Raw genomic sequence first — 72,089 nt, 5'->3', positions numbered from 1 at the left:
TGAAGAGTTTTAGTTGATTCAGGATTCTATTTCAGAGTTTCAGTTGAGTTCTAACCCCGGCTGCATTTTCCAACTTATTTTCATCAATTCTGAGAACATCCTTCAAAAACCTCTTCATTTGGCTTTTAAAAACCTAAATCTCAGAGTTTTAGTTGGTTCAGGACTCTGGTCCAGAGTTTTAGTCCAATTAAGACTCTATTTTCAAAACCTCTGAATTTCATCTATTGATTTTAACTCCATTTTAAAACCATTTTCATATCTTTATTTTAACTTTTCAAAACTTTGATGTGGGGCCCACTCAGTTGGTGCCATATCTGGACGAGTTCTGATCCAGTCAGGACTCTGTATTGTTTTAAAAACTTTCAATTCTCATTCTAATCTTAAACCTCTTTTGAAAATCTCTCATGTTCGAGTTTTAAAATTGTTTTTGAAAAATTAAATGGGGCCCACTCTGGGTGGCGCTACATTTGAAGAAGTTGGGGTTAGATTAGAGGTAGTCAGTGTCCTAGTTAGGTTAAGGGTTTAGAAGAGTCTAAATTGATTTTGAAAAATCTATTTTTACTTTGGTTTTTAACTAGTGGTTTTTAAAGTTTTAAATTAGAGTTTTAAAAACCCAATGTGGGCACACACTAGGTGGTGCCACATTTGTAAGTATTTTAGATTAATTAGAAGTTTAATTAGGTGTTAATTAGGTTAGTTAGGGCTAGGGTCATAATAGGAAATCCCTAAAAAAAATCGCCCCCCATGTGAAGAGTTCTAATTAAACTAGAGCTTCCCCTAATTAGACCTAATATTTTCCTATTTAAAGAGGCAAAAGGGGGGGTCGACCCCTATTCTTTTCTCCTCATTTTCTTGGAGCTTCTCTCTTCTCAAAGCACCCTCTTCTTTTTCCCTTACAGCTGCAACCATCCAAGGTAATATTTCATGCCTTCTTTCATGCTTTTATTAAAACTTTTATGATTTTATCATGGATTCCACCACGGGCGCCCCTTTGTTTATGAGTTTTAAGCATGGTTCATCTCCAAGAACCCTAAAATGAAATCAAGAATATGATCTCAGGCTGTTTTATAGCTTATTTTTTGTTTTTGATCCGTTGGAATGGTTTAGAATATGTTTTTTTATGTTTTGCCCAATAAAAGATGAGATCCGTCCATTAAATGGGTCAAATCTCTCTTTTCAAAAGGAAAATCAAATCCAACTATGTATTCTCTGGAGTTTTTTTATTTTCATATCATGTTAATGATTATTTTGTTGATTCCAGCATCAAACTCAAATTTTTTGTGTTATTTCCTTATTTTTTCCATTATTTTTTATGTTTAAATCATGGTTTTTAGTGTTTTATTGAATATTCATGTGTTTCAATCCTGGAGCTGTAAAAATTGTGTTATTTCATGGACGCATCTTCGTTAATTTTTTTTCACTTTTTTAGGGTTGATTTACAGATTTGTCAGTGAACCCCTGTAAAAAATCAGATAGTTTTGGGTTCAGGAACCCTGTTAAAAAAATAGAGAGTTGAACCGTGATTTCTAACCTGTGAAATCGCTATTGAGATTCAAAAGCAACAATTTATGATCCATAAATTGAAATAGTTATATATTGATGTCTAGTATTTACTGTAATTTATTCATATTTTTTTTGTTTCTATTTGCTATTTTCCCTCAGCCAGAAACTGGAATCGATTTCTCAGAACTTGATATGCCTCGTTTAAACCCTAAGTCGACTTGTGTTGATCGTATCTCCCTAAACAAAGATTTGATTGACAATTTGTAAAAAGGAAAATCTTTCTCTATGTGTCTGCTATTCACTGCTAAAATTTCAAAAATTTTAAATGAGATTTGCTATATTTCCCTGCCCTCGAAACAGAATCTGTTTATTTCAACTTGTTTTATATTTGTTAAAATTAAGCGTATATTGCCAGAATGATATCTCCCTAACCGGAGATTATTTTTCCAATCTATAAAAAGGAAAATCTTTGTTTTTTTTTCTAATAGCTCTCTGTAAAAGTTTATGAATTTTTATGGTGATTTGACCCCTAGTTCAGGTTTGACACTGTGACAGGTACGTGCCCGTAGGCAAAAATTGCATATTTTAGTGTTTTTATGCAATTTTCATATTAAGATAATGTTAAAAATAGATTTTTTGATTTCAGTTTAATTTTAGGGTTATCAAAAGTGCATGTGTAAATTTTTTCTAATTTTGGAATTCGTTTGAGGCTCGGTTCAATCAAATTGCAAAAATAGGTGCCCGCGGAGTCCCGATTTGAACAAAACACTGGAAAAATCATGATTTTTCATGATACTTCTAATTTTTTTCATAGAAGTTTATACTTTTAGAGTTTTTTCACGTTTTTAATCATACAAGGGTGCTTTACAGCCGATTTTTTCGTTATTTGATTTTATTTAAACCCTAAATCTAAGATTTTACCAAAATATTTTTTGAAAACCTTGATTTCAAAACCATAGTCTTATTTTCAGGGGTATTTTTATCAATTTTCCCCAAATTATAAATTTTAAAGTTATTTATCTTTATTTTTTATTTAATTTTACCTCATATTTTATTATGTTTATCTCATGAAATCATGGAAAAAGACTTATATTCGAATAAATCCAATAATTTCTTGATATTATTAGATAAACTCAGAAAAGCCAAAATATCTTCACTGACAAGTTTTCTAGTTTTGCAGGGACATTCAAGGCTATATTTTTTTTGTGTTTTTCATTATTTAAATTCAATTAGTGATGTAAACTGTAAATAAATTTAGAATGAGAATTTAAATTTCTGCTTAGATTAGGGTTTGCATATGCATATAGTTTAATTTTATAATAATGTCAAAGTGTGATGAATGATGATTCATGCATATAAAAATTCACCATGGTCTACATGAATGACACATGCACTAGCTTCTAGGGAGTTGGTAAACTCGATTAAGTTCGTATTTATGGCCATAGTTAGAATACAAACAAAATCCAGATTTATCATCTTCTTTTAAGCCACAATCCGCCTACACTCTTAGGCTATCTTCAAAAACCATTGCATATTTCAATCTTTTATATATGTTTTTCTTCATTAATAATCAAATGAGATATATTCAATCCATATCTGTGGCCATAGTAAGGGATATGAGGCGAATTTACATCATTAAAGATCTATAAGGCATATAAACTTCCTTTTTCAAACAATTTTCTCAAAAGTTCTTTAGAAAATGTTTTCTTCAAAATTGCATTCATTCATCTAGGTCTAGATTGCATCATGAAAGTATTCCACAGGGCTACACGGCCCTTCTTTTGACTTATTTTCCAATTCCATCTCAGAAAATCAATTTTTCTCAAAGCTTGCTAGATTTTTCTCAGAGATTGATTTTCTCAATACCCTTGGATTTCAAGGATGTTTCAAGTATTTCCCAAGTTCAAATCATGATTTTCCAAGTTATAAAATCTTCAATTTCAAGGTTCAAATTCAGAGAAATGAATTTTCTCTAAGTCATTTTGAGTTTTTCTCAAAAATCGATTTTCCTAAAACACTTGGATTTCTCAGAAATTGGCATTTCTTTCCTTCATAAATATTCCTTCAATAAGGCTCACGATTTTCATAGTGACATCTTTTCCAATTTTTTTTTTAAGTATTTCAAATCTTTAAGGCAAACATCATGTTTTCAAATCTGCATTTTCAGAAATTCATTGCACATGCCTGATTCTTTGTGCATTTAGGAAATAGAACACGATTTAGACAAGTTGAGCAAAGCAAAGCACCAGATTGATTCTTGGTTTAATTACCCCCGGTAAAGGTGCCAGGAACGGTTGAACCTCATACTGACAGGCGAGTTCCATTTTTCGAAATTATCCCATATTTTAAAACGGAGGCGAGTTATTTTCAAAAACTTTTTCAATGGTCAGTTTGACTTGCAAAAGTAAAATTTTGCAATGATAACAGGTTTGGCGACCGAGATGGGACCTGTCTTCGCCTGATCAGTCTTGTGCTTTACTTTATTTAATTTATCAAAATCGTGTTCTTCAATGTCAACTCTATATCTTGTGAACCAAGGAGCCTAGAATCAGACCCAGCTGACATGGATTGCATATAGACTTAGGCATGGTTTGGTAGGACTGGTTGAGGAGGCACTATTCATGCTCACACTAAACTTAGGTCAAATACAATCCTTCTCAATCTAGGGTTTGATTGAAAACAATGTTTGCTTTTTAATGTTTTTCAAAATTCTACTTTTTTAGGTCATAGAGCCCTTTGTTTTCTTGCATGCTGATCATATTTCAAAAAAACCCCACCTACTTTTTACTCGGTCTTCACATTGATGAGCTTTCTTCCAGAACCATAGTTCGGGACAAATCCTCACAACTGGGCTACCTATTTGAGTTGATTCCCCCCTGCCACGTACCGAGGGGCATAGTCCAAAGTGAAATTCCACTAGAGGGGGGTGAATAGTGAAATACGATAAAGATCGATAAAATAAAATGAACAGGCAATAAGGCACAACACATAAAACACAGAATTTATACTGGTTCGGTCAATACCCAGACCTACATCCAGTCCCCAAGCAAACCACTTGAGCTTTCCACTATAACATCCGAGTCACCGGATAAATAGTACAACACCCTCTTCCTCAGAGGTCTTCTTCTCTCAACAGAGAAGGGGCACACCCTCTTCCACAGAGGTCTTCTTCTCTCAATAGAGAAGGACAACACCCTTTTTCACAGAGGTCTTCTTCTCTCAACAGAGAAGGGCACACCTTCTTACACAGAGGTCTACTTCTTTCAACAAAGAAGGAATACAGTGAATAACAGAAAGTTACAATACTTCCTATAGAACCTTCAGAATGATATGAATGCACGAATGAAGGGTTCTCAGAATGTTCTGTTTGTCACTCAGAAGATACTCTTTGTCAAAGAGCTATACTTGACTTTTTCTCTTTTCTTTCTTTTCTTTTTCTCTTTCTTTTTCAAGGCTCTCTTTTCAAATGATGAATAGGAATTTTTCTCGTTGTAAGCTCACACGTCCATTCCATGTTGAATAGTTTATTTGAGTGTGTTTATATAGCTTTTTAAAAAAGTAGTCGTTACATTTTGAAATCGTAGCCTTTTTGAAATGTGAAATGTTATGTCATTTCAAAAACATCTTTAGAGAAATTCGAGAAAGCCTTTTTCCATAAAAGTAAAATATAGGGTACACTAGTCGTTGTAATTGTTTTAGGTAATACATATTTTATGTAAAAAGTCTATTTCTTACAATAGTACATTGAACGTTGGATTATAGTTTTGTCTTTATTCTAATTAATGATTTGAGGTACATAAGTACTTCTTTACTTTAAATGAGTGTAAGTACACTGAGTGTTTTGAGATATTTATTTGTACATAGTCATGTCAAGTGTTTTCTTTATGTTGTGGTTTTCAAAGTCTTCAAAGAGAATGAGGACTACAAGAAAGTCGACATTCTTGAGGAGGATATTAACAAGGATTTCTTACAGGAGGTTTTTAATGCTATACAAAGAGAATGATGACTTCAAGTAAGTCGACATTCTATGGGTTTGTAAAAAGGTAATTAGAGTCTTTTCAAAAACTTTATTATATTTGTTTTCTTTGTGTAGCCGATTTTCATGTTTTGTCTTTTACCCATATTTGAAATCATTTCTTTAAAGAAGGTAACTAGAGTCTTTTCAAAAACATATTATATATGTTTTCTTTGTGTAGCCGATTTTCATGTTTTGTCTTTTACCTACATTTCTTTTCATGTTGTCTTGTATATGATGTAAGGTACAATTATTACATTTTGAAATCATGTCAAAATACCTTTTTCATAAAGGGTTGTAAGAAGGTACAATTATTAGTTTTTCAAAAAGGAGCTTTTTGAAACTATCGTATACTTTTATGATATAGTTTTATGAATGAGTATGTAATATGCAATATGCATGTTCCTGAAGGTTTTGTTACATATGACTCTAAAGAAGAAAAAAGTCTTCATCTTGAGGTAGCCGATCTCTTCAGTTGATCTTTAGGAATGCATGGCTCATCAAGCTTTTTCTTCAAGGAGTATGATTGCACTAGTTGTACTTGAACAGGAAGTCTCCATCCTTTTTGGGTGAGATATCCTTGCATCAAATACTCGTTAGATTTATGGCAAAACATATTCAGTCATAATATAACATTTTTCAAGAGGACATATTATCATATCATATAAAATCAAATACGACAGTGTATCATATTATGTGACATCAAAACAGAGTTTCTCAACATTCTCCCCCTTTTTGATGATGACAAAATATGCTCCCTTTGTCAAAAAGACATTATGCATAGAAATAATAATATGATAAAATATTGAAAAATGTTTAAAGAGAGTATTTCTCCAATAATGGAGACAGATTTTCTCCCCCTTTGTGATAGACAAAAAGGAAGGGATCAGAGTAAGAGAGTTATTACAGACCAAAATTAATTAAGAGTTATTACAGACCGAAAAAAAATAAGTTTATTTTGAGCCGGAGGAAGGGTGAAACTTTTGGAGTAATGCATCTTGGCCGAGTTGTAGTGAAGCTTGATTCTTCAGAAGGAGATCTTGGGTGTTCTGAATATTAACAATAGCTGTGAAGATGTCAAGGTCAGAAGTTGCTGCTTGATCTGCTTCTTGAGGGCCTTCGTCGTCAGAGTTTAGAGGGGAGGACTCTTCTTCATGAAGAGAGGAGTCATCAATTAAATTGTTTGAGTAGTAGACGACATCGGTTGCAAGAGGAATCTGGAAGAACTCAAGAATGAGTGAGATGAAGTATCCAAAGGGAAGAGACTTAAAAGAACGAAAGTTGATCATGTTATGGAAGATGACACTGGACCAGTTGATGGGAAAGGCAGAGAAGATGGCATAAAGAAGAAGGGAGACTTCATTTGCAATAAATCCCCTGGAGGGCGACTTGGGGACGATATTGGAGGAAAGAATTTTGGACAACAATAGAGCATGAGGTTGGAGATTGCTCTCATGCCATGGGAAGTGAGTGGAGCGAGTGGAGAGGAGGATTTTCTGAAACACAGAGTGGTCGAGAGGAACAATGTTGGGAAGTTCAATACCGTAAGAAGAAATATTCAAAATATTGCCTAACTGGGATATGTCAAAGGAGAAAATTTTTCCATGTATCATGGAAGTGATAGAAGAGTGATCATGGTCGATAGAAAGGTTGGTGTAGAAAACTTTGATAAGGTGAGGATAGATGGGCATTTTTTTTTGAGAGGCTAGAACATGAATAAGTTCAAAAAGAGAAGTTTGTAAGTCAAATGCTGGAAAGGCTTCAAGGTGAATCAAGCTGCCTGGTAGGATGGTCAAAGATTTTATGGAGTGATAAGTGTGAACGAGATCAGGAAATCTCAACTCCGAAGCTTGGAGTAAGTCGGATGTGCCAGAGAATGCCCTTGCAAAAGGAAGTTGAGAGAGAAGGAATTTGAGAGTATGTATGAAGATAGTGAGCTTCGAGTGGTATTGGTGAGGAATGAACCAATCGATTAAATAGAAGAGAGAAAATAATTGTGACAATAATTGAATGACAAAGGAAGTGAATGATTTTTGGATTATAGTTTGAATAAGGAAATTCGTGAGTTGTAAAATAAGAGACTTGTGAATGACAAATCAAATCAATGGTGGAAGATAGTGTATCATATTGGTATGTAAGTTAAGAAGGACATAGATTTGAACAAATACACTATGGGAGAGTGTATCGAGTAGTGAGAAATGTTATGAATGGAGTATGGAGTGACACATTGAAGAGAGTGAAGAAAATAATGGCCTAATAAAACAAACAACTTTTACTACATGATATTACTTGATATGGAAGCATTCCAAATTCGTGAAGAGTGATTTTGGAATAAGATAAACAAAGATGAGAGAGTGAGAGGCAATAATTTGTTATTTAATACGTATATATTTTGATATGTGTGAAAAAAGAATGACTAGACATAAAGAAGGATGATACGGATATGTGGTTTGAAAGATATGACATTTTGGAAAGAAAAGAATGCCTTAAAAAAATGTGTCATGATTAATGAGTCTTCACATTTGTGATTTCTATGAGTATACGTAAAGATGAGAGGGACACACTTTGACTATGAATAGTGATGAGACAAAAAGATATTTATGAATGAAGAGTAATAATTGCTTATATGAGAAATTTTTTTATGGATATGTGTGGAAGGAGTGAGATGACATATATGGATTTTCGAGTAGGATAGGAAGTAATAAAAAAATCATGATTGATAAAAGACATAAAGTTATGATTGACATGAATTATTGTTTATTTGATAAACATATTTTTAAAGAAACTTGATTTGAGGAAGTTCATAGAGAATAAAGTTAAGTTTTAAAATGAGTCACAAACTCGGTTTGACAAGAATGGAGACTCAATTTGTATGAGAGAGAGAAAGTACTAAAGGTACTCAAGAGAATAAAAATAAAGGACAAGATTTTAATGGGTCTCGATTGGAGAGAAATATATGAGAGAGTCATGGTCACGGATGAAAAGGAGCTTCGTATAATGTAGAGAGAGAGAGAGAGAATAACGTACTAATGGGTGGAGTACAAGTGTTTTTACAATACTTTTTGTAAAAGATGTAGAATATGAAGAGATGATAATAGATAGTTCTTTAGGCTATGATATAAAGGATGATATAGTAAAAATTTACGTGAGATATAATAGAGTGTACGTAATATATGAGATATCAAATGATATAGTGAAAAGTTTACGTGAGAACATAGTAACTAGATCTTTAGAAGAAGGTAAAAAAAATAATCATCCGATTTTAACTAAAAATTTGAAAGGCAAGATTTTTCATAAACTAATTATGTTATTATGTTGAAGGCGAATCAATTTATCGTAAGAGAAGTTTTCACAAAAGGACAAAAATAATAAAGGAGTTATGAGATGAGTGATGTGAACAATGATAGCTTTTAATATAATTAGTTTTTATGGATATGAGTGAAAGGAGATAGGACAAGGAGTCATAATGGATGTGTACTTGAAAGATGACAAGTTGAAAGACATAAAAAATGTGTCTTATAAGAGTTTTAGAGTATACGTGAATATGGAAACCTAGTTTGACTAACAAAGATCGATAAGAAAAAAAAAACTATTAGAATAAGATTTTAACAAAACTTATAAGAGGTATTATAAGTGATTAATTTATAAGTCACTTAGTTTGCATATTCCTAGTTCTCTTCTAATTCGTGTAAAGTCTTCATGTTTCAATGGTTTAGTGAATATGTCTGCTAACTGTTGATTAGTGGGTATGAATTCGAGTTTAATTATGTTGTTTAAGACTTGTTCTCTTAAGAAGTGGTGTCTTATTTGAATGTGCTTAGTTCGTGAATGTAAAATAGGATTCTTAGATAAGTTTATAGCACTAGTATTATCGCAGAAAATAGTTGTATTTTCAAAATTTAAACCAAAATCTTCTAAGGTTTGTTTCATCCAGATAACTTATATACAGACTAGGCTAGCAGCAATGTATTCCGCTTCAGTAGTTGATAAGGATACACAGTTTTGTTTCTTACTGAACCATGATACAAGAGAGTGCCCTAGCATATGACATGTTCACTTGTGGTTTTTCTGTCAGATTTACTTCCAGCAAAGTCAGCATCGCTGTATGAGATTAAATCAAATGTAGAGGATTTTGAATATAATAATCCAAAATCAAATGTGTCTTTTAAATATCTCATTATTCTTTTTACAGCCTTAAGATGTGATTCTTTTGGATTTGACTGAAATCTAGCACACAAGCAAACACTGAACATAATATCTGGACGACTAGCAGTTAAATAGAGAAGTGATCCTATCATACCTCGGTATACCTTTGTATCAACAGACTTACCATCTTCATCTTTGTCCAAAACAGTAGTAGTGCTCATAGGAGTAGTTTTTGAAGCATTTGAGTTCATGTTGAACCTCTTCAGAAGTTCACGAGCATACTTAGATTGATTGATGAAAACTCCATCCTTGGTTTGCTTAATATGCAGTCCAAGAAAGTAGGTGAGTTCTCCCATCATACTCATTTCAAATTCTTTCTGCATGGACTTAGAGAATTCTTCACAAAGAGTGCTGTTAGAAGATCCAAAGATGATATCGTCTACATATATTTGAACAATTAGGGTATGATTATTCACTATTTTAACAAATAATGTAGAGTCTGCTTTGCCTACAGAAAAACCAGTTTTTAACAAAAAGGTTTTAAGTCTATCATACCAAGCACGAGGTGCTTGTTTTAAACCATACAAAGCACGTTTGAGTTTGAAAACATGATCTGGATATTGTTCATTTTCAAATCCTGGAGGTTGTTTTACATAAACTTCTTCATTTATAAAACCATTTAGAAAAGCACTTTTAACATCCATTTGATATAATTTGAAATCCATATAGCTTGCATATGCTAAAAACATTCTAATAGATTCAAGTCTAGCAACAGGAGCAAATGTTTCATCAAAATCAATACCTTTCTCCTGGTTGTATCCTTGAGCTACTAGTCTTGCCTTGTTTCTTATAACATTACCTGTTTCATCTAGCTTGTTTCTGAAGATCCATCTTGTCCCAATGATCTGATGATCCTTTGGTCTTGGTACAAGATCCCAAACTTCATTCCTTTGGAATTGATTCAGTTCTTCAGTCATGGATAGCATCCAGAACTCATCGATGATGGCTTCATCAATCTTCTTTGGTTCAAGTTGAGAAATGAATGCCATATTTGCAATTCGTTCAAGCTGAGCTCTAGTTTGAACCCCCTTTGTCAGTTCTCCCAAAATCTGCTTTTGAGGATGATCTTTGATATCGACAAATGTTCTTTGATGATCATCTTCATTAGACTTAGCTGTGTTATCTAAAAATAAATCTGTACTTTCAACATCATCATCGTTAGTTTGCTTATGAACAGATTGATCAATAGATTCACAAAAACTAACATGCATAGATTCTTCAATAGTATTAGAACTCTTATTGAAAACTCTGTATGCTTTACTATGACTTGAATATCCTAAGAATATGCCTTCAACGGATTTAGCATCAAATTTATCCAGGCTATCTTTTGTGTTTAGGATAAAGCATTTACAACCAAAGACTTTGAAATAGTCTATTCTTGGAGTTCTGTCATAGAATAGTTCATATGGAGTTTTATTTAATAAGGGTCTAATGAGAACACTATTTGTTATGTAGCATGCAGTATTAACAGCTTCTGCCCAAAAAGATTTAGCAAGATTATTGTGTTGGAGCATAGTTCTAGCAGATTCCTGAAGGGTTCTATTCTTTCTTTCTACTACACCATTTTGAGATGCAGCTCTAGGAAAGGCAAAGTTATGAGAAATACCATGCAAGTTACAAAAATTTTCAAAAAGCTCATTTTCAAATTCTCCTCCATGGTCACTACGGATTTTAACAATAGAACAAGACTTTTCATTTTATAATTTTTTACATAAAATTTCAAATTGACAAAACGTATCACTTTTGTTTTTCAAAAATGTCACCCAAGTAAATCTTGAGTAGTCATCTACAATGACAAAAACGTATTTATTGTGATTATGACTAGCTATCCTAGAAGGACCAAAAAGATCCAGGTGGAGAAGCTCTAAAGGTCTTTTGCTTGAAATGATATTTTTTTATTTGAAAGATGGTTTTGACAATTTTTCTAATTGACATGCATCACAAAAATAATCCTTTTTAAAAGATATTTTGGGTAACCCACGTACTAACTTATCTTTAGCTAATTTAGACATGCATTTAGAATTGACATGACCCATTCTCATGTGCCATAGATGTTGAGAGTCATTATTAGCTATGAGACAATGTTCTGTGATGTTTTCTAGGTATAGTTCATATATATTATTTTTTCTTATACCTTTTAAGATAATATTTTCGTTGGTGTCTGTTATAAGACAAGCATTATGATTAAAGCTAATATTATAACCTGTATCACACATTTGACTAATACTTAAAAGGTTATGTTTTAAGCCTTTAACCAGGAGAACGTCTTTGATAAGAGGTTTATCTATATTTCCAATATTACCAATACCTATTATCAAACCTTTGTTGTTATCTTCAAAGGTGACGGTTCCTCCTTCCTTTTTATGAAGAACAGCAAAGAGGTCTGAATGTCCAGTCATGTGTTTTGAACATCCACTATCTAGAATCCATCTGTTCTTCTTATTTGGAGCCTGCAAATCATCAAGTAAAATTTCTTTTTGCTACCTAATCGGGTCCCTTTTTGTTAGACCTTGGAACCCATATCCATTTGGATTTGGGTTTGTCTACAACCTTAGAGGAGTTAAAAGAATTAACATTATAATACTCCTTATTTGGTTCAGACGAACTTTTCACAAAAGTGGTCTTTTTATTCATACAAGAAGGCTTATTGAAATGAGAGTAGCCAATACCATTCTTGTAGAAAGAGACTTTTTGAGAAGATAGGAGTTTATCCAAGTTCTCTTTTCCTTTGGTAAACCTGAAAACCGTTTTCATAAGGTTTTCAGTTTTACTTTTTAATTCTGAAATTTCTACTTGCAGATTTTTAGTCTTGAAGCTAGTAGATAAGATTTCAGAAGTAATACGAAGATTTTTCTTTTTCAACTCAGAGTTTTCACTACTGAGTTTTTCATTTTTCTGGGAAAGCTCTAAATTTTCAGATTTTAAAGTTTTATTTTTGAAGCTTAATTTTCTAGATTCTTCAAATAGTTCTTGAAAAGCATCTAGAAGATCTTCAAAGGAAAAATCAGAAATTTCACTTACAAAGCTTTTGTTTGCCATGAAGCACATGTTTGCAGTTTCGGCTTCATCATCACTTGACTCTTTACTGGTGGATGGTTCTGAGTCATCCCATTGAGCATGCAGAGCCTTTTTCTTGTTGAACCTCTTCTTTGGTTCCTCGGTCTTGGACTTTCTTTTGAGAAGGGGACAGTCACGCCTCAAGTGACCTGGCTTATTACACTGATAGCACATGGGATCTTCCATAGAATCTTTTCTTTCCTTGTGCTTGTTTGGAAGCCGGTTCCTTCTCATGAAGCGCTGGAATTTTCTGGTTAGTAGCGCAATTTCAGATTCTTTATCTGAGTCTTCATTCTCAGATAGAGCTGGGAAGGCTAGAGTTTTCTTTATTGGTTGCTCTTCTTCCCTTCTTTCTTTCATGTGGACTTCATAGGCCATAAGATTGCCTATTAAGTCGTCCAGAGTTAGCTTAGATAAATCTTGAGCTTCTTCAATAGCTGTAGTCTTTTTCTCCCAATCAGTTGTGAGAGATCTCAAGATTTTCTTCACCTTTTCTATCTGGGAATATGTTACACCCAGAGATTTCAGATCGTTGGTGAATCTGGTAAACATCTCTGTGATGGGTTCATCTTTGTTCATTTTGAACAACTCATATTTTCTGACAAGAGATGAGATTTTGGCTTCTTTTACTTTGTTGGTTCCTTCATTAATAACCTCCAAAGAATGCCAAATATCATATGCAGATTCACATATAGATATTCTATTGAATTCGTTCTGATCAATGGCACAATATAAGGCATTCATAGCCTTTGCATTTAGGTTTGCCATTTTCTTTTCTTCATCAGACCATAAGTTATAGTCTGCGGATGGAGATGTGTATGGATGCTCAACAATTTTCCATATAGCAAAATCTATGGATTTGAGAAATATAGCCATTCTGCACTTCCAGTATCCATAGTTGGAGCCATTGAAGAAAGGAGGACGAGATGCGTGTTGACCATCAATATCACGAGCATAAGAGGAAGATGCCATTTGTGCAGGAAGACTTGTTATGTCGAAACCAGCAAACCTGCTCTGATACCAAATGAAATTCCACTAAAGGGGGGTGAATAGTAAAATACGATAAAGATCGATAAAATAAAATGAACATGCAATAAGGCACAACACATAAAACACAGAATTTATACTGGTTCGGTCAATACCCAGACCTACATCCAGTCCCCAAGCAAACCACTTGAGCTTTCCACTATAACATCCGAGTCACCGGATAAATAGTACATCACCCTCTTCCTCAGAGGTCTTCTTCTCTCAACAGAGAAGGGGCACACCCTCTTCCACAGAGGTCTTCTTCTCTCAACAGAGAAGGACAACACCCTCTTTCACAGAGGTCTTCTTCTCTCAACAGACAAGGGCACACCCTCTTACACAGAGGTCTACTTCTTTCAACAAAGAAGGAATACAGTGAATAACAGAAAGTTACAATAATTCCTATAGAACCTTCAGAATGATATGAATGCACGAATGAAGGGTTCTCAGAATGTTCTGTTTGTCACTCAAAAGATACTCTTTGTCAAAGAGCTATACTTGACTTTTTCTCTTTTCTTTCTTTTCTTTTTCTCTTTCTTTTTCAAGGCTCTCTTTTCAAATGATGAATAGGAATTTTTCTCGTTGTAAGCTCACACGTCCATTCCATGTTGAATAGTTTATTTGAGTGTGTTTATATAGCTTTTTAAAAAAGTAGTCGTTACATTTTGAAATCGTAGCCTTTTTGAAATGTGAAATGTTATGTCATTTCAAAAACATCTTTAGAGAAATTCGAGAAAGCCTTTTTCCATAAAAGTAAAATATAGGGTACACTAGTCGTTGTAATTGTTTTAGGTAATACATATTTTATGTAAAAAGTCTATTTCTTACAATAGTACATTGAACGTTGGATTGTAGTTTTGTCTTTATTCTAATTGATGATTTGAGGTACATAAGTACTTCTTTACTTTAAATGAGTGTAAGTACACTGAGTGTTTTGAGATATTTATTTGTACATAGTCATGTCAAGTGTTTTCTTTATGTTGTGGTTTTCAAAGTCTTCAAAGAGAATGAGGACTACAAGAAAGTCGACATTCTTGAAGAGGATATTAACAAGGATTTCTTACAGGAGGTATTTAATGCTATACAAAGAGAATGATGACTTCAAGTAAGTCGACATTCTATGGGTTTGTAAAAAGGTAACTAGAGTCTTTTCAAAAACTTTATTATATTTGTTTTCTTTGTGTAGCCGATTTTCATGTTTTATCTTTTACCCATATTTGAAATCATTTCTTTAAAGAAGGTAACTAGAGTCTTTTCAAAAACATATTATATTTGTTTTCTTTGTGTAGCCGATTTTCATGTTTTGTCTTTTACCTACATTTCTTTTCATGTTGTCTTGTATATGATGTAAGGTACAATTATTACATTTTGAAATCATGTCAAAATACCTTTTTCATAAAGGGTTGTAAGAAGGTACAATTATTAGTTTTTCAAAAAGGAGCTTTTTGAAACTATCGTATACTTTTATGATATAGTTTTATGAATGAGTATGTAATATGCAATATGCATGTTCCTGAAGGTTCTGTTACATATGACTCTAAAGAAGAAAAAAGTCTTCATCTTGAGGTAACCGATCTCTTCAGTTGATCTTTAGGAATGCATGGCTCATCAAGCTTTTTCTTCAAGGAGTATGATTGCACTAGTTGTACTTGAACAGGAAGTCTCCATCCTTTTTGGGTGAGATATCCTTGCATCAAATACTCGTTAGATTTGTGGCAAAACATATTCAGTCATAATATAACATTTTTCAAGAGGACATATTATCATATCATATAAAATCAAATACGACAGTGTATCATATTATGTGACATCAAAACAGAGTTTCTCAACACAAAGTATATCGGCAGGCGCTCAAGGATGTTGGAAAACATGAGCCTAGAACTTGAGAAATTCTTTTATGCCACATACATCGAGCCTCGGCTTGAGTATATCAGTATATAATGATTGGACAAAGATGATCTGAGCCTTAGAGTTAGGATTAGGGTCCTACAACTATTTCAAAACTTGTGTATCTAGAGTCAGCCTTTAGGGAATGTTGTGTATGCATACTTGCTTGTGCAGAATGTGATTGAATGTACTTTGGTTATTTCTTTTTATTATCTTTATTTTCTCACATTTCCCATAATTTTTTTAAAAATACTGGACGATTTTTCAAAATACCCTATCTTCCATCTATTTTCATAAATCCCTTTTTTATTTTTCAAACCCTGGATGATTTTTCCAAAACCTCTATTTTCTTCAAAACTCCAAGTGATTTCATCCTTCCTTTCCTCTGAATCTTGAAGTTCCAGCTTTGTTTTATCCTGCCTGCAATTTCTTTAAAAAAAATCATGTGGTTTTTCTCTCAAGTCCTGTTCTTACTTATTTTGTATTTTCCAGTCTATCCTGATAGCATCCAGTCAGCTTGATTCAGTCTTTTTTTAGGGCCATATCTCCTATGAGGTACAATAAGGTCTTCCCGATTATCAAACTTTGAACACCGGACCTTTCATTCCCCGATGGTACTATTCTTGGCTCAAGAACTTCTCCCGTATGTTCCTGGACCATCTGAGTGACTGCGGATTGGAGCTGGCATCAACAGTAGGAGAACAGATCATCAACGACAACTTGATTCAAGCATTAGCAGAGCGGTGAAATCCATATACCTGTATCTTTTGGTTCCCGTGGGGAGAGATGATTCTACTACTGGACGAATTTTCATATATTATGAGTCTATCTGAGCCAGCTGGTCAGCCCGATGATCCGATAGAGCAATAATTTTTTATCAACGTCAAGTGATTGGACTCCCAATATGCTTTAGCCCGTATGACTGGACATAGATCTTGGCCGCTGATAGAGGCATATGAGAGCCAATATGTCGATCTGTTTGAACAGTACCAACAATATGGAGCATTTGAAGAAGTCGACTCCTTATCTCGAGTAGCACGAGAATGGATTCAACATGCGATGGTTTTGTGCACCGTAGGGCTAGCCTTCTCTCAGGATGGATAGAACTACGTTGACATCAAAATAGTACAACTTTTGCGAAGATGGGGAAGTCGACAGACCAACCGTCTCTCAATTGCAATGGCTGCGCTCGCCTTCTTATACAGTGGATTGACCGTTTTGTGCTTAAAGATTTTATCTTAGTAGAAGGATGCATCTACACAGTACAGTCTTGGCTCCTTCGACATGTGCCATCTCGAGCCAGCACATTCAGATATAACAACAAGAAGCCATTACCCATTTCTCGGTACAGATTCTTGATCGAGAACCTCCATGAAGAAGTTGTGTGGGATTACTTCGACTGTCAGGAGTTACTCCCTCGGTACACTTATGCATATGGCAAGCGATTCAAGTTACTCGGACCTTTCTTCTCAGTTCATTATCAGCCAGAGCGATGTGTCAGACAGTTCTTGCAGAGACAGAAGTGCATTGAAGCTCGATTATTGTCAGAAATTGTGTCAGAATTCGATCTAAAGTCTGCTCAGTGGTTGAGAACATACCACTCTGCCAAGCATAGCTGAGATTCTTTTGTAACTCTCACTGTTTTTCTTGGTCCCCTAGTGTCTTCTGACTATCATGAGTGATGGCAAATTGTTTGTCTGCCCTCTCTTTCTCAAGCTTATTATTAATAAAATTATTCTCGTTCAACAAATCTCATTTTATTATGGTTTGACGACCTCGCCTAGGTAACAAGGCATATTTTAGTTGTTTATCTTTTTTTCCAAAGAATATCAATGCAATTATCGTAATTCTGACGCCGACCCAATCCTTGGTAATGGGATATCCTTCAAATTGTCAACCTAACCCTCATCAAATATTTCTCCCCTATTTGTTTTATCCCAAAACTATTCTTCAAAACTAATTGTCCATTTTATTCTGCAGAGAGCACTTGCAATCTTACATGGTTCAGACAAGGTCCGGTAGAAAAACTGTACCTGTCCAGCATATTAGGTATTCGTCAGCCTCTGAACAGGAAATGACCTCCCCACAATCTGCCAGGAACAGAAGCCAACAGACCAATGATGATATTGACCCTCAGATGTACTCGCTATTTTAGAGAATGATGAACAAAATGTTATCTGAATAAACAAAGGCTAGCCTAGAAAAATCTCATAATAAGAAAAAAGTCAAAGACCAAACAATGAAGAAACATGTGAGAATCTCCAAAAAGTAGAGTCGCCATGAGGACACTTCTGATGAAGCATAATCAGTGGGCGACACTGATGAAGAATATGAAGCTCATCAAGCCTTTTAGAAGTCAGCTCAAAGACAAGGGTCGACCTATAAGTCCAAGGGTCAGTCTGTTAATGACTCTGATCAGCTACAACTCAAAGATATGGTCAAGATGGTCAAGGACCTGCAAGCTCGCGACAAGGGCAAGAAGCTCTTCACGGGTGAAGACTTTTATGATGGTTTAGACAGGGATGACAGTCTCGATAATCTTCCCAGGAAATTTATCAAGTTCGATGGCTCAAGTGATCCTAAGACACATCTCGCCATGTTCTTCGTGGAGTGTTCTAAGTTCAAAAGGGACAATCGAGCCCTATTCCTTTGTTTTTCGCACAATTTGGAGGATATTGAGGCTAAATGGTATTCAGAACACATTAATCCCATTGAACTGAAGGAATTCGACAACGTAGTCAATCTATTTATCGAACACTTCCTATTCAATGCCGAGGCACTACCAACCCTCAACCATCTCTGCAGTCTTAAATAGAAAGAAAATGAGAAGGCCTAGGATTTCATTCACAGGTGGAGGTCTGTCTGTAACAAAATGAGGGACCCAATATCAGAAGGGCATGCTCTGTCATTGATCCTAAGCAACTTTTCACAACCTCTAAAGGGACTAATTTCTACCTCTCCGTCAAAGACTTTTATCGAACTGACAAAACGAGCTGAATGGCTCGAGTTGAGCATAGAAAATGGAGTTTACGAGGGTTTCACCTTTACCAAGAACAACAGTCAACAAGAATCTAAAAAAAAAGCCATTTTACCTATTCCACCAACAACAGTAGAAACCATCACAAGGACAATGCAAAAGGTCACAGTTATGGTTCAGGAGGTTCAAACCACAGCAAGAATGAGCAAAAAAGTAAGTCGATCCCTCAGCATGATAAGCAACCCCAACAAACTTTTGAGCAAGGCTCGAGATCTCAAGAAAAATCAAAGCGTGAAGGATGGAGCTATAATCGCAAGTTTACCCCCTGGATCAGTCACTCGAGACAGTGCTTGAGTATATGCTTACCAACAACATGATCAAACTCCTCATAGTAGCCGATCCACCAGTGGTTATAGAAAAAATAAAAGACAGATTCTGTAAATTTCATCGGACAGTGAAGCATAACACTAAAAACTGTTTCGTTCTCAAAAATATCATTCAAGACTATATTGACAAAAATCTCTTAGTAGAAGGTGCCGAAGATGAGAAGATGACTATATTAAACCAACCATTTCTTCAACAATCTGCAACAGTGATCTTTGATCAGTCTTTCCAGCCACAGGATCATATTAAGCCGTGTCTCAGCGAGGATATTCATATTCAACATCAGGTCCTGGTACTACAGTGGGCCCAATCCAGTACCCAAAGGATGTACCTCGTTTCAGCTTTCAGCAAGCTGAATATCTCAAAGGAACCTGCCAAGGCATCCCCTGAGGTGGCCAGAAGAATTCCAGAGTTTCCTAAGTGCTTCATTAAGGCTACCAAAGATGAGAGTGGGACAGTCAAAGAAAACACTAATTTGGTTCAGAAACCAGTCACTGCCCTCTCAAATGTGTCAATCCTTGAATTGGCACATGCCTCTTCAAAACACCAACAGGTCTTAGATGATCTATTGCGAAAGATCAAAGTGAAACCAAGCACAACTTCAGAGGATATGACCCAGATCGTCAATCAGGCCATGACCAACACTCCAATCACTTTTTCTGATGAAGATCTTCCAAAACCACATGCATTTCATAATAATGCCTTATACATTGTAGTTTGAACCAGGGGAATGACAATACCCCACGTACTCGTCGATGGAGGTAGTAGCCTCAACATTTTTCCTGAGATGACTGCCAAAGCTCTGAGTATAAAAGAAGAAGAATATGCGCCGAATCCAATCACCATCTATGGGTTCGACAACCATGGACAAACCGTGAAAGGCAAGATTTTTTTAGAAATATTCATCAACTATTCTGTCTACATGGTTCTCTTTCATGTCATCAATGTGCCGCCAACGTATAATCTTTTATTGGGGCGAACATAGATTTACAACGAAAATGCAGTGCCATCCACTCTACATCAATGCATCAAGTGGTCCAAGGGCGGCATGATCATTACGATCCTGGGTGAAGATCCAGAAGAGAGGCTGTCGCAGCCTATGATTCCCAAGCCAACCTATACTTCTGATATCCCTAGCATTAGGGAAAGTGAAGAGGTTATTCTCAGTGAAAGCCTCGAAATGCTAAAGTTAGAAGCTGCACCAGAGATGAAGCATACCACTGCGACGATCCGATGGCAAGGACCACATTTCTTCAAGATTGAAAGTCATCTTGATTATAGCAGTTTCAGAGATCATCCTTTATTCTCGGAGTTCATAAAAGCCAAGAAAGGATTTGACCTCCTACTGAAGCACGACTATCAGCCTTTCAAGGGCCTAGGCAAGAACAAAGATAGACGGCTAGAGCCAGTAATCCCTAACCATCATCCGCACAGAGCAGGATTGGGATTCACAGGCAAAAGAGCTCATAAAGATACTCTCTTCATCAAAGGGATCTACTAAATGCACCTGCCATCATTCTTTTTCTTTTTTTTTTCTTTGATTTCTGCAGCTTATAGGGATGATGTCCCATTTTAGTTCATTTTCTTTAATGTCATCATTTTGTTCAATAAAGTTATCAATTTTTCTTGTCTATCTGGATGCCATCCTTCTCTTCTCTCTCTACAATTTGTCTTCAAAATTCATTGTTATTATCCTTTCCATTTCATGCCATTTGTTTCATGATAAGCGATTTTTTCTAAAATATTACTCGTTTCTCAAAATTTTAGAATGTCGTCCCGATCAATAAGGAAACTCATTGTCAATCCTTCAATCGTGTCGAAGCCTGCAAAAATCTATTGGGTTAAGGCAAGAACAGAGGACAGTAAGACGATCAAGCAGTCAGAAGAACTCGCAGAATTTGATTCATCTCTTTAAGAATTGCCAGAATTCACAGCAATTCAGAATCAAGATGTGCCATCGTCCCTAGTTCAGGATCCAACTGAAGACATCAATATTGGTTCAGAAGATAGTCTGAAGATTCTAAAAATTGGTACTAATCTGAGTACAGATGAGAAGGAAAGGCTCGTCAATTTTCTCAGGCAATATCAAGAAATATTCGCATGGACTTACGAAGATATGCCAGGTTTAGATCCCAAATTGGTTGAACATCGCTGTGTTTTGAAACCAGACGTCAAGCCAGTTAAGCAAAAGTTGAAAAAAATGGATCCTTGAATCGAGCAGCAAGTTAAAGAAGGACTTGAGGATTTACTCAAAGCTGGATTCATTCGAGCAATAGATTATACAAATTGGTTGGAAAATATTGTAGTAGTTTCCAAGAAGAATGGTAAAGTTTGAATTTGTATCGACTTTCGTGATCTCAACAAAGCTACTTCAAAGGATGACTATCCACTTCCCAACATCGATCTCTTGATCGACAACACAACAGATTATGCCATGTTCTTCTTTATGGATGAATATTCTAGATATAATCAAATCAAGTTGACTGCTCATGACCAATCCAAAACATCCTTCACCATGCCATGAGGCACTTTCTGTTATACGGTTATGCCATTTGGACTCAAGAATGTTGGGGCAACCTATCAGCATGCAATGGCCGTCATTTTCTATGACCAGATGCATAAGATTATGGATGCGTATGTCGATGATATCCTGGTCAAATCTAAGGAGGAAGAAGACCATATTGATGCTCTTAGTCAAGTCTTCAAGCGACTCATTTTGTTCAAGTTGAGACTCAATCCTCAGAAATGTATTTTTGGAGTAGAGTCAGGCAAGCTACTTGGTTTTATAGTCAGCAAAAGATGAATAGAAGTAGATTCTGTTAAAGCAAAGGCTATCATTGATATGCCACTTCCAACCAACCTCAAAGAGTTGTGCAGTCTTTAAGGATGCATGCAGTCAATCCAACGACTCATATCCAATTTGACTATGAGGTGTGAACCCTTCAATCATTTACTCAAAAAAGGAGTAAAGTTCGAATGGGGACCAGAGTGCCAGCAATCGTTTGAGCGTATTAAGAAATATCTCCTTAATCCTCTTGTTCTGAAGCTGCTAGAATTGAGAAAACCTCTTTTGTTATATGTCTCAGTCAATTAAACTGCTTGTTGTGGATTATTGGCCCAATATGAAGAAGGCAGTCGAGTAGAGCATGCCATTTATTATGTGAGCAAGACCTTCATTGATTATGAGAAAAAGTACTCTCAAATAGAGAAGACATGCCTGAATTTAGTCTGGATGTGTTAAAAATTGAGACATTACTTGCTAGCATCAGAAGTCAAGGTTCTCTCAAACCTCAATCCTCTCAAGTATATTCTTGAACAACCGTTTCTTAGTGGACGGATCACCAAGTGGTAAGTTTTGTTGATGCAATATGACTTAGAGTATGTCTCTCAGAAGTCAATCAAAGGCCAGGCTATTGCCGACCAGCTAGCCGATTACCCTTTGTCAGAAGATGTAAAGGCCGAGGATGCTTTTCTTGATGAGCGCATCCATAACATTAAGCAATCTTCAGTGTGGAGTTTATTCTTCGATGGTTCCAAGAATATGGCTGACATCGGGATCGAGATCTTATTGATCACACCCAAGAAAAAGATGATCCCTTTCTCTCTCAAACTCGATTTTCAATGCACTTATAATATGGCTAAGTATGAAGCTTTAATATAAGGTCTGAGGATTCTGCAAGACTTCAATGTTAAGAGAGTACATGCTTTCGGCGACTCACTGCTTGTTATCAGACAAGTCAAAGCCGAATGGCAGGTGAAAGATCATAAGCTACTTCCCTATCAGAAGATTGTTCTAGCTCTCATCAATAGCTTCGATGAATTTCAGTTTTTTTATATCAAAAGAGAATTTAATCAAATAGCTAACGACTTAGCTAGCCTAGGATCCATTGTCATTCAAAGATGGGAAATCCTGTCGTTCTTTTAAAATTGGCAGACTCGATTAGCTTACCTTCATTTCAGTTATGCAAATTAACCAGGCTGAGCAAAAGAAGAAGCTCTGGTACCATGACATCAAAAAATTTCATTAAAACGGGTGAGCTCCCACCAAAATTGTCAAAGAGGGAGTAGAAAGCGATTCAACTCATGTTTGCTTGATATTTTATCCTCGCCGATGTTCTTTATCGTCGTAGGTTTAGCATCGAGTATTCCATATGCTTGGACGAAGATGAAGCCAAAGAAGTCATTCGAGAAGCATACGAGGGCATTTGAGGTGGCCACGTCAGCTACCAAACTCTTGTTAAGCAGATTATTCAAGTAGGGTATTATTGGAAAACCGTGCAACAAGAATGCTATCATTTTGTGAAGAAATGCGTTCAATGCCAGATGTATGCACCTTCCATCCATGCGTCGGCCACATATTTACAATCAGTTGTATCTTCATGGCCATTTTTCATGTGGGCCTTCGATGTTGTGGGCCCAATTACTCCTTCTGCCTCCAATGGTCATAAGTATTTTCTAGCCACAACAGAATACTTCACTAAATGGGTTGAGGCTATCACTCTGCATACAGTGGAAGGCCGATATGTGGTCTCGTTCATCCACAAGAACATTCTTTGCCATTTTGGCATACCACATGACATTATTTCAGAAAATGGTATTGTTCTCATTGTAAAATTTTCCCCCTCTCTTGGGAGAGAGAAAAGAATTTTGCGAGTCAAACTCGACCAAAGTTTTGAAAATTGGTTTTCAAAATTACTCGCCTTCGTTTTGAAAATTTGTGGGAAAATTTTATGGAATGGGATTCGCCTGTCGGTACGAGGTTCGACCATTCATGGCGCCTTTACCAGGGGTAATCGAACCAAGGATCAAATGTATGCTTTGACTAAGTCAAATTATGTAAATTATGCTCTATTTTCCTAGAATGCACAGAGAATAAGGCATGTGCTATGGAATTTTGAAAAATAATGCAAGTTTGAAAAAATATAATGTTTGCTTGAAAATTTGAAATGCATTTGGAAAATGACTGAAAAAGTGCTTGAAAATAGAATTCCTGGGAAAATCATTGAGTTTCATTGGAAATCAGAAATTTGCATTGGAAAATGGATTCTCAGAAAAACTTGAACTTTGGGAAAATCGATTTTGAGATTTGAAAATGAAATTGAGAATGTGAAAATCTTGGAAAATCATGATTTGAACTTGGAAAATACTTGAAAATCTCATTTTGAAAATTCAGAGTTCAGAGAAAATCGAATCATGAGAAAGACTTGGGAATTTTTAAGAAAATCGATTTATCTGAAATTGAAATTGGAGAATGAATTTGAAAATAATGCAATTTAAATTATATGAATGAATTTGAAAGAGAATTTCATTGAGGAATTGAGAAATCCTTTTGAGTTTTTGAGAAATGCAGTGCATTTTTGAAGTTAGCCTAAGAGTGTAGGCTGAATGTGGCTAATACGAAGATCATAAATCTTGGTTTTCTTCATATTCTGACTATGACAATAAATACGAATCCTACCAAGTTTATAAACTCCATAAGAGCTTGTGCACGTGCCATTCGTGTCAACCATAGTGAATTTTGGAAAAATGTGCATGAATGATGCATCAAATATCGAAATTTGCAGAAATTAAACTATATGCAATGCAGTCCTATTGTAAGCTAAAGAGTAACTCTTATTCCAAATATTACATTGCTTTTACATTTAATTGAATAAATGAAAAGAAATAAAATAACTAAATCTTCTTCTTGAATGTTCCTGCAAAACTATAAAACATGTTACAACAAAAATGTAGGTTTTTCTGAATTTATCCAAAAATATTAGAAATTATAGAATATTATTCAGATATAAACCCAAATTCATACCCCCTTTGATATAAACATGAAAAATAATGAATAAAATTCAAAAATGAACTTGAAAATTCGAAATTGGGGTAAAAATGACCAAAATACCTCTTATGACCTTGAAATCAGGGTTTTCTGAAAGTTTTTTTGTAAAGTTTAGACATTTGAAAATCAAATAAAATAAATCAAACACAATATGATGAAATATGATGACATGCATGAAAATTTATGGAATTAACAATTGAAATTTTGAAATTTAGGTCGAAATGATGAAAATGCCCCTGATAACAAGACTATGGCCTTGAAACCAGGGTTTTCTGAAATAAATTTTGCAAAAATGAGAAATTGAAATACAAATGAGATTGAAATTAACTCTAATATGACATGCCATGCATATTTATATAATAAAAACTCTAAAATGGCAAAAATATCATAAAATATCAAATTTAACTTGATTTTCGCTTCTGAATTTAAAAAAAAACTAACATACAAAGCAAATGAACTTGGAATTGAGCCAAATTTGGCATGAACACCTAGACGAACCCTAGGAACAGAATAGAATCTGAAAATATATTTTTTGGTACTTTTAAATATGGAAATTCAAATAAAAGCCCTAAATTTTGTGATTTTTGCCTGAAATACTGATTCTAAATTAGATTTTGGATATCAAACTTCCATAAAAAAAATTCAAATTTTGTGGGGTGACAGAAGACAGTTAGGCAAAGATTTTTTCCTTTTACACATTCTGGTTTTGACCTATGATCGGATCTGGATAGCTCCGGCAAGTCGGATCGAAATCTGGTGACTCTAGGATTTAGGGCAAACAGACAGGTTTCAGGAGAAAATGTGGGAAAATAGCAGACAGATGGGAAAATGGCTGGAATTATGGGAAAATGTCTTTGACAAATAGAGTCAAATTTAATTTTTTTACAGTTTTGGGATTTGGGTTACGGTTTGGAAATGCGCACACTGTTATCAGAGACCCAGATCTCTGGAATTCTCAAGCATCACAATCTGTCAGACAGAAAAGATAATTTTAGGAAAAATACGTGGAAAATCTCAAAAATTCTCCAATTTTGGAAAATGACAGGAAAAAAGGCTAAGAACAACTATAGTGTTGAAAGTTTTGGCATTTGAACTATGGGTTGAGCGGACACAGCACATTAAGGTCGGTCTATACCCTGACAAGGAAAAACCGAGGTTTTCCCAAGGGTCTAAGAAAATCGATTTTTAACAGAGGCCAATCTGTTTATAAAAATCCCAAAATTTTCTTAAAATTAGTAGATTTCACCATGAATCTACTGTAATTTTTAGGAGGAGATTCGGATCTTTCATATAGGAGATCCCATAGGTTCTTGTCTGCTAAAATAGAACCTGGAATTTCGGGAGGGTTCAAAACCCGGTTTGAGATTTGGTTTATTTGAGAGGGTTCCGACACCCAAATGGATCTAGGTTTTTGATAGGATATCACAAAAAAGATAATGTAAGTATCATGAATTTTTCAGAATTTTTAAATAAAAATTTGCACATGAAATTATAATTGGACCATACGTCTAAGCTAAAAACATGATATGGTTCTTAGTAAAATTAACTATGCGACACCAAATGATTAAAACAAGGTTAAATACAATATCTAAAAGATGAAATCTATTATAAAATTACAAGAAAATGATCAAGGAGGTGAAATTTAAACTTGATGTATGCCTTTTGCAAAAGAGGCGGGATCCTATCCACTTGTTGGATGGATTACCCCTCTTTAATAGCATGTTTATGAGAAATTGAAATTTCACATCACGGCAACTAAAGACTTTTTTTTTAAGACATGTGAATCCAGTTTTAAACTGGGTTCATAAGCTATATTCAAAGAAAACCTACGAGGAAAAGTTTCTTACCTTGGATTTGCACCTGGCTGGATGACTGCTATGGTTGAAAAAGGTTGGGCAATGGTTGGATATAACCTTGGAGTTTGAAGGTGCTCCTGGTGGAGATACCTTGAAGATGCTGGAGGTACCTTGGGGATGCTGGATTCGCTTGTCACCAGGAAAAGATGGCTGTCTTGTATTGAAGAGGAGGACTTGTAGATGGTTGGCTGCTGGTGGTTGGATCCAGAGGAGCTGCTGCCAAGAGCATCGGCTGGGCCAAGATGCTACCAAGGAGGGCTTTTTGATGGAGCCGATTGGAGCAAAGGGTGGTTGGAGCTCTTGCTGAAGGAAGGTTGCTCTGAAGGAGGTTTCAGCCAAGGAGGGAAGGTTGTGTTATGACTGGTGGCTGCAACAAAGGGGAACAAGAGAGAGAGAGAGAGAGAAAGAGAGAGAGAGAGAGAGAGAGAGAGAGAGAGAGTTTCCAAGGTTCTACGTGAATGCTTGGGAATAGGTAAGAAGGAAAGGTTTTTAAGGGGGTAGACTTAGGGAAAATGATAAATATCTGCTTTAATGAATTTAGTTTTAATTTTTTTAAAGAACAAGGGAGGCGTGAAGGAGGTTCAGCCGTATGGGGTTAAGAGAATGGGAAAGAGAGAAAAAAGGAAATAAGAAGAAAGGGAAAAAGGAAGGAAAGAAGAAAAGGAGGGAGGAAAGAAGAAAAGAAAAGGAGGAGAAGAAATGAAAGGGAAGAGGAAAGAAAAAAGGGAAGAAAGAAGAAGGAAAGAAAAATAGAAGAAGAAAGGAAAGAGAGTGGGCTTTGGGGGTCGACCCCCTTGTGGGTCCCACCTTAGGTAAAAAAAAAAGAAAAAATAACTAAAAGAAAATAAAATGAACTTTTTTATATATATTAAAAGGAAATGCAAGTGGATGGGCCATCTCAGAGCGGGTCCAAATTCCAATTTTGAAATTCATTTTGAAGATTAGAGGGGTAAAAGAGTCTTTTTAGAAAATTTCCAGACAAAACGAGCTATTTTTGGCAGTTTTTGAAACGAGCTCGGAATTTGAAGTTCAATACCCCATTGCGAAGCAAATCCAGTGTAGAATTTGAAATTTTGATTTTAAAAGAAATCCAGATTGTTTTTCTCAAGAAAATATTTCCAAATTTAGAATCTTAGGGGTAAAAATGTTAATTTTGGAAACCCAGGGTTTGAAATTGATTTAAGAAAACTTTTAAAATTCAATCTGGATTGAAATTTATAAAACTGGAGTTCTGGACTTCAAAAATGGAATGAAATGTGATGAAATGTTATGAAATGCTGAGAAATGATATGCGAAATGCTAACTCTGAATGAAAAATTTTGGATGTTAGACCCCGATTGGTAGTTGTACCAGTTCAAAAAGTGTTAAAAATTGATAAAATTTGCAAAATGATTCAAGAAATGGTTTTCAGACTCTACCGAGCTAGAGTGACACTGAAGATTGGTGTGCGAGCTGGATTGAACTAAAATGAACTGGATTGAGCTGGGTTTTAGAGTTTCAGAACTCGACTGGACTGACAAGACACTGACTGAATTGACCTTTTTGACTAAATTTTCAAGAAAAATTGTTATTTTTAGAGAAATGGTACATAATGGTCACTGGAGTGAAGTGAATTACGAATCTTAGCTGGGTTTGAGTTGGAATAAAGGTTGGCAGTACTGAGATGAATTAAAATTGAAGCTCGAACACTAGCTCAATTGACTAGATTCAGCTCAATTTCAGTTGGATGAGCTGAAATGGGCTCCTAGACACTTGCAAATGGTTTTGAACAAAAACTGGAGCGCTTGAACTCCTGATGAGCTCAGGCTAGACTCAAGGGAGTATGACTGACTGTGAATGACTGACTCAGAGACAATTGACTTAGATTTGAGTGAGAAATAAGCTCATTTCTGAAGAAATGATCCCATTTTGGCAGGAATGGTCAGAAATGGAAATGGTATGTTCATCATGAGCTCAGATGAGCTTGAAATGACTGATATTCTAATTTTTCTAAACTGACCAATGAGCTTGGTTGACTCTGACTGACTGGGGTCCAGGATGACCTATAGGTAAAATGATAATTTTCCTAGTGAAAATGGGTAAAGTGGTGATTTTCTGAAACTGACTCGGAGTTTTACCCCTACACTGACCAAACAGGGTTGGCACTGCACGAGGAGAGTTGTCTGAACATGGATGAGGAAAATTTGGGGTATTTATAGATGCCCCTCTTTGCTACTAAGCCGGCTTAGGGCCGATCTTAGTGGCAAAGAAAAATACACAAAATTTGGGCTATAAAATGCCCCAATTAGAATGATCTAACTGGTTATGAAGATTAGCCCTGATGAAACATGGTAGATATGAAATAGAGAATGAAGAAGAAAAAATTACTTCAAAGAAGTAAGATTCAGGTTTTTCCCTCAACCTGGATGGGACGAGAAAATACCTTGTGTAGAAACGAGGCTTAGGTTTAACCCTTAACCTGACCGGGAAATGAAATACCTCATCATAATGAGGCTCAGGTTTAACCCTTAACCTGATCGAGAATGAAATGGTGAGATTCTTGAAAGAAGAGCCCATGATGGAACCTTCAGACTTCCGCATAATGAATCCGATAGGAGTTTTGCAAAAGGATAAAATTGGGGTCCCTAAAGCTTGAAAAGGGGTTTGATTTTGGGCGCCTCATTGTCGAGACTAAATAACTTTTGAAATTGATGATCTTTTGCAAGAAAATGATTGGTGGCTTAACCTCAAACCGAAATTGGACTGTCTATGGTGGGACAGTGGGGACATAGGGAAGTGTGCGAATCTGAGAGTCCAGGCGCTCAGATTATACCAACAGAAGGGAAGGAATCTTGAAAACTCCTGTTATCAAGTCCTAAGAGGGATAACAAATGGTGTCAGGATACGCCAAAGATGAACCTCAAGCTCTCGCTTCATGCTAGGATATCTAGAAAATATTGTCAAAATGTTGAAAATTGTTATTGATTCAAAATAATTGGAAATGATGTGTATTGATGAAAATATTCTCTCTTTTCTACCTGAAGTATTACCTTCGATTGGGCTTAACTCTTTAGGATTGAGATTCAAATTCAAATTGCTTGAAATTGGCTTTCTTTCAAGGAAGCTATCAATTTCCTTGATATGAGCAGAAAAGAGAGTATTCTCGATATTGTGAAAGCAATTGTTGAAAGAATATTGATAATAGAATTTCATAAAATTTTAAAGAGGATTCTTGACAAACTTGGCAGTCTGATATCCTGGGATTCTTTTCGCATGATGATCTTTCTGCCCTCTTTTTTTTTTATTGGTAGAATTAGAGCTCTCTTGGATTTTTGGGATTTACATCATCCTTCGTTTTGGAGATGCCCTGACTTTTCTCTCTCTTTTTTTTTGGAAGGGTACGTCACAAACTTCTTTATCTCAGAGATGTTCTGATCCTTCTTTTCTCTCAGGGATTATATTGACGGTTATTGGATCTTTGGTTGGAAATCTCTTGATGATAGCAGAAATTAAATATCCTTTAGGGTTTGTCGGGAGGCTCATCGCAGTTGCCTTCATCTTGACGGTGATCTGAACTTTCCCAGGAAGGATCCGTCACAAACTCCTTCATCTTGGAGATGATTCAAATCTTCTTTGGCCCCGGGGTCTAACTCACATAATTCATCTTCATCTTGACGACAATTGAGAGATCCCTTTTGCAGATATTTAATTGCAGCTTAAACGATTGAGGAGATATGGAAGTTGAATGGATTTTTCTGTATCACCCAAGATACTTCGACTGCCTTATTTTCCAAGAATGATCTTTAAAAATGTGCCATTGACTGCGATCAATATCGATCACTTATAACTTTTGTAAACACCCCAAATTTTCACTCTTATCCAGTGCTTACATTAAATGTGTCATTGCATGCATTCGGCATACCATCTCATTGCATTGCATAGCATTGCATGTCATTGCATCTCATTCTTGAGATCCAGCACTCCAGTTTTCAAAACATTCAATCCAGATTTGAGTTTTAAAACTTTTCTTTCAAAAACAATTTTAAAACCTGGGTTTTTATTCAACATTTTGTCATTTTCCAACCCCCGGGACCTTATATTTTGAAATACTTTCTTAGAAAACGATCTGGATTCATGTTAAATTCAAATTTCAATTGATTTCAATTCTCAGATGAGACCCATTGAGATGGGGTCGCTTCTGAATTTCTCTATTCATCAAATTTCTCAAATTTTTGAAAGTTTCAGTCCGATCAGGACTCTGTCCCAGAGTCCAAATCCAGTCAAAAATCTGTTTTGAAGTCTGTTTACTTCCATCTTCAGTCTTTTTCAGTTGTTTTCAAAATTTAGGTCATTTTACAGAGTCCAGTTAGTTCAGGACTCTATTTTAGAGTTCGGTCGAGTTAGGAGTCTAACCCTGACTGTGTTTTCTGACTTATTTCATCATTTCTCGATAAAATCTTTCGAAAATTCTTTCATTTGAATTCTAAAATTTAAAATCTCAGAGTCTTAAGAGTTCAAAACTCTAACTCGGAGTTCCAGTTCGCTTGAGACCCTATTTTCAAAGATCTTGAATTTCAAATGTCGATTTTAACCCTTTTTCAAAGCCATTTTCAGTGTTTATTTCAAAATTTCCAAAATTCGTTGTAGGCCCACTCAGTTGGCACCATATCCAGAGGAGTTCTGACTCAGTTAAAACCCTATGACATTTCAAAACTTTGAATTTGAAGTTTGCTTTTGAAAATCCTTTTGAAAACTCCTTCAATTTCAAGCTTAAAATCGCTTTTTGGAAAAAAAAAAAAAACTCAAGTAGGGCCCACTCGGGGTGGCACCATATTCGAGTCAGTCAGGGCTAGACTAGAGTTAGTTGATGTCTTGGTTAATGTTAGAGGTTTAGAAGAGTCAAAACCATTTTGAAAAACTCATTTTGAAAGTTAGTTTTTAAAACTAGTGTTTTTAAAGGTTTTTAAAGGTGTTTTAAAAAACCAAATGTAGAAAATCCCAAGTGGCATTACATTTGGAGATTTTTTAGGAAAGTCTAGGGGTTAATTAGGCATTAGTTTAGATAAGTTAGGTTAGGGGTAGTTAGGTCTTTCCACCCAAAAATTGCCCCCCTTTTAGAGAGTCCAAAAATTTTCAATTTCTTTTAATTTTTAACCTAATTTTTTATTATAAAAAGGAGCATAAGGGGGGTCGATTTTCCCAACTTGCTCTCCTTGGGATTCTTGGAGCTTCTCTCTCCTCTCCAGCCCTTCCTCCATTGCTTCAACTCCAAGGTATTTATTTCTTTTAAATTCTTTAGTTTATTTAATACTTTTGTTAATTTAAACATGAATTTAGCCATTAATACCTCCTATTTCATGGATTCAACCATGGTTTCACCTCAAGAACCATCAAGAACCCGCAAGAACGGTCCAAGAAGGTGATCTAACCTTGTTTGATGTATTTTACAGGTATTTTAATCCATTAGAATTAATTTTAATATGATTCTTTACATTATTAACCAATAAAATACATGATTTACCCTTTTAATGGGTTAAATCTATGTTTTAAAGGTGATATTGAATTCCAGCCATTGATTCCCTCTTTTTATTTTATTTTCATGGTTTATTCATGTTTTTTTTACGTTATATAGCATATAAATAATTTTATTTACTGTTTTATGGTTTATTTTATGGATTTACATTAGTTAATGCATGGTTTTTCAAGTTTCTTAAATTTCTGTGTGTTTTAGGTTTAGAACAGTAAAGATAATGTTATTTCGGATTGAAGTACTCATTGTTTATTTCTGATTTTTTTATATGTGATGCATGCATGAGTTATTGAGTTACTGTAGAAAAATCATAGGTTTTGGATCTTGGTAACCCTGTAAAAAAAATCAGACAACAAATCGGGGTTTTAAAGCTTTAAAATCGTGGTTAAAATCAAGAAGGTAACTTTATGATATTTCTCTCATCTTATATCCGATTTTAGATCTGTAAAGTGATATGGATTCACATTGAGTAGATCTGTCTGCTGTGAAATTTTCGGATTTTTTTATCACTGTTTAGTATTTTTCCCCTTTCAGAGAATCTGTTTTTAAATTTAGAACTCGTTAGGGTTTACCAAAACCCTAATCAGACTTGTGTTAGTCATAAATCCCAAACCACAGATCCGATTCATGATCTGTAAAAAGTGAGTATTGCTATTTTGCTGTCTACTGTTCACCACTAAAATTTCAGAGATTTTTGTTTAGGATTGATATTTATGTCTGTATTTGCAATCTGAAGTAGCCGTTTTAATCCCTGTTGAAAGTGATATATTTTAGCTCAGATTGCCGGAAGGGTTTCTCCCTAACCGGAGATGCTTTTTCCGATCTGTAAATTGGAAAATCTCTGTTTTTTTTTTAGTTAGTCTCTGTAAAATTTCATAAATTTTCATGGAGATTTGACCCCTGGTTCTGGTCTTGGATTGAAACTGGTTGATAAATTAGGTCAAAAATAGCATATTTTTAGGGTTTGATGCAATTTTCGGGTTAATTTAATGTCAAAAAATTATTTTTATAATTCTAAGTCAAAACTAGGGTTATAAAAAGTACAGGTACTAAGTTTTATGGATTTTGGAATCCATTTGATGTCTGAATTAATAAAATTGCAAAACAGGATACCTGAAAGATCCAAAAACACTGTTAAAATCATATTTTTTGTGATATTATTGGATTTTCGTGCATAAGCATATAGTTTCAGGGTTTAATCATATTCATAATCATATTAGGATGCTTTAGGTTTAATTTTATGCTTATTTGATTTCATTTAGTGCATAAAACCTAAGTTTTTACCAAAATCTATTTCAGAAAACCCTGATTTCAAGGCCATAGTCTTGCTATCGGGGGCAATTTGGTCATTTGACCTCAATTTCGAAATTCCTAACCCTAATTTTCATATATTTAAGCATGTCACATCATATTTAGCTTAACTTATTCCATTCAAATTTCAAAACTTGTATTTTATCAAAATATCTTTCTAAAAACCCTAATTTCAAGGCCATAGTCTTGTTATTAGGGGTATTTTGGTCATTTGGACCCCAATTTCGAAATTCCATATCTTATATTCATTATTTGTTCAATTTGATTTTATATGTTTATCATTTTTATTTAAGGGAATCAAGGAAAAGGCTTATATCTAGAAAAATCCAGTAATTTCTAGATATTACTGGATAAACTTAGAAAAGCCAACATATATTCACTAACAAGTTTTTTAGTTTTGCAGGTACATTGAAGACTTTATTTTTTCATGTATTTAAATTTCAATAGTGATGTAATTTGTAATTAAACTTTGGAATAAGAATTTACATTTCCTGCTTAGCTTAGGTTGCATTGCATATAGTTTATTTTTATAATTTCAATGTGTGATGGATGATGATTCATGCATATTCAAACTCACCATGGTCTACACGAATGGCACATGCACTAGCTTTTATGAAGTTTATAAACTTGGTGGAATTTGTATTTATGGCCATAGTCAGAATACGAATGATACTTAGATTTATGATCTTCACATTAGCCACATTCAGCCTACACTCTTAGGCTAACTTCAAAAATGCACTGCATTTCTCAAAATACAAAAAAGTATTTCTCAAATTCATATTCATTCATTTCATGCATTTTCCAATTCCAATTCAAATTCCAAGTTAAGGAAATTGAATTCCTCAAAATCCCCTAAGTCTTATAGCAAAATCGATTTTCCCAAAAGCATTGAATTTCAAAGAATATTTCAAGTGTTTCTCAAGTTCATAAACTCAATTTTCCAAGTTATGCAGTCAATTTCAAAGTTTGAAGTTAGAGAAATCAAAATCTTTCTAAGTCTTATTCAAAAATCGATTTTCTCAAAATATGGATTTGCCAATGATATTTCAAGTATTTCCCAAGTTCCAAATTCAAATTTTCTAAGTTAGAATTTCAATTTCCAAGTTTGAATTCAGAGAAACCAAGTCTCTCAGAATCGATTTTCACCAAATGTCAAGGATTCCTCAAAATTGATTTTTACTTCTCTCAGAAGTATATTTCAAATCCCAATTCACGATTTTCCATGTGATATCTATTCTAAATATTTCAATCATTCAAAGCAAACATCATGTTTTCGAATGTGCATTTTCTGAAAATTCATAGCACATGCCTGATTCTATGTGCATTTAGAAATTAGAATATGATTTAGACAAGTTGAATAGAGTAGAGTATAAGATTGATCCTTGGTTCAATTACCCCTGTTAAAGGTGGCAGGAACGGTTGAACCTCGTACCGACAGGCGAGTCCCATTCTACGGAATTTTCCCGCATTTTAAAACGGAGGTGAGTTATTTTCAAAATCTTTTTCAAAGGTCAGTTTGATTCGTAAAAGTTAAAATTTTTGCGATGATTATAGGTTTGGCGACCGTGATGGGTCCTGTCTTTGCCTGATCAATCTAATGCTCTACTTAGTTCAAATTGTCAAAATCGATTTCCATGGAATGTCAGCTTTGCTTTATGATATCATGTGAACCTAGGAGCCTAGACTTGAACCCAGCTGACATGGAATGCATATAGACTAGGTATGGTTTGGTAGGACCATATTGAGGAGAACTATTCATGCTCACATAGACTTAGGTCTAATACAACACTCCTCAATTTAGGAATTGTATGAAAACAATGTATGCTTTTTCAATTTTTTTTTCAAAATCTATCTCTATAGGACTTAGAGCCCTCTGTTTTCTTGCATGTGCTCATATTTCAAAAATCACCCTACCTATATTGTCCAGGTCTTCACGTTGCTGGGCTCTCTTCCAGAACCATAGTTCGGGACAGAGCCTCACAACTGGGCCACTTATTTGGGTGAAAACCCCCCTGCCACGTACCAAGGGCCATAGTCCAACGTATATCGGCAGGTGCTCAAGGATGTTGGAAAACTTGAACCTAGAACCGGAGAAATTGATTTTATGCCACGTACATCGAGCCTTGGCTTGAGTATATAGGCATAATTGGATTGAATACAGTTGATTTGAACCTTAGAGTTAGGATTAAGGTCCTACAACCATTTCAAAATTTGTGCATCTAGAGTCAGCTTTTAGGGAATGCTGTATGTGCATACTTGTTGTAATTGAATGTGTTATAGTCATTTCCTTGTTATTTTCCATATTTTCCCAATTTTCTAAAATACTGGACGATTTTCAAAATTCCCCAATCCATGTCCATGTACTGTCCATGTTGTAAACCCTGGACGATTTTCCAAAATACTTCATTTTCCATTTATTTCTTCATATTTCATCAAACCCTGGATGATTTTCCAAATTTCCCTTAATTTCCTTCAAAACTCCAGGTGATTTCCTATCTTTCCTGTCTTCTGGATCTCGAATTTCCTACTTTATTTTTATCCTGCCTGCATTTTCCTCAAATTTCCTGTATTTTCCCAAGTCTTATTCCAATTTTCCATGATTTCCAGTCCGATGGCATCCAGTCAGCTTGACTCAGTCTTCCCTGAGGGTCACATCTCCTACGAGGTGCGACAAAGTCTTCCTGAACATAGAGTCCTCAGCACCGGATCCTTCTTTCCCCGGTGGTACTATTTATGGTTCAAGAATTTCTCTCGTATGTTTCCGGACCACTTGGACGATTGTGGGCTAGAATTGGCGTCCGCAGTGGGAAAACAGACAGTCAACGGCAACTTGATCCATGCACTAGCAGAATGGTGGAATCCGAGCACTTCTACCTTCTGGTTTCCGTGGAGCGAGATGACAATACTGATGGATGAATTTTCAGAGATTATGGGATTGCCCGAGTCAGTCGGTCAGCCTGGAGATCCATTGGAAAAACAGTTTTTGATTAATGTCAAGGGTCTGGACCCTAAAGATGCCTTAGCTTGCATGACGGGACGCAAGTCTTGGCCTCTGATTGAAGAAGATGGAAATGAATATGTGGACCTGCTCGAAATCTACAGACAGTATGAGACATTTATGGAAGTCAGCTCATTGTCCAGGACAGCTCGAGAGAGAATTCAGCACGCGATGGTTCTATGCACGGTGGGATTAGCTTTCTTTCCCGATGGACGGAATTACATGGATATCAGAATAGTTCAGCTTATGAGGAGATGGGGAAGTCGACAGACCAGCCACATCTCAATAGCCATGGCCGCACTCGCTTTTCTAGACCGAGGGTTGACCCGTTTCACACTCGGAGAGTCGATCCTAGTCGAAGGGTGCACCTATGCCTTGCAGTCTTGGTTCCTCCGGCATGTGCCAGCCCGAGCCAGTTCATTCAGATACAATAGAGAGAAGCTTCTTCCAGTTGCGCGATAACGGTTCCTGATCAACAACCTTCAGGAGGAAGAAGTCGTATGGGACTACTTTAATCGTCAGGAATCACCTCCCAGATATACTTACGCTTACGGCAAGCGGTTCAGACTACTTGGCTCGTTCTTCTGCGCATACTATCATCCAGAGCGGTGCGTCAGGCAGTTCTCTCAGAGGCAGAAGCGCGTAGAGATTCGTCCACTATTAGGGGTTCTGCCAGAATTCAACCTCTCATCAGATCAGTGGTCTGGAGCATACCATTCTGCCAGACATGGCTGGGATTCCTTTGTTACTCTCACTATTTTTCCTGGTCCTCGAGTGTCCTCTGATTATCCGGAGTGGTGGAAAATTGTTTGTCCCCCTCCCCTCTGTCAAGTGTATTATTGATAAAATCATGTTTTTCCCCTCAATAAAATTCCTTTATTTTACATTTCACTTTGGTTTGACGACCTCGCCTAGGTAACAAGGCATATTTCCAGTTGTTTATTTTGCAAAGAATAGCAACGCAATTGTCGTAATCCCAGCGACGACTCAATCCCTAGTAATGGGATGCTCTTTCAATTGTCTACCAAAATTCTCAATAAATATTTTTCTCTAAACCAAATTTCCTTCAAAAGCCTAACCATCAATTCTGCCCTGCAGAGAGCGTTAGCAATCTCCAGAGAATTGTCGTGACATTCAATGGTTCATACAAGGTCCGGAAAGAAAACCACATCAGTTGAAGGCGTCGCGTACTCAATAGCTTCAGAAGAAGAGATGGACTCGCCCCGTAGTCAAGGACAGCAGGTTGAGGACGACGTAGATCCCCAGATGTACGTCATGTTCAAGAAAATGATGAGCAAGATGCTGGCAGAGCAAACTGAAGCCAGTACTGAGCAAATTCAGACAAAGCAGAAAGATAAGGGTCATGCAGCCAGAAATGCGAAAATCAGCAAAAAGCAGAGTCGTCATGAGGAAGTATCTGATGAGTCAGAATCAGCTGACGATGCTGACAAGGAATGTGAAAATAAACATGAATTCAAAAGGTTGACTCAGGGCCAGGGGTCGGCTTACAAATCCAAAAATCAGTCTGTTGACGACCCTACCCAGTCACAATTAAAAGATATGATGAGAATGGTCAAAGATCTGCAGACCCGCGACAAGGGCAAGAAAGTCTACACCAGCAAAGACTTCTATGATGGTTTAGATGGAGACGACAATCTGGATAATCTCCCCAGAAAATTTATCAAGTTTGATGGTTCTGGCGACCCTAAAGCTCACCTCACCATATTTTTCGCTGAATGTTCACGATTCAAGCGTGAGAATCAGGCACTCTTCCTTTGCTTCCCTCGCAGTCTGGAGGGAACGGCAGCTAAATGGTACTCGGAGCACATCAACCCCATAGAGCTGAAAGAATTTGATAAGGTGGTGAATATGTTCATTGAGCGCTTTCTGTTCAATGCTGAGGCGCTCCCGACCCTCAGCCACCTCTGTGGCCTGAAACAGAGAGAAAATGAAAAGGCACGAGATTTTATCCACCGCTGGAGGTCAGCTTGTAATAAGATGAGAGACCCCATATCAGAAGGGCATGCTTTGTCCTTGATTCTAAGCAATTTCTCTCAGCCTCTAAAAGGCCTTATCTCTACTGCGCCATCCAGATCATTTATTGAGTTAACAGAGCGGGCCAAATGACTAGAGTTAAGCATGGAAAACGGTTTTTATGAAGGCTTCACTTTTGCTAAGAACAACAATCAGAATGAGTCAAAAAAGAAGACTCATTTCGCCCACTCTGCTAGAAATGATAAACAGAATCATCGCAAGGGGTAGAATAGAGACTTCTGTTATGGGGCAGGAGGTTCAAACAAGAATGACCAGAAAGGAAAGTCGATCCCGCAATTCAGCAAGCCGCTTCAGCTAGAGCAGGGACCAAAACACCGAGAGAAAGTGAAGCACGAAGGATGGAGCTATGAGAGGAAGTTCACTCCATTAGATCAATCACTCGAGACTGTGCTCGAGTACCTGTTGACCAAGGAGATGGTCAAATTGCCCAGGTTGGTCGATCCTTCCGCTCCTATGGGAAAATTCAAAGACCAATTCTGCAAATTTCATCGAACAGTGGGGCACAACACTGAGAATTGCTTCGTTCTGAAGAACATTGTTCAGGACCTTATTGATAAAAATCTTCTGGTAGAAGGTGTGGAAGATGAAAATATAGATATTCTAAAAGAGCCATTTCCTCGTCATTCTACAGTAGTCATCACCGAACAGTCGTTTCAACCACAGGAGCATATCAGGCCGTGCTCTGAAAATGATATGCAAGCTCGGCATCAGGTCCTAGTATTGCAACAGGCTCAGTCCAAGGCCCAGAAGATGGACCTTATTTCAGCTTTCGGCAAAATGAAAGTATCTGACAAGCCCGCTGGGGTATCTCCCGAGGTAGCCAGAAGTATGCCATGGCTCCCTAAGCATCTCATTAAATCCGTCCCAAAGAAAAGTGAGACATTCACTCTAAAGCCTATTACAGCATTATCCAATGTCTCAATTTTGGACTTAACCCAAGCTTTCACTAAACATCAGCAAGTATTAAATAATCTGTTGCAGAAAATCAAGGTGAAACCAAGCATAACTCCGGAAGACATGGCCCACATAGTCAATCAGGCCATGACTAATGCTCCAGTTACTTTCTCCGAGGAGGATCTCCCTAAACCTCATGTATTTCACAACAATGCCTTGTATGTTGTGGTTCGAACCAGAGGGATGACAGTTCCTCATGTGCTGATCGATGGAGGCAGCAACCTCAATATATGTTCGGAAATGACCGCCAAAGCTTTGGGCATTAAAGAAGAAGAATACATTCCAGATCCAATCACCATTTATGGGTTCGACAATCATGGCCAAACAGCGAAAGGAAAAATCTTCTTAGAGATCTTCATTGACTACTCGGTTCATTCAATTCTCTTTCACGTGGTCAATGTCCCGCCCACTTATAATCTGCTTCTCGGGAGACCATGGATCCACAACATAAACGTAGTACCATCTACTCTGCATCAGTGCATCAAGTGGTCAAAAGGTGGTATGATCACGACAGTCTTAGGCGAAGATCCGGAGCAGAGGCTAGCACAGCCCATGGTTCCCAGGCCCTCTTTCACTATTGATATCCCTAGCATTAGGGGTATCGAAGAGGTTAGCTTTGAAGAGAATTCAGGAATAATACAGATGACAGAGCAACCCGAGCATACAGTGGCTGCGACCCGATGAGGAGGTCCACAGTTCTTCAAGATTGGGGGACGAATTGATTAGAGCACACTTAAGGATCATCCTCTATTCTCCCAATTTATGAAAGCTAAAAAAGGATTTGATTTACTAGTGAAGCACGGCTACCAGCCTTTTCAAGGCCTAGGCAAAAATGAAGATGGTCGTCTTGAACCAGTGATTCCTCAACATTGCCCTAAAAGGACCGGATTGGGCTTTAATGGCCGAAGATCTCAGAAAGGGACTGTTTTCATTAAGGGAACACATTAGAAGAATTTATTTGTCTTTCCTTTTCTATTCTTTTGTCGAGATGATATCCCATTTCATTCTCATCATTGTCATTTTGATTAATTCTATCTTTCAATATAGTTGTCAGTTTCCTTTGTCTATCTTGGTGCCATTTGTCTCTTTACTTCTCAATATTAAATCTTCACAAAATTGAAATCATTTTGCTCTTTTATCTTTCCAATTATTTTCAATAAAAGCAATTTATTTCATGATGAGCAATTTCCCTAAATCAATTTATCCTCCAATTTTCAGAATGTCTTCCCGATCTATCAAGAAGCTCGTCTTTAATCCAAAAGCCTGTTCGAAATCAGCAATAATTCATCAGGTCAGAATAAGAACAGAATGTAGTCAGACTGCAAAGCAGTCAGAAGAATCCGCAGAGTTCGATTCAGCTCTTCAAGAACTGCCAGAATTTGCATCGGTTCAGAAGCAAGATGAGCCATCATCCCTAGTTCAAGATCCGACTGAGGATATCAATATCGGATCAGAAGACGATCCTAGAATTCTCAAGATTAGCAGTGGTTTGAGTCCAGGAGAGAAAGAAAGGCTCACTAATTTCCTCAAGCAGCATGAAGAAGTATTCGCATGGACTTATGAGGATATGCCAAGTTTAGATCCGAAATTGGTGGAACATCGCCTCGTTCTGAAGCCTGAGGCGAAACCAGTCAAGCAGAAGTTGAGAAAAATGGATCCTCGAATCGAGCAACAGGTCAAGAAAGGACTTGAGGATCTGCTTAAAGCAGGATTCATTCGAGCAATTGATTACCCGGATTGGTTGGCGAATATCGTAGCAGTTCCTAAGAAGAATGGTAAAGTGCGAATCTGTATCGACTTCCGTGATCTCAATAAAGCCACTCCGAAGGATGACTATCCGCTCCCAAACATTGATCTCCTAGTCGATAGCACAGCCGGGCATGCTATGTTTCCTTTATGGACGGATACTCCGGATATAATCAAATCAAGTTGGCCGCTCGCGACCAATCCAAAACATCCTTTACCACGCCATGGGGCACTTTCTGTTACACGGTTATGCCTTTTGGGCTCAAGAATGCTGGAGCCACTTATCAGCGCGCTATGACCGTTATTTTCCATGATCAGATGCACAAGACTATGGATGCATATGTCGATGATATTCTGGTGAAATCCAAATAAGAGGAGGATCACATCGAAGCTCTCAATCAAGTTTTCAAGTGACTCATTCTTTACAAGCTAAGACTCAATCCACAAAAATATGTCTTTGGAGTCGAATCAGGCAAGTTGCTAGGCTTCTTGGTCAGCAAGAAGGGGATAGAAATGGATCCCGCTAAGGCCAAAGCTATCATTGGCATGCCGCCCCCGACTAATCTCAAAGAATTGCGTAGACTTCAAGGATGCATGCAATCAATTCGGCGATTCATTTCTAATTTGGCCATGAGATGTGAGCCTTTCAATCATTTGCTCAGAAAAGGAGTGAGGTTCGAATGGGGACCAGAGTGTCAGCAGTCGTTCGAACGCCTCAAGAAATATCTTCTCAATCCTCCTGTTTTAAAGCCGCCAGAATTGGGAAAGCCCCTATTGCTATATATTTCAGTTAATCAAGTTGCTTGCGGCGGATTCTTGGCACAATACGAAGAAGGCAGTTTGATAGAACACGCCATTTATTATGTGAGCAAGACCTTTATTGATTATGAGAAGAAATACTCTCAGATAGAGAAGACATGTCTAGCTCTGGTATGGATGTGTCAGAAATTGAGACACTATCTGTTGGCATCTGAAGTCAAAATTCTATCTAAATTAAATCCTCTCAAGTACGTTCTTGAACGGCCATTTCTCAGCGGACGAATTGCCAAATGGCAAGTCCTATTGATGCAATATGATCTGGAGTATGTCTCCCAACAATCTATCAAAGGCCAAGCAATTGCAGACCAATTAGCAGATTTTCCTCTAGCAGAGGATGTTAAAGCTGAGGATGATTTCCCCGATGAGCGGATCTGCAATATTCAACAATCCCCAATTTGGAATTTATTCTTCGACAGTTCCAAGAATATGGCAGGCATAGGAATCGGAATTCTGCTAATCACACCAGAGAAAGAGATGATTCCCTTTTCTCTTAAACTGGATTTTCAATGCACTCACAATATGGCCGAGTATGAAGCTTTGATACAAGATCTGAAAATTCTACAGGACTTCAATGTCAAAAGAGTGCATGCTTATGGCGACTCCTTGCTCGTCGTCAATCAAGTCCTAGCCGAATGGCAAGTGAAAGATCAGAAATTACTTCCTTACCAAAAGATTGTCTCAGCTCTTGCCAACAAATTCGAAGAATTCCAACTTTTCCATATCAAGAGAGATTTCAATCAAGTTGCAGACAATTTAGCTAATCTGGGATCCATCATGTCTTTCAGGAGTGGAGAATCTTGTTGCTCATTTGAAATTTGCAGACTTGATCAACCCGCTTTCGTCCCAGTAGAGCAGATAAACCAGGCTGAGCAGAAGAAGAAGCCTTGGTATCATGATATCAAGAATTTCATTAAAACTGGCGAATTTCCTCCAGAATTATCAAAGAGAGAGCAGCGAGCAATTCAACGCATGTTTGCTCGATATTTTATTCTTGCCGACGTCCTTTATCGTCGTGGATTCAGTTCTGAGTATTCCAGATGTTTGGACGAAGAAGAAGCCGAAGAAGTTGTGTAGGAAGCACATGAAGGCATTTGCGGTGGTCATGTTGGCTATCAGACTCTCGTCAAACAAATCATCCGAGCAGGATATTATTGGAGAACTATGCAGCAAGATTGCTATCATTTTGTAAAGAAGTGCGTTCAATGTCAGATGCATGCGCCTTCCATTCATGCGCCAGCGACATACTTGCAATCTGTCGTCTTGCCATGGCCATTTTCCATGTGGGCTTTCGATGTTGTAGGCCCCATCACTCCTTCAGCCTCCAATGGTCATAAATATTTTCTTGTCGCAACAGAATATTTTACTAAATGGGTAGAAGCAGTCACTCTACGCACAGTAGAAGGTCGACACGTGGTTTCTTTCATCCATAAGAATATCCTTTGCTGTTTCGGTATACCGCATGATATTGTGTCGGATAATGGCAGTCATTTCAAGAATGAGAGAATGAGGACATTCTGCTCAAAGTTCAAAATTCATCATCATTTTTCCGCTCCTTATTATCCTCAAGGGAATGGTCAGGCAGAGGCCACCAACAAGATTCTGATTCGAATCCTGGAGCGAACTTTAGAAACGGGCCGTGACTAGCATGAAAAGATTCATGATGCATTATGGGCATACAGAACCACCATTCGAACTCCAACGAATGCTACTCCGTCAGAACTTGTCTACGGAACTGAAGTAGTACTACCTCTACATATTCAGAAACCTGCTCTGAAATTTGCATCACTTCTAGAATTACCTCTTGATCAGTATCAGCAACAACAACTGGTACAACTTGATTTACTCGATGAAAGAAGGCTCAGAGCAGCAGAGCATGCTCAATCCTATTGACAGAGGATAGCCCGACAATATGCAAAATCTGTCATTGAGAGAAAATTTCGGGTCAATGATCTAGTGCTCAGATCAACAGCTTATCTCAGGCACCGTCCGGGTGGCAAATGGTCGCCAAATTGGGAGGGTCCTTATGTTGTCAAAGAGGCACTACCTCGCAATTCATATCGGCTCATCAATGCTGATGGAATAGAATTACCAGATCCCATCAATGCTCGACATTTGAAAAAACTCTATACTTGAACAATTTCCTATTCTTTGTAATTCTTCCAAATTTTCTTCAATAATGATCAAAATTCTTTTTTCCAGTTACACTGGGGCATTTTAAAATTTTGTTTTTATCTACAAGTATCCTGTATGCAGGCAGGATAAACAAATCTCTCATTTCACGCACTTGTGCATTCATGTGCATCAATTTGCATTCAATCGCATTAATAACGATCTGGTCAGTATTGAGATTTCAACTATCAATCCCATCACAATTCCTAACGATTCAAGATTGAAAGACAATCACCAGAACTGAACCAAAATCCAGTATCCAAACTGGTACATTTTTAAACCGGTATGCATACCGGTATCCTTTCAAAATCAAGCACTCGTGTTAGTGTTCCACTGAATGGTCATGTCAGTCGACCTCTTGAGTTCAGTCTTCGTGCTGATCACTCATCCAATTCCCAAATTTCTAGTTTCCAATTTCCAAATATCAATTTCCAAATTCCAAAATTCCCAATTTCTAATTTCCAATTTCCAAATATCAATTTCCAAATTCCAAAATCCCAAATTTCTAATTTCCAATTTCCAAATATCAATTTCCAAATTCCAAAATTCCCAATTTCTAATTTCCAATTTTCGAATATCAAATTCCAAACTTCCAATTTCTAATTTCAAATATCAAAATTCCAATTTCAAAAATTCAAAATTCAAAATTCAAAATTCAAAATTCCAAATTTCGACCTTTTGGTCACCCAATACCCAATTCCAAAAAAATTTATCTTGCGAGAGACCCTTTGTATAGGGAGAGTTCGAGGGAGCTCGCTCTTTTCGCATGCTATCCAATTCGTTCACTTAGCCCCTTTTTAGGGAGAGTTTGAAGGGACTCGTGCCTTTGTGAACCGTTTGCAAAACAAAATTCCAATTTCATACAAGAAACCCTTAGGTCAGGGAGAGCTTCGACGGAAGTTCGTTTTCCTTGTAACCATAATTTCAGACTAGGCCATTTCATCATGAAGGACCCTCTTTTCAGGGAGAGTGTGATGAACTCGTTCCTTCATGACCAATTTACCAACCTCACCAATTCCGACCCCCTTTCCATAAGAGAAGCCTAATATTAGTAAGTTTTGATGAAAGCTTAATTTCTCTTCGAAAGTTCGTTTTGCAAACACCTCCTCTTCAGGGAACAGAGGAGTAATTCCCAAATTCCAATTTCTGAATCTTCTCCTTTGGGGAAAGGAGAAGAGAATTTATGTCATGGATGTGTTGCGTTGTGCTTCAAATGCTCGTTTTCACAAAAGGATTTCAAGAAAATTTTGCCAATTTGTCATTAAATATTTGTTGATTTCAAAAATCTTTATTGCACAAAATTATTACTTCAGAATACCTCCACTATTACTTCCGAAAGGGCAATGCTTTCGCAAAAAAGGATTCAAAATTCAAAATCTTTCTATTGGGCAACCAAAAGGATGAAGAATAAATCCGCGATATGGCCAGCAAAGAGAATTCAATGTTGTTGCAAAGCCATGAGTGATTGATATTGATCGCAGTCAATGGCACATTTTTAAAGACCATTCTTGAAAAATAAAGCAGTCGAAATATCCTGGGTGATACAGAAAAATTCACTCAATTTTCATATCTCCTCAATCACCTAAGCTGTAATTAAATATCTGCAAAAGGGATCTCTCAATTGTCGTCAAGATGAAGGCGAATTAAGCGAGTCGACCCCCGAGGCAAAAGAAGATTTGGATCATCTCCAAGATGACGGAGTTTGTGACGGATCCTTACAAGGAAAGTTCAGATCACCGTCGAGATGAAGGCGAGTGTGATGAGCCTACCGACAAACCCTAAAAGATATTTAATTTTTGCTATCATCAAGAGAATCCCAACCAATGAGCCAATAATCGTCAAGATAATCCCTGAGAGAAAAGAAGGATCGGAACATCTCTGAGATGAAGGAGTTTGTGACGTACCCTTCCCAAAAAGAGAGAAAAGTCAGGACATCTCCAAAATGAAGGATGATGTAATTCCCGAAAAATCAAAGAGAGCTCCAATTCTGTCAAAAAAAGAGTGCAGAAAGATCATCATGAGAAAAGAATCCCAGGATATCAGACTGCCGAATCTATCAAGAATCTTCTTTAACTTTGTGAAATTCTTTTATCAATATTCTTTCACCAATAGCTCTCGCAATATCAAGAATACTTTCTTTCCCGTCCATATCAAGGAAATTGATAGCTTCTTTGAAAGAAAGCCAATCGCAAGCAATTTGAATTCGAATCTTGATTCTACGGAGTTAAGCCCAGTCAGAGGTAATACTTCAGGTAGAAAAGAGGGAATACTTTCAAAACAATGTGCATCATTTTCAATTATTTTGAATCAACAACAATTTTCAACATTTTGACAATATTTTCTAACTATCCTGGCATGAAGCGAGAGCTTGAGGTTTATCTTTGGCGCATCCTGACACCATCCCTTTTTAGGACTTGATTACGGGAGTTTTCAAGATTCCTTCCCTTCTTTGGTATAATTTGAGCGTCTGGGCTCTCAGATTCGCATACTTCCTTGTGTCCCCACTGTCCCACCATAGACAGTCCAATTTCGGCTTGAGGTTAAGCTACCAATTTCAGCAAAAGGCAATTTCAAAAGTTAATTAGTCTTAGCAATGAGGCGCCCAAAATCAAATCCCTTTTTAAACTTTAGGGACCCCAATTTCCTTCCTTTTGCAAAAACCCTATCGGATTCATTGTGCGGAAATCCGAAGGTTCCATCACGGTCTCTTCTTTCGAGGATTCCGTCCATTTTCTTCCCAATCAGGTTAAGGGTATAAACCTGGGCCTCCTTTGATGAGGTATTCCATTTCCACCCAATCAGGTCAAGGGTACAAACCTGAGCCTCACGTGATGAGGTATTTCATTTCCCAATCAGGTTAAGGGTTAAGCCTGAGCTTCGTTTCATACGAGGTATTTCCCGTCCCATCCAGGTTAAGGGCAAAACCTGAATCTCATTTCTTTTTGAAGTAAAATTTTCTCCTTATTCTCCATTTCATATCTATTATCATCATTTGAATTAATTCTTTCATACCCAGTCACCTTCATCTAACTGGGGCAATTTTATAATCCAAATTTGGTGTGTTTTCTTTGCCACTAAGCTCGGCTTTCAACCGGCTTAGCAGCAAAGAGGGGCATCTGTAAACACCCCAAATTTTCACTCTTATCCAGTGCTTACATTTCATGTGTCATTGCATATCATTGCATGCATTCGGCATACCATCTCATTGCATTGCATAGCATTGCATGTCATTGCATCTCATTCTTGAGATCCAGCACTCCAGTTTTCAAAACATTCAATCCAGATTTGAGTTTTAAAACTTTTCTTTCAAAAACAATTTTAAAACCTGGGTTTTTATTCAACATTTTGTCATTTTCCAACCCCCGGGACCTTATATTTTGAAATACTTTCTTAGAAAACGATCTGAATTCATGTTAAATTCAAATTTCAATCGATTTCAATTCTCAGATGAGACCCATTGAGATGGGGTCGCTTCTGAATTTCTCTATTCATCAAATTTCTTAAATTTTTGAAAGTTTCAGTCCGATCAGGACTCTGTCCCAGAGTCCAAATCCAGTCAAAAATCTGTTTTGAAGTCTGTTTACTTCCATCTTCAGTCTTTTTCAGTTGTTTTCAAAATTTAGGTCATTTTACAGAGTCCAGTTAGTTCAGGACTCTATTTTAGAGTTCGGTCGAGTTAGGAGTCTAACCCTGACTGTGTTTTTTGACTTATTTCATCATTTCTCGATAAAATCTTTCGAAAATTCTTTCATTTGAATTCTAAAATTTAAAATCTCAGAGTCTTAAGAGTTCAGGACTCTAACTCGGAGTTCCAGTTCGCTTGAGACCCTATTTTCAAAGATCTTGAATTTCAAATGTCGATTTTAACCATTTTTCAAAGCCATTTTCAGTGTTTATTTCAAAATTTCCAAAATTCGTTGTAGGCCCACTCAGTTGGCACCATATCCAGAGGAGTTCTGACTCAGTTAAAAGCCTATGACATTTCAAAACTTTGAATTTCAAGTTTGCTTTTGAAAATCCTTTTGAAAACTCCTTCAATTTCAAGTTTAAAATCGCTTTTTGGAAAAAAAAAATTCAAGTAGGGCCCACTCGGGGTGGCGCCATATTCGAGTCAGTCAGGGCTAGACTAGAGTTAGTTGATGTCTTGGTTAATGTTAGAGGTTTTGAAGAGTCAAAACCATTTTGAAAAACTCATTTTGAAAGTTAGTTTTTAAAACTAGTGTTTTTAAAGGTTTTTAAAGGTGTTTTAAAAAACCAAATGTAGAAAATCCCAAGTGGCATTACATTTGGGGATTTTTTAGGAAAGTCTAGGGGTTAATTAGGCATTAGTTTAGATAAGTTAGGTTAGGGGTAGTTAGGTCTTTCCACCCAAAAATTGCCCCCCTTTTAGAGAGTCCAAAAATTTTCAATTTCTTTTAATTTTTAACCTAATTTTTTATTATAAAAAGGAGCATAAGGGGGGTCGATTTTCCCAACTTGCTCTCCTTGGGATTCTTGGAGCTTCTCTCTCCTCTCCAGCCCTTCCTCCATTGCTGTAACTCCAAGGTATTTATTTCTTTTAAATTCTTTAGTTTATTTAATACTTTTGTTAATTTAAACATGAATTTAGCCATTAATACCTCCTATTTCATGGATTCAACCATGGTTTCACCTCAAGAACCATCAAGAACCAGCAAGAACGGTCCAAGAAGGTGATCTAACCTTGTTTGGTGTATTTTACAGGGATTTTAATCCATTAGAATTAATTTTAATATGATTCTTTACATTATTAACCAATAAAATACATGATTTACCCTTTTAATGGGTTAAATCTATGTTTTAAAGGTGATATTGAATTTCAGCCATTGATTCCCTGTTTTTATTTTATTTTCATGGTTTATTCATGTTTGTTTTACGTTATATAGCATAGAAATAATTTTATTTACTGTTTTATGGTTTATTTTATGGATTTACATTAGTTAATGCATGGTTTTTCAAGTTTCTTAAATTTCTGTGTGTTTTAGGTTTAGAACAGTAAAGATAATGTTATTTCGGATTGAAGTACTCATTGTTTATTTCTGATTTTTTTATATGTGATGCATGCATGAGTTATTGAGTTACTGTAGAAAAATCAGAGGTTTTGGATCTAGGGAACCCTGTAAAAAAAATCAGATATCAAATCGGGTTTTTAAAGCTTTAAAATCGTGGTTAAAATCAAGAAGGTAAATTGCTGTTATGATATTTCTCTCATCTTATATCTGATTTTAGATCTGTAAAGTGCTATAGATTCACATTGAGTAGATCTGTCGGCTGTGAAATTTTAGGATTTTTTGATCACTGTTTAGTATTTTTCCCCTTTCAGAGAATCTGTTTTTAAATTTAGAACTCGTTAGGGTTTACCAAAACCCTAATCAGACTTGTGTTAGTCATAAATCCCAAACCACAGATCCGATTCATGATCTGTAAAAAGTGAGTATTAATATTTTTCTGTCTACTATTCACCACTAAAATTTCAGAGATTTTTGTTTAGGATTGATATTTATGCCTGTATTTGCAATCTGAAGTAGCCGTTTTAATCCCTGTTGAAAGTGATATATTTTAGCTCAGATTGCCGGAAGGGTTTCTCCCTAACCGGAGATGATTTTTCCGATATGTAAATTGGGAAATCTCTGTTTTTCTTCTTAGTTAGTATCTGTAAAATTTCATAAATTTTCATGGAGATTTGACCCCTGGTTCGGGTATTGGATTAAAACTGGTTGATAAATTAGGTCAAAAATAGCATATTTTTAGGGTTTGATGCAATTTTCGGGTTAATTTAATGTCAAAAAATTATTTTTATAATTCTAAGTCAAAACTAGGGTTATAACAAGTACAGGTACCAATTTTTATGGATTTTGAAATCCATTTGATGTCTGAATTAATAAAATTACAAAACAGGATACCTGAAAGATCCATAAACACTGTTAAAATCATATTTTTTGTGATATTATTGGATTTTCGTGCATAAGCATATAGTTTCAGGGTTTAATCATATTAATAATCATATTAGGATGCTTTAGGTTTAATTTTATGCTCATTTGATTTCATTTGGTGCATAAAACCTAAGTTTTTACCAAAATCTATTTCAGAAAACCCTGATTTCAAGGCCATAGTCTTGCTATCGGGGGCAATTTGGTCATTTGACCTCAATTTCGAAATCCCTAACCCTAATTTTCAGATATTTAAGCATGTCACATCATATTTAGCTGAACTTATTCCATTCAAATTTCAAAACTTGCATTTTATCAAAATATCTTTCTAAAAACCCTAATTTTAAGGCCATAGTCTTGTTATTAGGGGTATTTTGGTCATTTGGACCCCAATTTCGAAATTCCATATCTTATATTCATTATTTGTTCAATTTGATTTCATATATTTATCATTTTTATTTAAGGGAATCAAGGAAAAGGCTTATATCTAGCAAAATCTAGTAATTTCTAGATATTACTGGATAAACCTAGAAAAGCCAACATATATTCACTAACAAGTTTTTTAGTTTTGCAGGTACATTGAAGACTTTATTTTTTCATGTATTTAAATTTCAATAGTGATGTAATTTGTAATTAAACTTTGGAATAAGAATTTATATTTCCTGCTTAGCTTAGGTTGCATTGCATATAGTTTATTTTTATAATTTCAATGTGTGATGGATGATGATTCATGCATATTCAAACTCACCATGGTCTACACGAATGGCACATGCACTAGCTTTTATGAAGTTTATAAACTTGGTGGAATTTGTATTTATGGTCATAGTCAGAATACGAATGATACTTAGATTTATGATCTTCACATTAGCCACATTCAGCCTACACTCTTAGGCTAACTTCAAAAATGCACTGCATTTCTCAAAATACAAAAAAGTATTTCTCAAATTCATATTCATTCATTTCATGCATTTGCCAATTCCAATTCAAATTCCAAGTCAAGGAAATTGAATTCCTCAAAATCCCCTAAGTCTTATAGCAAAATCGATTTTCCCAAAAGCATTGAATTTCAAAGAATATTTCTAGTGTTTCTCAAGTTCATAAACTCAATTTTCCAAGTTATGCAGTCAATTTCAAAGTTTGAAGTTAGAGAAATCAAAATCTTTCTAAGTCTTATTCAAAAATCGATTTTCTCAAAATATGGATTTGCCAATGATATTTCAATTATTTCCCAAGTTCCAAATTCAAATTTTCTAAGTTAGAATTTCAATTTCCAAGTTTGAATTCAGAGAAACCAAGTCTCTCAGAATCGATTTTCACCAAATGTCAAGGATTCCTCAAAATCGATTTTTACTTCTCTCAGAAGTATATTTCAAATCCCAATTCACGATTTTCCATGTGATATCTATTCTAAATATTTCAATCATTCAAAGCAAACATCATGTTTTCGAATGTGCATTTTCTGAAAATTCATAGCACATGCCTGATTCTATGTGCATTTAGAAATTAGAATATGATTTAGACAAGTTGAATAGAGTAGAGCATAAGATTGATCCTTGGTTCAATTACCCCTGTTAAAGGTGGCAGGAACGGTTGAACCTTGTACCGACAGGCGAGTCCCATTCTACGGAATTTTCCCGCATTTTAAAACGGAGGCGAGTTATTTTCAAAATCTTTTTCAAAGGTCAGTTTGATTCGCAAAAGTTAAAAATTTTGCGATGATAACAACTTTGCAACACCATTGAATTTTCTTTGCTAGCCATATCGAGGATTTATTCTTCATCCTTTTGGTTGGCCAATAGAAAGATTTTGAATTTTGAATCCTTCTTTGTGAAAGTTTTGTCCTTTCGAAAGTAATACTGAAGGTATTCTGAGGTAATAATTTTTTTATAATAAAGATTTTGAAATCAACAAATATTTAATGACAAATTGGCAAAATGTTCTTGAAATCCTTGATGAAAGCGAGCTTTTGAAGTATGACTCAACGCATTCATGACGAAAATTTTCTTCTCCTTTCCTCAAAGGAGAAGATTTAGAAATAAAAAATAGAAATTACTCCTCTCTTCCCTGAAGAGGAGGTGTTTGCAAAATGAACTTTCGAAGAGAAATTAAGCTTTCGTCAAAACTTCCTAACATTAGGCTTCTCTTATGGAAAGGGGGCCGGTAATGGTGAGGTCGGTGAATTGGTCATGAAGAAGCGAGTCCATCACACTCTCCCTGAAAAGAGGGTCCTCCACGATGAAATGGCTTAATATGAAATTGTGGTCACAAGGAAAGCGAACTTCCGTCTAAGCTCTCCTTGAACTAAGGGTTCCTTGTGTGAAATTGGAAATTTGTTTTGCAAACGGTTCATAAAGACATGAGTCCCTTCAAACTCTCCCTAAAAAGAGGCTAAGTGAACAAAGAATAGCATGTGAAAAGAATGAGCTCCCTCGAACTCTCCCTGTGAAAAGGGTCTCTCGCAAGAGAAAATGATTGAAATTGGTATTGGGTGACCAAAAAGGTCGAATTTGGAAATTGGAAATTGGAAATTGGAAATTGGAAATTGGAAATTGGAAATTGGAAATTGGAAATTAAAAATTGGAAATTGAAAATTGGAATTTAGAATTTAGAATTTAGAAATTGGAAATTAGAAATTGGAAATTGGAAATTGGAAATTGGAAATTGGAAATTGGAAATTGGAAATTGGAAATTGGAAATTGGAAATTGGAAATTGAAAAATGAAAATTGATTGACTCGAAGGTCAAAATTGGAAATTGATTGACCCAAAGGTTGAAATTGGAAATTGATTGACCCAAAGGTCGAAATTGGAATTGAAAATTCAAAATTGGAAATTGATTGACCCGAAGGTCGAAATTGGAAATTGGAAATTGGGTGACCCGAAGGTCGAAATTGGAAATTGGAAATTGGAAATTGGAAATTGGAAATTGGAAATTGGAAATTGGAAATTGGAAATTGGAAATTGATTGACTCGAAGGTCGAGATTGGTAATTGGATGAGCCAAGGGCCGAAATTGGTAATTGGAACTTGAATTTTGATGAACGATCAACACGAAGACTGAACCCAAGAGGTCGACTGACACGACCAACCAGTGAGACACTAACACTAGCACTCAATTTTGAAAGAACACCAGTATGAATATCGGGTTTTGAAAATATGTCAATATAGATATTGGATTTTGAGAATATACCAGTTCGAGCACTGGATTTTGAAAATGTACCAGTTTGAGCGTTGGGTTTTGAAAAATGTGCCAATTCGAGCACTGGGTTTTGAAAATGTACCAGTTCGAGCACTAGGTTTTGAAAATGTACCAGTTCGAGCATTGGGTTTTGAAAATGTACCTTGTTTTTAAATTGAGACTTGAATTTTATTGAAAGAGACTGGCACTCTCAAAATATTTAGGCATTGTGACGAGAATAATTGCCGGGGTCTCAGGATTATCCCTTATCCTGAATGGGTATTGAACTTGATGCAGATGCATGCCAATGAATATCGATGCCAATGAATGCAGATGTATGCAAATATGAAAATGATATAAATGAGTGCACATGCGTGCAAAATGAAAGATTTGTTTATCCTGCCTGCATACAGGGTATTTGTAGATAAAAACATTTTTTTAAAAAAAAAAATGCCCCAATGTAATTGGGAAAAGAGAATTTGATCATTATTGAAGAAAATTTGAGGAATTACAAAGAATAAGACATGATTTAAGTATAGATTTTTTTTAAATGTTGAGCATTGATGGGATCTGGCAGTTCCACTCTGTTGGCATTGATGAGTCAATATGAATTATGGGGTAATGCCTCTTTGACAACATAGGGGCCTTTCCAATTTGATGACCACTTTCCACTTGAGCGGTGCTTGAGATAAGCCATTGATCTGAGCACTAGATCATTGACTCAAAATTTTATTTCGATGACTGATTTTGCATATTGTCTGGCTATCCTCTGACGATATGACTGAGCATGCTCTGTTGCTCTGAGCCTTCTCTTATCGAGCAAATCAAGTTGTACCAGTCGTTGTTGCTGATACTGATCAATAGGTAATTCTAGAAGTGATGCAAATTCCAGAGCAAGTTTCTGAACATGTAAAGGCAATACTACTTCAGTTTCGTAGACAAGTTCTGACGGAGTAGCATTAGTTGGAGTTCGAATGGTGGTTATGTACGCCCACAACGCATCATGAATATTCTCATGCCAGTCACGACCTGTTTCCAAAGTTCGCTCCAGGATTCGAATTAGAATCTTATTGGTGGCCTCTGCTTGACCATTCTCTTGAGGATAATAAGGAGCAGAAAAATGATGATGGATTTTGAACTTTGAGCAGAATGTCCTCATTCTCTCATTCTTAAAATGACTGTCATTGTCTGACACAATGTCATGCGGTATGCCGAAACGACATAGGATATTCTTATGGATGAATGAGACTACATGTCGACCTTCTACTGTGCGTAGAGTGACATCATCTACCCATTTAGTGAAATATTCTGTTACGGCAAAAAAATATTTATGGCCATTTGAAGTAGAAGGAGTAATAGGGCCTACAACATCGAAAGCCCACATAGAAAATGGCCATGGAGAGATAATCGATTGCAGATACGTTGTTGGTGCATCAATGGAAGGTGCATGCATTTGGCATTGAACACACTTCTTCACAAAACGATAGCAATCTTGCTGCATAGTCCTCCAGTAATATCCTGCTCGTATGATTTGCTTGACAAGAGTTTGGTAGCCAATATGACCACCACAAATGCCTTCGTGTGCTTCTCGCACAATTTCTTTGGCTTCTTCTTCATCCAAACATCTGGAGTATTCAGAACTGAATCCACGATGATAAAGAACATCGACAAGAATGAAATATCGGGCAGACATGCACTGAATTGCTTGTTGCTCTTTCTTTGAGAGTTCTGGAGAAAATTTGCCAGTTTCAATGAAAATTTTGATGTCATGATACCAGGGCTTCTTCCTTTGCTCAACCTGGTTTATCTGCTCTACTGAGACGAAAGCAGGTTGATAAAGTCTGCCAATTTCAAAGGAGCGACAAGATTCTTCGCTCTTGAAAGACATGATGGATCCCAGATTGGCTAAACTGTCTGCAACTTGATTGAAGTCTCTCTTGATATGGAAAAGTTTGAATTCTTCGAAATTGCTGGAAAGAGCTGATGCGATCTTCTGATAGGGAAGTAATTTATGATCCTTCACTTGCCATTCGGCTAGGACTTGATTAACGACAAGCAAAGAGTCGCCATAGGCATGCACTCTCCTGACATTAAAGTCATGTAGAATTTTCAGACCTTATATCAAAGCTTCATACTCGGCCATATTGTGAGTGCACTGAAAATCTAGTTTGAGAGAAAAGGGGATCATCTCCTTCTCAGGTGTGATTAGCAAAATCCTGATTCCTATGCCTGCCATATTCTTGCAACCGTCGAAGAATAAATTCCAAATTAGAGATTGTTGAATATTACAGATCCGCTCATCGGAGAAATCATCCTCGACTTTAACATCCTCCGCTAAAGGAAAATCTGCCAATTGGTCTGCAATTGCTTGGCCTTTGATAGATTGCTGGGAGACATATTCCAGTTTATACTGCATCAATAGGACTTGCCATTTGGCAATCCGTCCACTGAGAAAGGGTTGCTCGAGAATGTACTTAAGAGGATTTAATTTGGATAGAATTTTGACTTCAGATGCCAACAAATAATGTCTCAATTTCTGACACATCCAAACCAGAGCTAGACATGTCTTTTCTATCTGAGAGTAATTCTTCTCGTAATCAAGGAAGGTCTTGCTTACATAATAAATGGCATGCTCTATTAGACTACCTTCTTCATATTGCGCCAAGAATCTGCCACAAGCAACTTGATTAACTAAAATGTATAGCAATAGGGGTTTCCCCAATTCTGGCAGCTTTAAAACACGAGGATTGAGTAAATATTTCTTGATGCGTTCAAACGATTGTTGACACTCTGGTCCCCATTCGAACCTCGCTCATTTTCTGAGCAAATGATTGAAAGGCTCACATCTCATGGCCAAATTGGATATGAATCACCTGATTGATTGCATGCGTCCCTGAAGGCTACACAATTCTTTGAGATTAGTCAGAGGCAGCATGTCAATGATAGCCTTGGCCTTAGCGGGATCCACTTCTATCCCCTTTTTGCTAACCAAAAATCCTAGCAACTTGCCGGATTCAACTCCAAAAACACACTTCTGAGGGTTGAGTCTTAGCTTATAAAGAATGAGCCGCTTAGAGACTTGATTGAGAGCTTCAATATGATCTTCTTCTTCTTTGGATTTTACCAGAATATCATCAACATATGCATTCATGATTTTGTGCATCTGATCATGGAAAATGACGGCCATAGCACGCTGATAAGTGACTCCATCATTCTTAAGCCCAAATGGCATGACCGTATAACAAAAGGTGCCCCAAAGAGTAGTAAAATATATCTTGGATTGATCACGAGCGGCTAACTTGATCTGATTATATCCGAAATATCCGTCCATAAAAGAGAACATAGCGTGACCCGCCATGTTATCGATTAAAAGATCAATATTAGGAAGCGGATAATCATCCTTAGGAGTTGCTTTATTGAGATCTCTGAAGTCGATGCAGATTCGAACTTTGCCATTCTTTTTAGGGACAACGACAATATTTGCTAGCCAGTCTGGGTAGTCAATGGTTCGAATAAACCCTGCTTTGAGTAGGTCTTCCAGACCTTCCTTGACCTGTTGCTCCACTCGAGGATCCATTTTTCTCAGTTTCTGCTTAACTGACTTGACTTATGGTTTTAGGACAAGGCGATGTTCAACTAATTTGGTATCTAGACCCAGCATGTCTTCATAAGTCCATGCAAACACTTCTTCACGCTATTTGAGAAAATTGGTGAGCCTTTCTTTCTCTTGCTGGCTCAAACTGCTGCCAATCTTGAGAATTTTGGGATCGTCTTCTGATCTAATATTGATATCCTCAGTCGGATCTTAAACTAAGGATGATGGCTCATCTTGTTTCTGAATTGATGCAAATTCTAGTAATTCTTGAAGAGTTAAATCGAATTCTGCGGGTTCTTCTAACTGCTTTGTAGCCTGACTGCATTCTGCTCTTGCTTTGACCTGACGAATCACTGTCGGCTTCGAAAAGGCATTTGGATTAAGAACGAGCTTCTTGATATATAGGGAAGATATTCTGAAAATTGGAGAATAAATTAATTTAGGGAAATCGCCTATCATAAAACAAATTGCTTTTTGTTGAGAAAATATTTGGAAAAGTAAAAGAACAAAATAATGGCAAATTTGTGAGAAGTAAGAAGACAAATGACATCCAGATAGACAAAGAAAACTTGCAACTTTATTGAAAGATTGAATTGATCAAATGATAATGATTGAAATGAAACGGGATATCATCCCAGAATAGAAATGAAAAGACAGGCAGATGCCCTCAGTACATTCCTTTGACGAAAATAGTGCTCTTTTGTGATCTTTTGCCAGTGAAGCCCAACCCGGCTCTTTGAGGATAGTGCTGAGGAATTACTGGCTCGAGACGACCATTTCCATTCTTGCCCAGGCCTTGGAAAGGCTGATAGCCATGCTTCACTAAAAGATCAAATCCCTTTTTGGCCTTCATAAATTGGGAGAACAGAGGATGATCCTTGAACGTGCTGTAATCGATTTGTCCTCCAATCTTGAAGAATTATGGGCCTCTCCATCGAGTCATGGCCACTGTATGCTCTGGTTGTTCTGCCATCTGCAGCATTCCCGAGTTTTCTTCAAAACTGACCTCTTCAATGCCCCTAATACTAGGGATATTAGTAGTAAAAGTGGGTTTGGGAACCATGGGTTGTGCTTGCCTCTGCTCTGGATCTTTGCCCAGGACTGTTGTGATCATTCCACCTTTTGACCACTTGACACACTGATACAGAGTAGACGGTACTGTGTTCGTGTTGTGGATCCATGGTCATGCCAACAATAAATTATACGTTGGTGGCACATTGACCATATGAAAGAGAACTGAATGGACTGAGTAGTCAATGAAAATTTCCAAGAAGATTTTTCCTTTTGCGGTCTGGCCAACCCGTAAATAGTTATTGGGTCTGGGATGTATTCCTCTTCTTTGATGCCCAAAGCTTTGCCTATCATTTTTGGGCATATGTTGAGGTTGTTGCCTCCATCTATCAACACATGAAGAACTGTCATCCCTCTGGTTCGAATCATAACATACATAGCATTGTTGTGGAATACATGAGGCTTAGGGAGATCCTCATCTGAGAAAATAATGGGAGCATTTGTCATGGCCTGATTGACTATCTGGGCCATGTCTTCGGGAGTTATTCTTGGCTTCACCTTGATTTTCTGCAGCAAATCATCCAATACCTGCTGATGCTTGGCGGAAGCTTGGGCTAGATCCAAAATTGAGACATTGGACAAGGCAATTATCAACTTTTGAGTTGATGTCTCCTTTTTCTCTAGGGCAGGCTTGATGAAGTGTTTGAGGAATTCAGGAATTCCTTTGGTAGCCTCAGAGGATGCTTTGGCAGGTTTTGCAGATATCTTCATTTTGCCAAAGGCTGAGATAAGGTCCATTTTCTGAGTTTTGGAATGAGCCTGCTGTAGTACGAGGACCTGATGTTGAACTTTCATATCTTTTTCAGAGCATGGTCTGATATGCTCCTGTGGCTGAAAGGGCTGTTCAGAGATGACCACTGTGGAATGATGGAAAAATGGTTTCTTCAGAATTTCCATGTTCTCATCTTCGACACCCTCTACCAAAAGATTTTTATCGATGAGATCCTGAATAATGTTTTTGAGAACAAAGCAGTTCTCCGTATTGTGCCCCACGGTTCTATGAAATTTGCAGAATTGATCTTTGAATTTCCCCATGGGCACAGAAGGATCGACTAATCTGGGTAATTTGACCATCTCCTTGGTCAACATGTACTCGAGCACAATCTCGAGTGATTGGTCCAGTGGAGTGAACTTTTTGTCATAGCTCCATCTTTCATGCTTCGCTTTTTCTCGGGACTTCGGCCCCTGCTCTAACTACAGCGGCTTGTTGAACTGGGGGATATATTTTCCTTTCTGATCATTTTTATGGGGATTTGAACCCCCTGCACCATAACAGAAATCTCTATTCTGCCCCTTGTGATGGTTCCATTTGTCATTTCTGACAAAATGGGTGAAGTGAGTCTTCTTTTTCTACTCATTCTGACTACTGTTCTTAGTAAATGTGAAGCCTTCATAGACTCCATTTTCCATGCTCAATTCGATCCATTCGACTCGCTCTGTTAGCTCAATAAATGTTCTAGATGGTGCGGTGGAGATGAGGCCTCTCAAAGGCTGTGAGAAATTGCTCAAAATTAGGGACAGTTCATGTCCCTCTTATATGGGGTCTCTCATCTTATTGCAGGCCGATTTCCAACGGTGAATAAAATCTCTGGCCTTCTCATTTTCTTTTTGCTTAAGGCCGCAGAGATGGCTGAGGGTGGGAAGTGGATCGACATTAAAGAGGAATCGCTCGATGAACATGTTTACTACCTTGTCAAATTCTTTTAGTTCAATTGGGTTAACATGTTCTGAATACCACTTAGCTCCGGTTCCCTCCAGACTGCGAGGAAAACAAAGGAAAAGAGCCCGATTATCTCGCTTGAAATTGGAGCATTCAGCAAAGAACATGGTGAGATGTGCCTTAGGGTCACCAGAACCATCAAATTTATTAAATTTTCTAGGGAGATTCTCAAGATTATCATCCCCATCCAAACCACCATAGAAGTCTTCGCTGGTAAAGACTTTCTTGCCCTTGTCGCGGGTCTGCAGATCTTGAACCATTTTGACCACATCTTTGAATTGCAGTTGGTCATAGTCATTGACGGATTGCTCTTTAAATTTATGGGCTGACCCCTACCCTTGAGTAAACTTGAGAAGTATCTGCTGAGTCTCAATTTCTTCATCTGTGTCTCCCACTGATTCCTCTTAATTAGATGTATCTTTATGCTGGACACGTTTTTTAGATATCTTCACCTGCTTTTTGACTGTATGACCCTTAGCCTTCTGCTTGACTTGGGTCTGCTCTGTACTGGCTTCAGCTTGCTCTGCCAGCATCTTGCTCATCATCTTTTTGAACATGGCATACATTTGGGGATCAATGTCATACTCAACCTACTGCCCTTGATTTTTGCCTGAACGAGGGGAGTCCATTTCTTCTTCTGAAGCTGTTGAATATGCAATGCCTTCGACTAGTGCAATTTTCTTTCCTGACCTCGTCTGAACCATTTAAATATCGCGAACGCTCTCTGCAGGGCAAAGTTGATGGTTAGGCTTTTGAGAGAGATTTTTGATTGAAAGAAAATATTTGCTGAGAATTTTGGTAGACAATTGAAAGAATATCCCATCACTAGGGATTGAGTCATCGCTGGGATTACGACAATTGCATTGCCTTTCCTTCGCAAAGAAAATAAACAACTGAAAATTATGCCTTGTTACCTAGGCGAGGTCGTCAAACCAAGAATTGAAGAATTTGCAAGATTTTTATTTATTAAAGGGAAAACATGATTGTATCAATAATAAATTTGAGAAAGAGGGGACAGACAGTCAGTTTGCCACCACTCTTTATAATCAGCAGAGACACGAGGATCCAGAAAAAGTGGAAGGGTAACAAAAGAGTCCCAGCCATATCTATCAGAATGGTATGTTCTAGACCATTGTGCTGATGTAAGGTCGAATTCTGGCACAACTCCTGATAGTATGTGCTTCTGTCTCTGAGAAAATTGTCAGACACACCACTCCGGATGATTATAAGCGCAAAAGAATGGACCAAGTAACTTGAATCGCTTGCCGTATGCATAGGTGTATCTGGGAGGTGAAAGCTCTCAATCAAAATAGTCCTACACCACTTCTTCCTGCGGATGATCAATCAGGAATCGGTACCGTGCAACTGGAAAGAGCTCCTTGCTATTGTATCTGAATGAACTAGCTCTGGTCTGCACATGCTGAAGGAACCAAGATTGAAGTGCATAAGTACATCCCTCAACTAAAATGGACTCTCCAAGCGTGAAGCAAGTTAATCCTCTGTATAGAAAAGCAAGTGCAGCCATGGCTATCGAGAGATGGCTGGTCTGTTGACTTCCCCATCTCCTCAGAAGTTGTACTATTCTGACATCCACATAATTCTGTCTGTCTGAAAAGAAGGCGAGTCCTACAGTGCACAAAACCATTGCATGCTGAATTCTCTCTTGAGCTGTTCTAGATAACGAGTTGACTTCTACGAATGCCCCATACTGTTGGTAGATCTCGATCAGGCTCACATATTCGTTCCCATTTTCTTCAATCAGTGGCCAAGATTTATGCCCTGTCATGCGAGCTATAGCATCTTTGGGGTCCAGACCCTTGACATTGATAAAAAATTGTTGCTCTAATAGATCTCCAGGCTGACCGGCTGACTCAGGCAGTCCCATGATCTCTGAAAATTCATCCATCAGCAGGGTCATCTCGCCCCACGGAAACCAAAATGTGCAAGTGCGCGGATTCCACCGCTCTGCCAGTGCATGGATCAGATTGTTGTTGACTGTCAACTTTCCCACTGCGGATGTCAGTTCCAACCCACAATCGCTCAAGTGGTTCAGAAACATACGGGAGAAGTTTTTGAACCAAATGTAGTACCACCGTGGAAAGAAGGGTCCGGTGCTGAGAGCTTGATGCTCGGGAAGACTTTTTCGCACCTCGTAGGAGATGTGACCCTCAGAAAAGACAGAGTCGAGCTGACTGAATGCCATTGGACTGAAAGATAGGAAGATTGGAATTAGACCTCAGAAAAGTACAAGAATTTTGAAAATTGTAGGCAGGATAAAGTGAAATGCTGAAAATTCGAAGTCTAGAGGAACGAAAGAATGGAAAATCACCTGGAGTTTTGAAGAAAAACTGGATAATTTGGAAAAATCATCAAGGGTTTACAAAGAAATGTTTCATAAATGAGAAAATAAAGTATTTTGGAAAATTGTCTAGTAATTTAGAAAATTTGGAAAAATATGAGAAAATATGATGGAAATGAATATCATACATTCAATCACAAACAATTATGCACATACAACATTCCCTGAGAAGCTGACTCTAAATGCATCAATTTTGAATAAGCTTTAGGATCCTAATCCTGACTCTAGGCTCAAATCAGTTGTGTCCAATCATGCTATGCCGATATACTCGAGCCAAGGATCGATGTACGTGGCATAAAAATTCATCTCCAGTTCTAGGTTTGTGTTTTTCCAACATCCTTAAGTGCCTGTCGATATACGTTGGACTATGGCCCTTGGTACGTGGCAGGGGGGCGTCAGCCAAAATAAGTGGCCCAGTTGTGAGGCTTTGTCCCGAATTATGGTTCTGGAAGAAAGCCCAACAACGTGAAGATTGGGTAGACATAAGTGGGGTGGTTTTTAAAAAATGATCACATGCAGGCAAATAGAGGGCTCTAAAACCTAAAAAGATAGAATTTTGGAATTTTTGAAGAAGCAACCATTGTTTTCATACAATTCCTAGATTGAGGAGTGTTGTATTTCAGACCTAAGTCTAAGTGAGCATGAATAGTTCTCCTCAATTGGTCCTACCAAACCATGCCTAGTCTACATGCAATCCATGTCAGCTGGGTTCAAGTCTAGGCTCCTAGGTTCACATGATATCAGAAAACAAAAGCTAACAATTCATAGAACATGATTCAAAAAATTGAACTAAGTCAAGCACACAATTGATCAGACGAAGACAGGTCCCATCTCGGTCTCCAAACCTGTTCTCATTGCAAAAATTTTCCCCTCTCTTGCGAGAGAGAAACGAATTTCGCTAGTCAAACTTGACCAAAATCGTAAATTGGTTTTGAAAATTACTCGCCTCCGTTTTGAAAATTCTGTGGAATGGGATTCGCCTGTCGGTACGAGGTTCGACCGTTCCTGGCACATTTACCAGGGGTAATCGAACTAAGGATCAAATGTATGCTTTGACTAAGTTAAATTGTCTAAATTATACTCTATTTTCCTAGAATGCACAGAGAATCAGGCATATGCTATGGAATTTTGAAAAATAATGCAAGTTTGAGAAAATATGATGTTTGCTTGGAAAATTGAAATGCATTTGGAAAATGACTGGAAAAGTGCTTGAAAATGGAATTCCTGGGAAAATCATTGAGTTTTATTGGAAATAAAAAATTTGCATTAGAAAATGGATTCTCAGGAAAACTTGAACTTTGGGAAAATCGATTTTGAGATTTGAAAATGAAATTGAGAATGTGGAAATCTTGGAAAATCATGATTTGAACTTGGAAAATACTTAGAAATCTCATTTTGAAAATTTAGAGTTTTGAGAAAATCGAATCCTGAGAAAGACTTGGGAATTTTTGAGAAAATCGATTTATCTGAAATTGAAATTGGAGAATGAATTTGAAAATAATGCAATTTAAATGATATGAATGAATTTGAAAAAGAATTTCATTGAGGAATTGAGAAATCCTTTTGAGTTTTTGAGAAATGCAGTGCATTTTTTAAGTTAGCCTAAGAGTGTAGGCTGAATGTGTCTAATACGAAGATCATAAATCTTGGTTTTCTTCGTATTCTGACTATGGCCATAAATACAAATCCCACCAAGTTTATAAACTTCATAAGAGCTTATGCATGTGCCATTCGTGTCAACCATAGTGAATTTTGGAAAAATGTGTACGAATGATGCAAAAAATATCAGAATTGCAGAAATTAAACTATATGCAATGCAGTCCTATTCTAAGCTGAAAAGTAACTCTTGTTCCAAATATTACATTGCTTTTACATTGAATTGAATAAATTAAAAGAAATAAAATAACTAAATCTTCTTCTTGAATGTTTCTGCAAAACTAGAAAACATGTTAACACAAAAATGTAGGTTTTTCTGAATTTATCTGAAAATATTGGAAATTATCAGATATTATTCAGATATAAACCCAAATTCATACCCCCTTTGATATAAACATGAAAAATAATGAATAAAATTCAAAAATGAACTTGGAAATTTGAAATTGGGGTAAAAATGACCAAAATGCCCTGATGACATTAAAATCAGGGTTTTCTAAAAGATTTTTTGTAAAATTTGGAGATTTGAAAATCAAATGAAATAAATCAAACACAATATGATGAAATATGATGACATGCATGAAAATTTATGGAATTAATAATTGAAATTTCGAAATTTAGGTCAAAATGACCAAAATGCCCCTGATAACAAGACTATGGTCTTGAAACCAGAGTTTTCTGAAATAAATTTTGCAAAAATGAGAAATTAAAATGCAAATGAGTTTGAAATTAACTCTAATATGACATGCCATGCTTATTTATATGCTAAAAACTCTAAAATGACAAAAATATCATAAAATATCAAATTTAACTTGATTTTCGCTTCTGAATTTAAAAATAAACTAACATACAAAGCAAATGAACTTGAAATTGAGCTAAATTTGGCATGGACACCTATAATAACCATAGTAACAAAATAGAATCCGAATATATATATATATATATATATATATATATATATATATATATATATATATATATATATATTTAGAATTTTGAAATATAGAAATTCAAATAAAACCCCTAAATTTTGTGATTTCTGCCTGAAATATTGATTCTAAATTAGATTTCGGATATCAAACTTCCATAAAAATTTCCCAAATTTTGTGGGGTCACAGAGGACAGTTAGGCAAAGATTTTTTCGTTTTACATATTCTGGTTTTGACCTATGGTCGGAGCTGGATAGCTCCGGCAAGTCGAATCGGAATCCGACGACTCTAGGATTTAGGGCAAATAGATAGGTTTCGGGAGAAAATATGGGAAAAATAGCAGACAGATGGGAAAATGGCTGGAATTATGAGAAAATGTCCCTGACAAACATATAAAAATTTAATTTTTTTACAGATTTGGGATTCGGGTTACGGTTTGGAAATGAGCATACTGTTATCAGAGACCTGAATCTCTGAAATTCTCAAGGATGAGAATCTGTCAGACAGAAAAGATAATTTTGGGCAAAATACTTAAGCAATCCCAAAAATTCCCAATTTTTGTAAAATGATAGGAAAAAAGGTTAGGAACAACTTTCATGTTGAAAGTTTTGGCATTTGGGCTACGGATTGAGCAGACACAGCACATTAGGGTCGGTCTAGACCCTGACAAGGAAAAATCGAGGTTTTCTCAAAAGTCTGGGAAAATCGATTTTTAACAGAAGTCAAATCTGTTTATAAAAATCCCAAAATTTTCATAAAAGTAGTAGATTTTATCGTGAATCTACTGTAATTTGAGGGGGAGATTCAGATTGTCCATCTAGGAGATCCCATAGGTTCTTGTCTGCTAAAACAGAACCTGGAATTTCGGGAGGGTTCAAAACCCGGTTTGAGATTTGGTTTGATTGAGAGAGTTCCAAAACCCAAATGGATCTAGGTTTTTGATAGGATATCACAGAAAAGATAATGTAACTATCATGATTTTTTCAAAATTTTTAAATAAAAATTTGCACATGAAATTATAATTGGACGATACGTCTAAGCTAAAAACATGATATGGTTCTTAGTAAAATTAACTATGCGACACTAAACGATTAAAACAAGGTTAAATACAATACCTAAAAGATGAAATATATTATAAAATTACAAGAAAATGATCAAGGAGGTGAAATTTAAACTTGATGTATGCCTTTTGCAAAAGAAGTGGGATCCTATCCACTTGTCGGATGGATTACCCCTCTTTAATAACATGTTTATGAGAAATTGAAATTTCACATCACGGCAACTAAAGACTATTTTTTTTTTAAGACATGTGAATCCATTTTTAAACTGGGTTCATAGGCTATATTCAAAGAAAACCTACGAGGAAAAGTTTCTTACCTTGGGTTTGCACCTGGCTGGACGACTGCTATGGTTGAAAAAGGTTGGGCAATGGTTGGATATAACCTTGGAGTTTGAAGGTGCTCCTTGTTGAAGTGGTGGAGATACCTTGAAGATGCTAGAGGTACCTTGGGGATGCTGGATTCGCTTGTCACCAGGAAAAGATGGCTGTCTTGGATTGAAGAGGAGGACTAGCAGGTGGTCGGCTGCTGGTGGTTGGATCCAGAGGAGCTGCTGCCAAGAGCATCGGCTGGGCCAAGATGCTACCAAGGAGGGCTTTTTGCTGGAGCTGATTGGAGCAAAGGGTGGCTGGAGCTCTTGCTGAAGGAAGGTTGCTCTGAAGGAGGTTGCAGCCAAGGAGAGAAGGTTGTGTTGTGACTGGTGGCTGCAACAAAGGGGAACAAGAGAGAGTGAGAGAAAGAGAGAGAGAGAGAGAGAGACATGAGAGAGAGATGAGAGTTGACAAGGTTGTACGTGAATGCTTGGGAATAGGTAAGAAGGAAAGGTTTTTAAGGGGGTAGACTTAGGGAAAATGGTAAGTATCTAGGGTTTAATGAATTTAGTTTTGATTTTTTTAAAGAACAAGGGAGGCGTGAAGGAGGTTCAGCCGTATGGGGTTAAGCGAATGGGAAAGAGAGAAAGAAGGAAAGAATAAGAAAGGGAAAAAGGAAGGAAAGAAGAAAAGGAGGGAGGAAAGAAGAAAAGAAAAGGAGGAGAAGAAAGGAAAGAGGAAAGGAAAGGGAAGAGGAAAGAAAAGAGGTTAGAAAGAAGAGGGAAAGAAAAATAGAGGAAGAAAGGAAAGAGAGTGGGCTAGGGGGGTCGACCCCCTTGTGGGTCCCACCTTAGGTAAAAGAAAAAAGAAAAAATAACTAAAAGAAAATAAAGAAACTAAAATAATTTTTTTTTATATATATTAAAAGGAAATGCAAGTGGATGGGCCATCCTATAGCAGGTCCAAATTCCAATTTTGAAATTCATTTTGAAGATTAGAGGGGTAAAAGAGTCTTTTCAAAAAATTTCCAGACGAAACGAGCTATTTTTGCAGTTTTTGAAACGAGCTCGGAATTTGAAGTTCAATACCCCGTTGTGAAGTAAATCCAGTGTAGAATTTGAAAATTTGAGTTTGAAAGAAATTCAGATTGTTTTTCTCGAGAAAATATTTCCAAATTTAGAATCCTGGGGGTAAAAATGTCAATTTTGAAAACCCAGGGTTTGAAATTGATTTGTGAAAACTTTTAAAACTCAATCTGGATTGAAATTTATAAAACTGGAGTTCTAGACTTAAAAAATGGAATGAAATGTGATGAAATGTTATGAAATGCTGAGAAATGATATGAAATGATATGCAAAATGCTAACCTTGAATGAAAAATTTTGGATGTTAGACCCCGATTAGTAGCTGTACCAGTTCAAAAAGTGTTAAAAATTGATAAAATTTGCAAAATGATTCAAGAAATGGTTTTCAGACTCTACCGAGCTAGAGTGACACTAAAGATTGGTGTGCGAGCTGGATTGAACTAAAATGAACTGGATTGAGCTGGGTTTTAGAGTTTCAGAACTCGACTGGACTGACAAGACACTGACTGAATTGACCTTTTTGACTAAATTTTCAAGAAAAGCTGCCATTTTTAGAGAAATGGTATGGAATGGTCACTAGAGTGAAGTGAATTATGAATCTGAGCTGGGTTTGAGCTGGGATAAAGGTTGGTAGTACTGAAATAAACTAAAATTGAAGCTCGAACACTAGCTCAATTGATTGGATTAAGCTCAATTTCAGCTGAATGAGCTGAAATGAGCTAAAATGGGCTCCAAGACACTTGAAAATGGTTTTGAACAGAAATTGGAGCGCTTGAACTCCTGGTGAGCTCAGGCTAGACTCATAGGAGTATGACTAACTGTGAATGACTAACTTGGAGACAATTGGCTTAGATTTGAGTGAGAAATGAGCTCATTTCTGAAGAAATGATCTCATTTTGGCAGGAATGGTCAGAAGTGGAAATGGTATGTTCATCATGAGCTCAGGTGAGCTTGAAATGAATGATATTCTAACTATTCTGAACTGACCAATGAGCTTGGTTGACTCCGACTGACTAGGGTCCAGGATGACCTAAGGGTAAAATGATAAATTTTCTAGTAAAAATGGGTAAAATGGTGATTTTCTGAAACTGACTCGGGGTTTGACTCCTACACTGACCTAATAGGGTTGGCACTGCATGAGGAGGGTTGTCTGAGTATGGATGAGGAAAATTTGGGGTGTTTACAGGTACTCATTTCAAGAACAAGAGAATGAAGACCTTTTGTTCGAAATTCTGAATTTATCATCATTTCTCAGCTCCCTACTACCCCCAAGGGAAAGGTCAGGCAAAAGCTATAAATAAAATTCTGATTCGCATTTTGAAAAGAACCGTTGAGATGGGTCATGATTCGCACGAGAAAATCCATGATGCACTCTGGGCATATCGAACCACCATTCGGACCCCAATTAACGTAACTCCTTCATAACTTATTTACGGAACTGAGGTGGTATTACCTCTTCATGTTCAGAAGCCTGCTCTTAAATTCGCATCTCTTCTAGAGCTACCGCTTGATCAGTATCAGCAACAGAGGTTGATACAACTTGATCTACTCGATGAGAGAAGACTCAAAGCAGCAGAGCATGCTCAATCTTATCGTCAGAGGATAGCTCGACAGTATGCCAAGTCAGTCATCGAAAGAAGATTCCAAGTTAACGATCTGGTCCTTAGATCAACGACTCATCTCAAGCACTGCCCATGTGGCAAATGGTCACTAAACTGAGAAGGTCCCTACGTGGTCAAAGAAGCATTACCACACAATTCATATCGTCAGATTAATGCAGATGGGGTAGAATTACCCGATCCTATCAATGCCCGACATCTAAAGAAATTTTACACTTAGAACAACTTTCATTCTATCTTTTGTATTCTTCAATGAATTCCTTTCAAAAATGATTAATTATTCTTTATCTGAGCATCTTCCTCCCAGATTACATTGGGGCATCTTTTGTTATGAAACTTATCTTTTATTCGAAATGTCTTGTATGCAGGCAAGATCAAACAAAATCTTCCACCATTTATCTATCTGCATTCATTTGCATCAAATGTATTTACCCATTTAGGATAAGGGATAAATCTTGAGACCCCGATAAATTGTCCAAATCATCGTGAGGGCGAAGATTGAAAATCTCCCAGCATAATCAATGGGTAATTTTCCAAAATCAAGTGCTCGTACTGGTAATTTTTCAAAATCCAGTGCTCGTACTGGTAATTTTTTAAAATTCAATGCTCGTACTGGTAATTTTTCAAAATCCAGTGCTCGTACTGGTAATTTTTCAAAATTCAGTGCTCGTACTGGTAATTTTTTAAAATCCAGTGCTTATGCCGGTATTTTTTAAAAATCCTGTGTTTATTGGTCAAACTATTCCAAGATTCAGTTTCTTACTGGCTGAACTAGTCCAAAATTTCATCTTTACACTTATCAAATTTTCTTTTCTTCAAATTCCAGAATTGGTCTAGAAAATCCGAGTTCCAACTCAAGTTTTCTTCCAAATCCAATTCATATAATTTTCCTTCTTTTAAATTCCAAAATTGGTCTAGAAAGTCCGAGTTCCGACTCAAATTTTCTTTCAAATCTAATTCATTTAGATTCCAGAATTGGTCTAGAAGATCCGAGTTCCGACTGAAATCTTCTTCCAAATCCAATTCATCTGATTCTCTTTCCTTCGAAATTAAGAATTGGTCTAGAAAGTCTGAGTTCCGAATTGAACTTTCTTCCAAATCCAATTCGTCTAGTTTTTCTTTGAAAAATCAAATTTCTACTTGAACTCCTTTTAAATTTAGAAATTGGTGTAGAAGATCCGAGTTCTGACTGGAATCTCCTTTCAAATCCAATTTGTCTAGTTTTCATTTGAAGACTCGAGTTTTGACTCGAACTTTCCTTCCAAACCCAACTTTTCGTCGATCCTTTTGATCATGCATATATTTTACATGTTTATTCATCTTTATTTATGCATGAATCATGATAAAAGTTCATTAAAAACCCATCTTTATCATTGTTTTCGATAATTTGCTTTGAAATTGAATTTTCAAGAAAAATCATATTTTTCAAAGCTTACCCTGCATTTTTAGTGTTTTTATTAATTTTAGAATTATCTTAATTATAGTTTAGTTAGATTAGAATTTAATTAATTGTTTTTAATTAGTTTTAGAAAAAACCCTCTTTTGAAAAACACGTTTTTAAGGAAGGCGCTCTTTGGAATTTTTGAAAATATTTTGAACTTCCATAGAAATCTTGTTTTAACCTAATTTTTGTCTATAAATAAAACTTTTCCAGCACACCTCCATGTTTTTCCAGCAGCCTCAAGCTCTCCCTCCTTCTTGCCTTCTTTTTCTCTCTCTCCATTGCTTCTCCTCTCTTTTTTGCTGATTTCTTTCTCTCTTACTCTCCTCTTCTTCTTCCTCTTTTTCTTCAAGCTTCGAACCCTTTCATCATCGGCAACTTCTTTCTCTTCGTCGGGGCAGCGTGAATGCAGTTGGATCAACCATCTTCTTCTCCCCAACCCCTCTGTTGGAGGCGATCCGCAATGGTTCGTTTCTTCGACCTTGTTTTTCTGTAGATGTAATGGCATAGCATGGTATATTAGATTAGTTCATCATATCACCATCAGCATATTCAATTAGTTTAATTTAATATCTGAAAAAAAAATAGAAAAAAATATGTGTCTTTGTCTTCTTGAGTTGCATGTAGATCGTTAGATTCATATACGATTTTTGTTCATTCATAGTGTTGATTGGCAGTTAGCATTAACATTTTTATAGATTATTTGATTTTTATATAGGTTAGGTTGTTGATTTTTAGTACAGGTTAGTCAAGCAACATTTTAATTGTTTTCAGTTCCATTTTTTGTTTTTGTTTTTTTATCAGTTGGTTATGTCCTTTAGTATAACTGTGTTTTACAAAGTTTTTATTCAGTCGGTAGTCCTTTTCAACCATTTCAGCATATAGCGTTTCAGCCTTTTAGTGCATGTTAATTTTTAACATCTAGTTCAGCGTCTTTTTTATTCACTCTGTTTTAATATTTACTTTCAGTCGGTTCTTCAGTCAGCATTTTTTTTAATATAGTTAGGTTTAGTCATTTTTGTGTTATTTAGTTTCAGCGTTGTGTAATATTTAGGTTCAACGTTTGTGTTAGTTCTTATTTAGTAATGTTTCTGTCATAGTTTTTATTCAGCATTTGTTTATTACATACGTTAGATAATTTTATTAGTGTTTATTAAGTATTTCATTGCATACGCTATTTACTCATTGCTGTTTATGCTATTAGTGATTTTATTTCATTAGCAATAAGATAGTTAGCTTGGTTTAATAGTTATTTTTTTTATTAGTCAATCAACATCGTTTTTTTGTTGTTGTTTTGTTTACATATGTAGGATAGTTTAATTGTTAGTGAATAGGTTAGTTTGGAATTTGTCTTTGTGTGTGACGTTAGTTTATTTCAATAGGTTAGATTAATTAATGTCAATAGGATAGTTGACTACTTGGTTCAATAGGTCATTAGTTGTTATTAGTTATATTGTTTAATATTTTAGTTTATTTGTTTGCTTTGAATAGCTTAATTACATATAGCTTAGTTATGTCAATTCACGTTTTGCTTAGTTGTTAGCTAGATAATTCAGCCATTTTAATTCAGGTTGCTATAATTAATTAGTCTATCATATTGTCGTGTTTTATCTCACGTTTTTTAGTCATTTGAGTTAAAGCTTTAGTTAATTGCATAGTCATGTATTAGTTAGATTGTTGAGTGATTGTGTTCATTTTCTTGTTTCCTAATCCATCTCTCAAATTGTTATTTTAGTTGGATATGAGTTTAGTTAGTCTGATCTAATTTATTTGATTAGTGAATTTGTTAAAGAATATCATAGTTTGTTATTCAGTTGGTTGCTTAGG

Source organism: Nuphar pumila, chromosome 16 (genome assembly GCF_984573655.1).
Source record: "Nuphar pumila chromosome 16, dmNupPumi1.hap1.1, whole genome shotgun sequence".
NCBI lineage: Eukaryota > Viridiplantae > Streptophyta > Magnoliopsida > Nymphaeales > Nymphaeaceae > Nuphar > Nuphar pumila.
The sequence above is the reverse complement of the archived record's forward strand: the minus strand, read 5'-3'. Positions refer to the sequence as shown.